Source organism: Hippopotamus amphibius, chromosome 2, assembly GCF_030028045.1.
Source record: "Hippopotamus amphibius kiboko isolate mHipAmp2 chromosome 2, mHipAmp2.hap2, whole genome shotgun sequence".
Classification (NCBI taxonomy): Eukaryota; Metazoa; Chordata; class Mammalia; order Artiodactyla; family Hippopotamidae; genus Hippopotamus; species Hippopotamus amphibius.
Window position 1 is genome coordinate 174,025,243 of NC_080187.1, and position 72,089 is coordinate 174,097,331.

The 72,089-nt window shown below is 39.4% G+C and overlaps 1 protein-coding gene and 4 gene segments (V, D, J or C); all 5 read right to left on the reverse strand.

The window, feature by feature from the left end:
* The window catches only part of LOC130844618 (T cell receptor alpha variable 22-like), a 14,765-nt gene extending 13,961 nt beyond the window's left edge, over nucleotides 1-804 (reverse strand). The window contains 2 exon segments of the V gene segment in view: nucleotides 124-531; nucleotides 741-804. Of these exon segments, the coding sequence occupies nucleotides 124-531; nucleotides 741-792 (460 nt within the window).
* Nucleotides 805-11,741: 10,937 nt separating this feature from the next.
* Nucleotides 11,742-12,626, reverse strand: LOC130844619 (T cell receptor alpha variable 26-1-like). The segment is given in 2 exon segments: nucleotides 11,742-12,148; nucleotides 12,587-12,626. Coding segments are annotated over 2 exon segments (447 nt in total).
* A 6,510-nt stretch (nucleotides 12,627-19,136) lies between these two features.
* On the reverse strand, nucleotides 19,137-25,279 carry LOC130844620 (T cell receptor delta variable 1-like). The segment is given in 3 exon segments: nucleotides 19,137-19,316; nucleotides 24,556-24,983; nucleotides 25,198-25,279. Coding segments are annotated over 3 exon segments (657 nt in total).
* A 13,945-nt stretch (nucleotides 25,280-39,224) lies between these two features.
* On the reverse strand, nucleotides 39,225-39,973 carry LOC130844621 (T cell receptor alpha variable 22-like). The segment is given in 2 exon segments: nucleotides 39,225-39,721; nucleotides 39,922-39,973. Coding segments are annotated over 2 exon segments (549 nt in total).
* A 1,275-nt stretch (nucleotides 39,974-41,248) lies between these two features.
* Nucleotides 41,249-52,028, reverse strand: LOC130844622 (uncharacterized). Its single transcript, XM_057720760.1, has 4 exons — nucleotides 51,983-52,028; nucleotides 51,495-51,850; nucleotides 49,187-49,348; nucleotides 41,249-41,359 (listed from the first exon to the last, which is right to left on the reverse strand). Exons 1-4 carry the CDS (start codon nucleotides 52,026-52,028, stop codon nucleotides 41,249-41,251), a joined length of 675 nt encoding a protein of 224 aa, XP_057576743.1.
* Between the last annotated feature and the right edge of the window lie 20,061 nt (nucleotides 52,029-72,089).

Here is a 72,089-nt window from a genome sequence, read left to right on the forward strand (position 1 = left end):
AAGCTACTCTGCTAGTCCAATTTGAAGTTTCTAGTGCAGAAGGAGACACAGATTGAGAAGGAAAGACAAAGACCAAAGTCCCAAATCTTTAGGGCCAAAAAGTGTATGTGGTTAAAACTGTACCAATGTAGGTAAGGAATACTGAGCATTGTAAACACAGTGTGGCGGCCTGAGAGCGTGACCGTGGCTGGAGGAGGGGCTGAGCCCGGCTGAGGGTTTGTGCACAGGCTGCAGCTGCCTGGGGAGCACCGTGCTGCACAGCACAGAAGTAAGTGGCTGAGTCTGTGGTCTGGGAAGAGGAAATGTACAGTGAGCTGTGGCGGTCTTTAGGGACTGTCGTGGCATTTAATCTTCCACTCTGCTTTGTCCCTGAAGCAATGGAAATCAGGTGGATGAGGCGGCCCCCAGGGATCTGACGATACCACTGCACACTCTGCATGGAGATGGAAAAATTACACCGCAGCGTGGAGCTGGCTCCCTCCTGGAGACTCAGGGCGGGGGGACTCTGCTCCACATCCGCCCCTCGCACACCTGATGAGAAACAGGGAAACAGTCACAGGTGAGGGTCACTGTAACTCACTGTAACGCCTACAAAACCCTGAAAGTGTCCCCCCCAACCCCCATAGAGGTCAAGAAGGATAGAAAGTCTGCAGGACTTGTCAGTTCCTGCCCCTCCCGCCCCCAACAATTCAGCAGCTGCTCAATCCTTCCGATTCCCCTGTGGGGCAGCCCCAACTCACAGCAAACCTGGGCAAACAGAAGCCCCAGCACACTGCCCGCTAGCCTCTTCATGATGCTGCCTCTTCTTGCTGGGACATTTTCACTGTAAGATACTTAACTAAACCCCGGGTCGGTGATGTCATGACTTGTTCTGGAAAGCTTCCTGCTCCTGCAACCAATCAGCTCCCCCAGCAAACCCTGCCCAAGCCCACACCTTGTGACAGGAAGCCCCACCCTCCTGCCTCAACCAACTCAGAATGGGCTGCAGAGGGGTGAAGTGACAGTGGGAAGAAGAAAGGTCGTTATTTTAAGACTTGAGGGACAATTCTCTGAGAACATTTCAGAGTAGGCAGACTGATTTGGAATTTGGGGGGATTTGACGGAAGAGAAAACAAAAATTAATGATGTAGCCCCATCTTTCCTCTCAGAAGGCACAGATGCAGGAGGTTCTTGCATAAGGAACTGCTGTTTCCAGAAGTGCTGAGGATCCATGTTTCTGCTTCTCTCATGCACGCGCATGTGGTTCTGCAGGTGCTCATGAGTCAGCCCAGGATCAGCAGTTTCTCCTATCGGATGGAACAGTGTGCAGCATTCAACAGTTTTACATTTAAGGTGTACATATTTACTCTAGACTCAGCCTGCATAGAGAGTGAGATTATTTACTTTAGCCACTAGATGGACATTGAAACTAGAATTGTAAATAGTTTTATTAAAACATCTATAATTTAAAAATAAATTTAAAAAAAATTTTAAATACATTTTTAAAACTGTTGACTACTATTATTTGTATTCTGCTTTTTAATTTTAGTAGGTTATTTTAAAAGGAAAATAAGTGTTTTTGAAACCATATGAAAATAATTTTAGTTTGTGCTGTTATCTCAGACTCTATAAATAATACTAATTCTCTATAAATGGATTTGGAGGTAAAAGGGATGCAAAATGAGGACCTGCATATTTTCATGGAAGTACAAGTGAATTGATCTGCAGACATTAAAGTTCAGATGGACAGTTCAACAATGTTCTAAATATTTACTAAACACACCACGAGAAATAGTGTAGAAAATTAAAGATGATTAGGAATCAATGAGCAGTTTGGGGTACATAGTGGGTATTAGAGAAATTGAATTAGAAGAGAGAAAAGAGGAGAGAGGCAGCTTGGATGGGTCACTCAGAACCACTCAGAACCTCTCAGAACCCCCGGATTCCACTTGGAACTTTGCCACGACAATGTGTTTAACCTAGAATGCCTGATATAGGAGACCGCTGGATAAAGAAAGCCTTTTTTTCCTTTATACTATATTGTCTGGACATACTGGAAGAGATAAGGAAGTGCACTATCTGTAGGAATTGTTGCATCTCAGCTTCAGGGGCCCCTTCACAGCCAATGATGTGACCCAGCCAGGCTGGGTCACTGACTGGGCTCCAGTTCTTCCTGCAACATGGATGCTGAATCCGTGAGACCAGGACAGACCTACCTATAATGAGACGGTGTCTCTATTCAGATTCCAGCCAGAACAATGCTTCTTCTATAGAGGCAGAAGCATGGAATATAATGTTACTTACTTCCTGTGAAGAGCATTCCCAGCAGGAGAAGGGTGGCTGAGAACAGGGCTGTGCAGGGAGGAAGCTGAGAGCCATATTCTGGAAGATCTTCCCTGAGGAACAGGAAGAAATGTGCCAGGGTACGCTGAGTCCTTGTAACTGGGAAAACCTGAGAGTCTAGACATCCGTATTTAGAGAAGTTGCAGCGACTATTAGTAAGATATGCTTTCTGGACAATGACTGCTCCTGGTGTTGAGTCTGTTCGGAATGTGCACCTCAGGGAGCTGTGGGGCAAAGAAGCTCATAGGAGTGAAGCAGAACTTTAATTATTAGAGGCGACATTTCCAGTTTCTGCAACAGCACCCTCTGGAGGTCAACAATAGAAACAAATCCAGCCATGAGGCTTTTGTGCCCCATTTCCCTTCTGCTTTTATCTAGGTTTGAAGTTCTTCACATTCTAATCTGATAACAGTGCTTTCAGGGGTTTCATATTAAGAGGCTCTTTTAGTATTATGAATTTCATAGCATTATGTACTCCTATGAATTAAATCACCCCTACTTTATGAATGAGAAAACCGAAGCATGGAAGAATGGATGTAATTTGTTCAGGATCACAATAAGTGACAACTGGAATTTGTCCCATTGGTGTGACTCAAGAATCTGTGTTATTAACAGCTGATAATCTTCTATGGCCATTAGAGAGATATTATCCTCTCTTATTAGAAGGGAAACCAAGTCCTGTTGAAGTTTAATAATTTGTCCAAGGACACATGAGGATTAGAACCTAATTCTTCTAGGTTCCAAGCCCAGTTTCTTACCTACTGTGTTATTTGTGATACATTATGACTCCTTGAAAATAGATGTAATTTCAGCAAGACACACACCCAGAGCAAAGTTCAGAAAAGAATAGAAACTAATTAAAATCCTCAGGGAACCCAAACACAGATGTGATGAACAGTCAAAAAAGTATCAGAGAACCCGCAAAGGGTAGTCCGGAGAGGTACATGGCAGATCAGAAATGATCAGTGTCCTGAAAGAGAAGGGAAGAGGAGTTTCAAGAAGGCAGGGAGGTCCAACAGAGGAATTGCTGAAGAAATACCTATCCAATGAGGTGGTGACTGAAAGGTGTCTATAGATTTTTTTTTTTTTTAGTACATAACTAAGTTTGGGGAGAAATGACATTTTTTTCATATAAATTTATTTATTTATTTATCAGCTGTGTAGGGTCTTTATTGCTGCACACAGGCTTTTTCTCTAGTTGCAGTGAGCAGGGGCTACTCTTCATTGTGGTGTGTGGGCCTCTCATTGTGGTGGCTTCTCTTGTTGCAGAGCATGGGCTCTAAGCACGTGGGCTTCAGTAGTTGTGGCACATGGGCCTAGGTGCTCCATGGTATGTGGTATCTTCCTGGGGCCCGGATCGAACCCATGTCCCCTGCATTGGCAGGCAGATTCTTAACCACTGTGCCACCTAGGAAGTCCCTCTATTGATTTTTAACAGCTCAAAAATCATGATTCGAGTCTTCCAGTGGAAGCTCAACTATAGTAGAGATGAGACAAGCATAAGAAAATTGTGAATACAGAAATCTCTTTCCAGGGGCTGAACTGTAAATGGGAAGAAAGAGACATGGTGTTAACTAGACAAGGATGTTGAAGTGGTAATAGTAGGGGTTTTAAAGATTGGAATATATTTACATATTTTGGAAAGGATCTACAAGCAACAGATCAAATATCTGAAGAGAGAGGCAGGATGGAATATGGACCACAGTTACTTCCAATGTTTTTAGAATGAAGGAGGAAAGAATTGGTACGGATTTCAGTATTAATTCATGGTGTGAAGGCAAAAAGTTGAAACATCCATTAATTTTTTTTTTTTTATTGGCTGCTTTGGGTCTTCGTTGCTGCACAAGGGCTTTCTCTAGTTGCGGCGAGCAGGGGTTACTCTACATTGTGGTGCACAAGCTCCTTTATTATAGCGGCTTCTCTTGCTGTGGAGCACGGGCCCTAGGTGCGTGGGCTTCGATAGTTGTGGCACATGGGCTCAATAGTTGTGGCTCACGGGCTCTAGAGCACAGGCTTGATAGCTGTGGCGCACGGGCTTAGTTGCTCCATGGCATGTGGAAATTTCCCAGAGCAGGGCTCAAACCCGTGTCCCCTGCATTGGCAGGCGGATTCTTTACCACTGCGCCACCTAGGAAGTCCGAAACATCTATTAATTTTTAATAGAATCTTTTTTGTTCTTATGAATAGAAATTAAGTTCCACCCAAGACAGTGAATAGAGGAGGTTCTGGGTTAGGATGTCTGAGGAGTGTGAGAAGTTTTGAAATAGTCACTGTAGGAATTGACAGGAGAGATGATTCCAGAGAAAAAGAATACTTTCCTGGCAACACTGTGGGTCTAGTTAGCACTGAAGGTGACAACAGATTTCAGTGATACCAGCCTGCCCATCTGAGTGATTTTCCTGAACTCTGCTTATCAAATACACATTATAAGAAGACAGATACTGATTCATGACTGGGAATTAATAGGATCACTGATATGACCCAGAATTGGGGCAAGAAACAATGATAACCTCATTAATCATGACCAAAGACTGATTAAAGAAGGGCCGTGGAGTTTAGACATTGTAAATAAGGAAATAAAAGATAGGAAGCCTCTGAGAAATCAGGTGACAATAGAGGAATCAGGGCACTAAATGGTCATATAGAATCAAAAGACAGTAACTGAGGCACTAAATGGTCATATAGAATCAAAAGAAGTAACTGAGTGTAGGAATCTGAGGATGCAATGTTTAGACACAATGTAAGATTTCAGAGGTGGAGCAGCATCTACCTGGAGAATTATCATCACATCTTTCTAGGGTGTGGCCATGGAAGTTAACGGCTGAAAGGGATTCTAATTAAAAGTCTTCAAAGTTGATGAGTTCAGGCTTCTCTCTGAATTGTCCATGGGGACATTTAAGTCATGTGGTAGTTTAGGATACAGTAGAATCTTCTGTGTTACATCTTCAATATATAAAGGAGAGTGTCTGGTGTTTATAAAGATGAGAGTGAGAAAAGGAATAAGGAAAAGTAGGGGTGAAAGGCAAAGCCTCAAAGGAGCAAAGACAAAGGTCTGGATTTCTGGGGAGTGCTGAAGAGAATGCTGTTCGCATCTCTAAATCCAAGGTGTTTTAGATGCGGGAGAGTAAGGAGCAACCACAAGAGAAAGAACTGTCTTACAAGTAGTCTGGTTTTAATAGTTAAGGCACGTGGGAGAAATTTTCACAGGGGCTAATGAGTGTGTTTCCAGTAGAATGGGAATTTAGGAGCCAAAGGAGAAAGAGTTTTGTGGAAGGATAAGAGGCAGTTAGGTCAGTGTAACGAATAAAAGAGGATCAAGCTCTTGGTTGAATCATTCCTCTCTGGAAGGGGTCAATCACGGGTAGAGCTGCATATGCTTCCAAAGGTCCTAGCACAGAGGAGGGTGGCGGCCACAATCAGATCAGCTCGTGTTCAAGTTTCTCAGCAGATGTCATAGATCAGTAAATGCTGGCTATCCAGATGGATACAGCTCCCATATATTTACATTATATTACATTACTAGAAGCCCCAGAGAAAAACATTTCTACCTGACATTCAGAGCGCACAGCTGGTGGTAAATCCCTGAGGTCCCGCTCTCTGCACTCACTGCTTATAAATAATTGCCTGGGTCTCTGCAATGAAAGCTGTAATGTGCTGGAAGACTTTGGAAATTTTACTTAGGTTGACTGCGAATCTTCTTTCTTCATTTCCTATCTATTGATAATTTAAGTATCTGACTTCTTCTTTCTTTCTGAACATCATCCCTCTCTTCTCTTGCTTCCTTATTTAATATAGAGTCTAAAGATATTCATTCCAAAGTTCTTTCATAAATGCTCCTCTCTTTCTTCCATGACACCAGCCTGCCAAATAAACTCCCTTATCTGCTGTTACAGCAACCTGGAACCATGCACTAGATTCTGGGATAATGTTAATTATCACAAAGATGTTGGCTAAGAAATCTTATTGACTGCATACCGTGCCACAGGGTTTCAGGAGCCCTTTAATGTTTAAGGCTGTGGCAGATACTGTTCATTGCTTACAAATAGATTTATTTCTTCATCCTTATTAACAGAATCCTGATGTTCCTTTTGTTAGCAATGTTCCTAGAGAAAAACACAAGCCTTCTCTAGACATTCACAGCTCAGACTCAGCTTGAACTCTGTTCTGATCAATAAGGTGTAAGCATTCTGAGCAATTTATCATCCTTCCCTGTTCACTAGACTTTTCTACTTTTCCTAATAATGCAAATGTCAACAGATTGGTACCTTGATACTATATATCAAAGGTCAAAAGTCATTCATTTGCATCCCAGATAGATGAAAAAGACCACTAACCCATTTCTCATCTATGGTCTTTTAACAGAAGGCCAGAGTTTACCCAGGGTCTGAAGTCACGCTTGTTTCACAAATATGTTCTTACTTACATATTTCAAGAACAGAAAAGGAAAAGTAGAATGAAAACACCTGAAATTTTAGTTTGAGTTCATTGTCACCTTATAATTAATTGAAGGCCTTTGTATCATTTTAGTTTTTATTAGAGGATAATATCCATATAAGAAAATGTAATATATTAATGGGTATAGCTTGATAAATCTTCACAAAGTCAACACCCTTATAACCAGCATCCAGAAGAAGAAATAGAACATCACCAACATTTACAAGCTCCCTTATGACATTGTCCCATGCATGACATTATTCTGAATTCTACCAGTGTAAATAAGTTATGTCTGCTTAGGTACCTTATAGGAATGATATAGTTATTGACCGATTGAATATCTTCTTTTGCTAAATGCCTACTTAAGACTTTTGTCTTTTCCATCAGTTTGCTTGTTTCTTGTTGATTTGAATGAGATATTTTTAAATCAAATGAGCCCTTTGATAATATCATAACATAAAATATTTGATCACTAATAATATTTGATAATCCATTATTTTTGATAATTGGTGATACTAACTTTGATCATATAATAATAATGCAAATATCTTCACTAGCTATCCTTTAATAGATTCTCTAGCTATCCTTTTAACTCTTGAAATAATTTTAACAGCAATTTTAATATAGACTAGTTTTTTTTTATTGAACTATAGTTGATTTGCAATGTTATGTCAATCTCTGCTGTACAGCAAAGCGACTCAATAAAAGAATGAATATATAAATACAGGCCAGTTTTGATGCTTGGACATATTTGTGTCCTGTTAAGAAATGTGTATCTAACATAAAGTAATGACAAAGTTCTGGATTTTTTCTACAAGCTTTATACGTTATTCTTATGTTTAATGTGCAGTCTATCTGACTGCTATTTATATATGATCTAAAAGGCCATGACACATTTTTCCACAGGAAAGATTATTGAATGTCACTGATTGAAAAGAAAATCCTTCATCCTTGGCACATAATGCGAATGTTTTCCAACTTTTATTGTAATACCTTTTCAGTATTAATTTTATCACAAAATTTTATTTTGTCACCCATCTCCATCTGCTCATATCATGCTCCTTCATTTCAGTTTTTCCTCTACTTTTAGATTTCTTTCTTTATGTTTTACAGTCATCATGTGTTTATTACATTGATGATGCAGTTTTCTAAACTTTTGTTCTAATGACTAAAATGAATTATTTTCCAGAAGTTTTCTCCCCCTTTGTGCTCAGGATATATTCTTTTTCATGTGCTGTATTGTGTATACACTTGTTATTAGTTTCTTACAACATTCTAATGTCTTATCTACTTCAGGTGGCAAGTTAATTTGAAAGTCACTTAGTATGTTGCCTATTTCCTGCAATTGTCCTGTAACAAATCACTTCTAACCTTAGATTCGGTCTCTCAGATGTGCTTAACAGGTAGAATTTGTGAAACATTGGAATCCTCAGAGTGCACTGCTAACAATCTCTTCCTGATTCAATTTATATGAGTTGTAGGAAGTAAAAGTCAAAAGACAAAATGTGCCAATGGGACTCTGAGTTAGTTAATTGACCCCTGTTATTTTTCTTCTGAGATCATCTACTAAAGCAAATCTCTACTGGTAGAACTAGTGGTAGAACTAATGACAGTCCTGTTAAAAGCTACTCATTAACTCTGTAATTGATGAAGACAAATTTAGGAGAATGTTTCAAGGCAAGACACATTGAGTGCAAGGACACCGCATAATTTTTTTTTTGATTGATAGAGGATTATTTCTGAACAGGGATGAGAAAACAAGAATATAAGGCAAGGCTTTTTAAAACCTGTTCACTACTTTAGGGCTGGCAAGCATTGTGTCTCCTGTGGGCACAGCATTGCTGAAACATCATATGGACCTTAAACACCTTCGTTGACTTTTAGTTTATGGAGAATGGGTTGATTCTAAGTACCAACTGGTGCCTAAATGATTTTTTTTGTATCCATTTTTCTACACTTGGAAGAATTGCCTGCCTCTTTGCAGGAGAATCTAGTTAAATGCAATTGTAACCTTTTCAAATATCTGCAGTCAACTACTTTATCACAAACACAATGTATTAAGAATTTTAGTGGTAAAAGGGGAAATGTGTACCATTTAGCATGACCTGTGAAGAATGTCAGAGAGAAAGAGAATTTTCTATTCGAATAAACTGAAAGAGAATTTTGTATTGGAATAAACAGGAAAAGCATAACAAAATACTTGGGACCTGTTTTACTAATAATGATAGGAAAAAGTAGTAAAGAGTGGAAGGAATGAAAAGAAAGAGGGTGAGAGGAAGGAAAAAGAACGGAGAATACAAGGAAGGAATTAACGAGTGCATGAATAAATAAGGATTTGGGAATATATGCCTATCTTCATTATGAGATCCGTGTGATGTTCTTTGACTCTTTCTTCTCTTTTCACAGAAGCTCTAATGCACCCTCTCAATGTTTTATTGCATCCCTAGCAATTGTCAGTAACAATTTCAGTCCTGAATATTTATTTATTCAGTACATATTCATTGAGCAGCACTAATTGTCAGGTACTGTGCTGATTCCTGAGAATACATCAATAACCAAAACAAAAAAATATAATTCTGGGAAGTGAAGTGAGGAAAAAGGAAATTGAGCTCAAATGCTGTGAAGAAGAGGAAATGAGTGAAAAAGTGGCTGGAGGGATCCTGAAGGAGAAATGCTGATCTTTGTAAAGTGCTAGAACACCTCCCACTCTACTTTCCAAGACTTCAATACAAATAGCTGTTCCCTCATCTCTAACTCATGGAACCAAAGCAATGTCCAAAGTATGGTAAACATAGCAATTTAAACTTATATACACATCCTATGTGGCAGGACAGATTCCTCAGTCTTTTTGAAGATCCAAGAATATGATGTGACGGATGCCACTCACATCAAGGACTGGAGCACCTCCCTCCTATTTTCTGTATCTTGTGCTCTAATTTTGTCTCTATCTTTTCAGCTTGGGAAAATATGTGGCTACAAAGGAGCTAAGGATGCTTTGGAATCTCTCTACAATCAGTAACACATACTTCTACTGCCATTTGAATGTTTAGGGGGCTAGCAAGTCTCTTTACAGAATTAGGGCCTATTGCACTTCTCAAGGCACAACACATGATTTCTACTCTAACATGCTGACATTTTGCTCTGAAATGTATTTCACCTTCTGGGCTGGGTACTATGATCCATTCCACTGACTTTCCATTTGAGTCATTGTTTGGGAGTTTTCTTCTTACTGTTGCTTTCCAGTAAAGCAAGATTGACCACCATATGCTCAGTTTTTGGAGCGTGACAACTTCAGGTTTAAAAATAAACTAAAAAGTTGGTGCTAACACTTGTGAATATTGGCAAAGTTTAAAATCTCCTTGAGGCTTAGGTTTCTAATATGTAACATAGATCTCGGAATAACTCTTCACCAAATGGTAAGGAAGATTAAAAGATATAACATATTTGGGGCTCTCCTAAAAAGACACTGATTTTCAAGCCAAAAGTAAATAAATACTTGATAGATTTGACAACATAAGAACTAAAGACAACCTCATTTAAAAGATAGTATGTTAGAAGAAAACATACAAACAAATGTGAAATCAAAATACCACCTAAGGTATGGAAATAATTCCCACAAATAAAAATAAATATAAAAATAACCTAATATAAAAATGGTCAAAAGGTAAGAATAAATATATGAACAAGGCCAAATGGCAATCTGGCAATATTTAGAGAAAAAGTTGCTTGAAAGCACTAGGGATCAGGAAAATGTATATAGAAAAAGTATACTTGCATTGTTAAAATGAAAAAATACAGGCAACTCCCAATTTGCAGAGGGTGGAAAATGGACATTTTTACTCCCCATTGGTTGAAGTAGAATTGTTTACACCATATGGAGGCAAAATGTCACTTCCTCAAAAAAATTTTAAATGCACCTTGTTTTGGACATAACAATTCCAGGTTCAGAAATCCCATTATAATAGACACTTTCACATACATACGAAAGTGAATCTACAAAGATGTTTAATACAACAAACTATTTATGACAGCACAGTCATAGAAACAAATATTCATTAATGGGAAAGTAATTAATTTAATGAAGGAATGATTCAAAGTACTAAATAGGCATCATAAGGAATGAAGTGGACTTCCCTATTTTTTTCTACTGTAGAAAGATCTCCAGGACACTTTATTAACTGAAAATCAAAAGGCAAGTTGGAAAAAATTCAAATAAATCTAATTTGCATGGCAAATCGTGTGTGTATGTATATGTGTGTATGTATAAATGTGTATGTAATTGCATAAAATGATATGCAAAGATACAGATAATGGAAATAAACAGGTTGGCATGATACACCTTAAAGTACCGGAATTGGTTTTCTCAGAGGACGGTGAGAGCTAGGGTGGAATGAAGAGATAACACTCACGGACTTTCAGTTTTGCTTTGCCTGAGTCTTTTATGATGAGTTGGATCTATGTGTTGCTTAGGGAATATCCAAAGACGATGAAAACTCTTTACAAAGGCAGGACTTCTAGACAGATAAAAATAAACTAATAATCACATAATTTTTGTTTCTTAAAAAAAAAACTTCATCACAAATATGCATGTTCTAAACTAGCAACAAAAAAACATTTCATATTTTTCTTACGGAAAGAGTACCTTGTTTCTGGTAAGTGGAACAACTATAATAAAGTGATTTTCAGATTCTGGACTTGTCACTGGGTACAACCGAAAGAAGTCTTTGGAATAAGAAGAATTATTTGCATTTTATCACTTTTTATGTTGAGACTAACACACTGACCAAGATATAATTGCCATGAGGAGGAGCCATGACAAACTATTAATACCTCTTCACTTTACTGCTGTTACAATTACGATTCTTAGTCGCCTCATAATTTGTCTCAGCAACATCAACCAATGAAGCACTTCTTCCTTGTCCTCTCTTTTTTCTTTTCTTTATCAATCTTCTCCTCTATTCCTGCCCTTCCTTTTTCCCCATTTCTTATTGCTCTCTGACTCTCCTTCTAGATGCTTCTAGATTGATCTCAGTGTCTGCTGCTCCCCAGTATCCCCTCCTTGCCAGAGATACTGCGCAGGTGCAGCCCCATCTGTCCCAATGTGCCTCTCGCAGGATGCAGTAGTACACAGCGGTGTCTCTCAGGGTAACCTGGGGCAGGACCAAGGTGCTGGACTTTCTGTCTGTAGCTATGGTCAGTGAGGCCATGCTGTTGGTCTCAGTGCTTCGTAAGCCATGAATGATATACTGTGGACTCTGATTGGGATTTTGCCGATACCAATGTATATAGTCAGTTGCACTGATAGCAGAGTGGTTACAAGGCAGCTTTACATCTTCTCCTTCAGCAGAACCCATGGAGTTGGGCTGGGTGGTCTCAGCATCAATCATAGTCCCTAATGAGTCAAGAAAATCCAATTATCTCCTGACCACAAATCAGTGTGTTTCTATGGATCAAGGCCACAACCCTCCCACAAGTCTCTGGCCCTACCCTCTACTCCAGTGTTTTTGTTTATGTCCTGAAAAATATCCCTGTTGTATTATACAGACCAAAAACACATGGCAAGAATCAGAGACTCCATAGGCTCTATTCCATGGGTCATTAGCTCAATAAACACAGAGATTTCTTACAACCAGGACACTGCTATGGACTCTGCTGGGATCATGGCTATGATTTAACTTGTGATGTAGAAGATTGTGCTCCCTAGCAAATGCATAGAGCAGCTTTCAATTCCATCCCTAGCATGCTCAATAACCCACAGGGAGAAAAAGAGCAAATAACTCTTCATGGTCCCTTGGCCTCAAAGTCATCCCTGTAGACACAGAACACTTACCCAAGGTCAGAAACACAGTTACTCCTATCACCAGCCTCATGCTTCAAGGACAAGCTAGGATCATGGGCTCAGAGCTCAGTCTGGTGTTTCATCCTAGGCTTAAAGAAGTTCCAGAGAACAGAAGCAACTATTGCTAGTAAAGACTTACAACCAGTGCAGCTACCACTGTGTTGTTGCCAGGACCTTCTCAGCCAATGACTGAGAAGTTCCTTGTCTAGGTCTTCCTCCCCTGTCTTAGTCACATCCCCAAAAGTAGGTGAGACATCCCCAGCAGTGGCTGCCCACTGCCATCTTCTGTGAAGGTTAAAGTCTGGCTCTGCAAAAGCAACACCAATGACAATGATGTTTCTATTCAACCACTGTTCCATCATTTGTTCCTAAAGAAATTGGCTGATGCTCCATGAAGCTTATGGAAAGCAGCATTTAATCCAAGAAGTCTATACTGATCTCTGTGCTGTAAGGAGATGAAAATTCCCATCCACATTCCAGAAAATGTATGTGAGATTCCAAAGTAGGCAGTGAGGCAGTGATGTGCTCTAAGGGACAGGAAACATTTAATAACACTGAGACTAAAAACTACCCGTCCTGGAGCTCAGGGCTCCTGTAAAGGTACTTGGAGTCAAGCATCTACCGTCATCTCAGGAGACAGTTCTCAGTGCATTCATTCTTGATTTGGCAGCTGATGACATGGATGGTGTTCACCTCATCCTCCTTGAACAGTGGTCCTTAATCCTCATGTCCTCTAGGCCCCTGTTTGTAGGTGCTGTGCACCAAGGATGCTGAGACAGGGAGAAAATACAGAAGGGAAAGCAACTAAGGTAGGGGAGGTGGGGTGGTTGAGGGTGGTAGAAAAACTTAGGGGAAGGGGAAAAAAAAGAGCATCAGGAATAGAAAGGGAAGCAGTAATCAGGGGAGGGAAATAGAGAAAGCAGTGTTTAAGGAGATACATGGAAAGGGCTTAGGCTATTGGGCTAAGATCTCCTGAATCCTTGACTGCACACACCCAACGAGGGATTATAAAGCACAGGTTGTCCAAAGAGGATGAAAGCATGTCATTTTTCCTTTCTCTCTAGAACATCAATGGAAAACATCTTTCCTTCCTTCTCCCAGAAAGGAACGTTGTTTTCAGATAAAGCAGCCCCCTCTTGTGTCTGAAGAACTGAATTGCAGAGCTAAACCCTGGCTAAAATTCAGCCAGCAATCTTCTGAAAACCTCCTCATGTTTGAAGGTAAATATCTTAGTTGTAATACCTCTGCACTCATCTGTGTGTTTTTGGTCCTATAATACTCCACAGAAGGTTTTAATTATTTTTGATTGCTTTATTTCAGTCATATAATTGTCTGAGGTTAGCTTTTCTTTTAATTTTCCTTTTCTCTCTAACTTTCCCATATTTAAAGGTTACTACAAAAGCCCATATAATTCAATGTTTATAAGAGAGTTTGGTACAGACTAGACACTCAAGAATTACCTATTTGCTAAGTAGATGAATTGTTAATTGTGAATTGAGTGAAAAATATTTATGCTGAGCAACTCTTTAAATTATTCTACAAACAATCTTCCAATCTTATGGAATACATGTTAGACAGAAGACTCCAATAGGATAAATAGAGGGTTATAATTGTGGACAAAATTCAACAATAGACAACAAACATTCCAAGCCTAGGATGGAGGAAAATTATACAGAAGGCATGGGAGTAAATATTATGGTAAGCATGCTTCATTCATTTAACAAATATTCATAAATATTCATTGGGAGCCTGTTCTGAAACAAATCACACACACACACAGATCAGCCAACAAGCACTACTACTGAAAATATAAGAACAGATAAAAACTGGAATTATTTAAAATAGGTAGGAATGTATTATTTTATTATATTAGCAAAAAGTGGAAGAAAATAATTATCAGTAAATTTTTTTGTTGGCTTCTTTGCTTTTATTTTAGAAGATGGTAGAAACCCCTACCAAGCTTCATTTTAAATTATATTGAAAAATAAAAAATACTCTGCATTAATTGGAGAATCTAAAAATAGGTTCTCCAGTCTCTTGGCTCCTTTCAGAGTTTTTAACTTTAGAGAATCATATCTCTAAGACTATATGAGGTGAGGTTATCTTCCTTTTCTTGATGAAAACCAAGATAATGTACTTAACTTACTTTCAGAAAATCAAGAGAATTTGATGAAAGGCTAACACTTCTGCATAATGAATACTCTCAACGATCAAGAAATGGAAGAGAAAATCCTGACTCTAATAAAGGGTATCAATAAAAATATCTAAAATCAACATTATTCTTTATAGGATCACACACAAGACAGATAGACCATCATTACTTCTATTCACTGTTCTCCTGGAGGACCTGGCATCAAACCAGGAAAAGGAAACAAGATGTATTAATTTTGAAAAGGGAAAAGCTAAACCATTTTTATTCACAGGTCATACACACGTGTATGTAGAAAATACAAAGGAGTCTATAAACAAACTATAAGAACTAGAACTCATAGGTGAATTAATACAGTCACCAAACACAAAAATCAATTTTATTTCAAGGTTCTAGCAAAAAGTGTTAGAAAATGAAATGAAAATGTCAGTTATCAAATACCTGGTGATTAATTTAATGCAAGGTATGATGCAAGTCTTCTCCAAAAAAAAATTTAACTTTAATCAGACAGGACCTACATAAAGGGAATAACATAAGACTCCATATGTTAGGATGTAAATTGTCCCAAATGAATCCATAAATTCAACACAATCCCAATCCAATCACTAGCAACCTTTTCTGGTAGACATCAAGAAGCTAATTCCGTACTTCAGGTGAACGTACAAAGGCTTAGAATAAAATTTGAAAAAGAAGAACAAAATTTGACTTGCATTTCCAATTTCCAAATGTATATGTAGCCCCAGTAATTAAGACAGAATGTTCTATTGGAAAGAGGATAAAATAAAGAAGTCAGTAAACAGAATCAAATCCAAAAATAGGCCTATATACATGCACCATCAATTGATTTTATCCAAAGGTGTCTAGGCAACTCCATGGGGGAAATGTGGTCTTTTTTATGGGATAACAGCTAGAGCAATTGGCTATTTGCATCTTTTGAAAGTACCTTGACTCCTTCTTCTTAGCATACAAAACATTAGTTCTAGATGGATACAAGATCTAAATGGGATAGGTGAAACTATAAAGTTTCTAAAAGAAAACATTGGAGGGCTTCCCTGGTGTTGCAGTGGTTAAGAATCCTCCTGCCAATGCAGGAGACATGGGTTCAATCCCTGCTCCAGGAAGGTTCCACATGCCACAGAGCTATTAAGCCAGTGGACCACAACTACTGAGCCTGCACTCTAGAGCCCACAAGCCACAACTACTGAGCCCACGCACCGCAACTACTGAAGCCCAGGCGCCCAGAACCGGTACTTCGCCACGAGAGAAGCCACCACAATGAGACGCCTGAGAACAGCAACAAAGAGTAGCCCCTGCTCACCACAACTAGAGGAAGCCCGTGCGCAACAACAAAGACCCAACACAGCCAAAAATTAAATAAATAAATAAATAAATAAATGTCTTTAAAAAAAAGAAAACATAGGAGGTGAGAGTAGAGGCAGGAAGTTAGTTAAGAGGCCCTTGCAGTCATCCAAGTGAGAGGTGCTGAGTGCTTGAATTAAGAGAGTAGCAAGGAGTACAGAAATGAGGACATGGATGTGGGTGCTATGTGAGAGGTGAACGCACAGGACCTTGATGAGCGTTGAAGGTGTGCGTGCTCATTAGCACTCTGGTGCCCATCTGCACAGGGAATGTGTTTATTCTATCAGCTCACGTGGAAATTAATGGCCAAAGTTGCCCCCAATGATCCCTGCTTCCTGATATCCTAGCCCTTGTGTAGCCCCCGTGCACACTGAATCCGGGCTGGCTCCATGACTCAGTGTAATAAACACATGAGCAGATGTTAACATCGTGGCAGTTCTGAGACTAAACATGAAGACTCCTTGGCTGCTTCCCTTTTGTGATTTTGGATGCCCCGAGGCACCAGGTTAAGATGCACAGCTTCCTTGAGAGACCATGAAGAGAGACCATGAACAGGGGCCATGGTCACTCCTGCAAATGCCTGGAGTGAGAGGTGAGCCCAGCCCTCTTGGGTTCCAGCTGAGCCCCAGCTTCCAGGCAATCCCACTATTAAGTGAGCAATTTGAGGGCTTCCAGTGCAGTTGAGCCCCCAGGCATCTCATGGAAGAGAGGCATCATGAGAACATGAAATGGTAGCTGTTTTAAGCTGCTGGGCTTTGGGGTGCTGCAAAACACTAAGGCACTGAAGTCCTATGAAGAGAGTCTTGTTGAGCACTTGTGAGAAATTGTTAAGGGTAAAATGTGCTTCTCCTCTCTCTGATTTCTGATTGTCTCTAATAGCTGGACCTGGAACCTCTGCCTACTTCAACAAACTTCACTTCACGGATGGCCCTAGTGCCCCTGCCCTGGCACAGAGGATGAGCTGGCAATGCTCAGGTGTGATGAGAGCCGTGGGCCCCGCAGCACAGGAGCAGGTGGCTGGTGGTTCACATCGGGGCCCTACAGTCAACAGGGAGACGTCAGCTTTTCTTCTTCATTGTGATTTTTATATTTCACTCATTTCTCTTGTTCCGTGTGGCTAAACTCTGGAAAAAAACGAGGGGCCATTTAAAAGGTCATGCTTGTATCTCTATGAATAATCAACATTTAACAAAGTATTTTCAATTCCAGATCCATTTTGGAACCCAAAGAAACTGGAAATATCAGTCCATATTTCCTTAGTCACATATGACTTTCACTTTTTTGGAAGGACTCTCCACTCCAAATTTACATTTTCCCAATGTTTATAACAGTAAATTTTGCAAATTATGTCCCACTGCATATAGGAATTGATTTCCTGTGTGGGGAGAGCTTTCTCCCCTCCTGTGCTAAGGCCAGCAGCGGGCGCAAGGAACTTTGAGTCATAGGTCAGTTTCGAGCAGCACTCTACACTGAAGTGCTGTATAAATATAAGCAGTATCTATGTGTTCTATGTATGAAAAACACCATGAAGCACTGTATTGGAGCAACGCACAGATGAGCCACACTTCATCCTTGCCTGTTTTCTCTGCCTTTTGTTTGTACCAATTCAGAGTTAGCTAAACCAAAGGATCACCACTGACAATATAAGAAATTTCTTCCCTTCAGCTTTATGCCAGTAATATTGGAGACTCAGTTTGGGAAGTTGACCCGCAGCTCTTCTTTTGTGTTGTTTTACTCCACCAACACTACTGTTCAATGAACTACAGGTTCTCCTCACTCAGTCCTGGGCTCTACTCTTCCAGGTCTACACACACATTCACATAGCACAGTGGATTCAAGCACTAGCAGTGTGATGGACAAATAGATTCATTACTGCCTTGTGAATGATGTTTGAAACAACATCTGTTCCCATGTATGTCTCTTAAATGGTTCCAGTCTGAAGGATTTGTATGCAATCCAATATTGTTTTCATCATACGTATTATTATTTCCTAAACATGAGATAATGACAGTGATAATATTTTTAAAAACATAAACCTACAAAAAAGAGAGATGTCGGGGTGGGGAGCACAATGGCAACATAATTTAGGAATCTGGACAGAACCTGGATAACGAGTTACTAATGCACACACTAGGAGAAAACTGAAACTCAAGCTATTAGAAGAAGAAGACCAGAATTAAGTTAATTCATGCTGACAAAACCCAGAAAGACTCCAGAATTAGAGGTCACTAGAGTACCAATAGTGCATTATTTGGAAATCTGAAAATTACAACCGTACCAGATACTCAGCTAGTCTCATCTACCTGGAAATTACAAATGAAGAAACTTAGATCCTAGAGTTCAGGTATTATTCAGCATCACAATCACAGGACAAACTGGAGGAGAGATCAAGGTTAGTAGTGAACTTTCCCTATCAATGCTTCTTTCAGATATCAAAAGTGATTTTTAAAAATGCAGATAGCCTCATGTGAGAAGAAATGAAATACAGATGTCTATGTAGTAGCAAGATTGAACTAAACCAAAACCAAAATCCCCAATTCGTTAAATGAGGCAGAATTGACTGTCCTGGTATGAGACATGCAGATTTCCATGCCAGGTGTGTGAGAAGATGGCCTATCCCATGTTGTACTCATGCACTTGAAGCAATACTATAGAAGTACTACCTCTTAGCATGTACTAAATATGAGGGGTAAATATCACCCTAGTTTAATCAGATTATTTTAGATAGGTTTGAGTAACCATTTAGTGCACTTGAAATCATGGGCAAAGAGGAGGCTAGGGATCTGACTCAGTGACATGGCCAACATGCTGGCGGGAGTCAAGGTTAGTGATGTGGACTAACATCCAGTTAGTCCAGTTAGTGGAAGGATCTCGGGTGACTGGAATGACTGTTTACCTATGTTTGCATTTCTCTCTGATTATTGAGAACACTGAAATTCATTGAATTTGCCTTTTTCACCCCACACATGGCTATCCATCAACAGTGGTACCAGAGCAGCAGCAGGCACGGGTTGGGTATGGGCTGAAGGGGCCTTAAGGGCACGGTGTGGAGGCACAGAGGTATGTGGCTGAGTTCTCGGGCTGGGATCCTTTGATGAACATGTAGCTGTAACCCTCCTTAGTATTCAGAGTGACTCTTACTCGTCCTTCCTCCTTTTCATCCCATTTAAAGTCACTACAAACAGATTCTTGGGGCTTTTTGCAAGTTCCCATCTGTACCAATGTAAAGCATAAAAAGAGCTGGAAGGGAAACTGCAGGTGAAATTGGTGCTCTCTCCTTCCTGAACCCGCAGAGAGGGAGGACTCTGTTCCACAGTCAAGAGGCTGCTCACTCCTGTTCAGAGAGACAGAGTCAGACATAGGAACTGATCTCTCTACAGAGTGTTCATTGTCTTTACACATTCCCAAAGAGAACCTAGAGGTGGCTGACTACATCCTTCTCCTTCCCCATCAGCACCCCAGACTGTTTAGAATGTCTTCAGGTTGAAGCCACAGGATCAGCAATGAGGCTGGCAAAGGATGCCTCTCCATTTATCCTGCCCAAGTATCCTCAGGAGACGAACGTTCTGCAGCCTAGATCTGTGGAACATTCTGCTTCAGAAAACAGGACTCTGCGTCAGGTTGTCCAGCCAATTAGAGACAAGGACACATACATGTCCTAGAAACACACCAACCATTTCTGTCCTAGGATCAGTTTCCTGTGGTTCAAAAGGAGGGATCAAACATGCTTCCTTGAGAGTAACTTCACAAACATTGAGGACATCCCCCATGAGCTCACAACATAAAGAGAACTGACAATCTTTCAAGAGTGAGTTGCCTCATTGTGGACTGCTTCTATTCAACTTGAGAGAGACTGGGATGGCAATTCATGGCAGGAAACACTTGGTTAGGAATCTTTTATATAAAATTTTGATAAAATTTTAAGACTTTCAAATCCCCAAATTATAAATGTGCACAAATACTATGTGCTCAATTATCTTTTGCTTTATGTACATTATTCTAATAGAAAAGTCATGCAATAGAGATATTATCATTCCCAACTTACAAACAAGAAAACCAAAGCTGAAAGGGATTGAAAAACTAACTTGAGATCAAACATATGGTAGGTGGCATAGGAACAATCGGAGCACGTACCTATCTGGCTCTATAGTCTACAGTGTTTGGAATCTGCCATGTCATCTACATTTGTGATGCTCAGTAAAAGCTTTAAATGTTAGAGAAGATATGTTCTAAAAATAATGGGAGCCTACTTTGTGGTTATTCTTCCTAATAATCCCCCAATGAGAAGAACCCAAATGTGGAACATCTGGTGAGTGGATAAACAAAATGTAATTCACTCACCAATGAATTATAATTCAGCAATAAAAATGAGTAAAATACTAATATATGCTACAACATAAGTGAATAAAAAATTACATTAAGGAAAAGAAACTGACACAAGATCACATATTGAATTATTCCATATATATGAAATCTTCAGAAAAGGAGCATATAGAGATATAAAGTAGATCAGTGGTTGCCTGGGGCCAAGCATAGAAATAGAGAATAACTGTCATTGCAGATGAAGGATCTTCTTGTGGTGATAAAAATGTTTAAAACTGGATTATGGTAATAGTTTCATAAATCAGCTAATTTACTAAAAATTATTGAACTGTGAATTCAAAATGGATGAATTTTATGAAATGTCACTTATATCTCAATAAAGTTGCTTAAAAGTAAATAAGAATTATGTTCTGTCTTACTTGTGTCACAGTCCAGGAATGATGTTAGTTTGATTCAACATCCGCATATTTGTTTAAACAGTGATTTTGTGCCCACGATATCCCTAGGAGCTCTGAAACTTAGAAAGGCAACATTCTCTGTTCCTGTGAGCTCAAAATATAGTTAGAAAAAGACGATATGTCCAGGGAAATTTTACTAGTACAAGATAGCATTAATTAAGGTTGTTCCGATTCTAAATCTACTTCTGGAAAATTGGTGAAGTAAATTTAACGGTGAACAACTGAAATAAACAAAGAAAACAGAATGGGGTAGGTGCTAAAATCAGAGAATAGTGCCTTTCACCTACTTAAACTTAAATCGTGTTCTGAAAAGTAGAATAGTATTGGAAGGCACCTCAGTGACTAACCTCTATCTTTCCTTCCCAAGAAAAGAGATGCAGCTACAGTTATTAAAGAAAATCCTTGAAAGCCTCCTTAATGTCTCCTAATTTAGAAGTGTAAATGCTAAGGCTGGGCAGGAGCTGCTAGACAAACAGCAGTCACTGCAAGTCAAGTTTTATCTTTTTTTTTGCTTCGGATCACAGCAATCAGACCCCTTGATGATAGGAGTGTGAGGGCATCTTCTCACCACTCAGAAAGCCCACTTGCTGTGGAGCTTGTTCCTGATGAGAATCCTAATCCCTTGATAAATGTACCCACCTATTGGAGGGGTTGTGTCCACAGCAAGAAGCGTATACCTCCAAGAGCAGGGTGCATTCCTTCAACTAATAAGGCAGAATTCTGAAATCTAAAGCCATCGTAATTATCTGAAATAGAGGCCAAGCCAATTGACCACTAGATAAATTAAATCAATCTTGCCTGAAGTGACTTGCAAGGCAGAAATGTTAACAATTCTAGATAAACAACACAAAATTTCGTCCAGCTTAATCTTTTATTTTAGAGTTTGAATAGTGTGGATTCTATAAATAATTCTATCTCTTGTACACTACATATATTATATACTTGTATTTTATGTATATATGTATATGTGTGTGTGTGTGTGTATACGTGCTGAACCAAACTGGGTCCACTTGCTCACGTGTGCTGTAGTGAAGCAAAATGCAGTGTTTATTGCTCAGCACCAAGCAAGCACTCCAGGAAGCTAGTGCTGAAAAGGCTGGAGCTCCCTGATGGCTTTGAGGGAAATGTTTTAAAGACAGAGTGAGGGAGGGGGTTGTGGGGTGTGTGATCAGCTTGTGGACATTTTTCTGATTGGTCAGTGGTGAGGTAATCGGGAGTCAATATCATCCACATTTTGGTTCCAACTGGTCTGGGGCCTAGCGCTTGTGGGCAGCATAGTTAACTTCTTCCACTTTGTGAGGTTTCAGAATCTGCAAAACAGCTCAAAGGTCATGGCTCAGAATATGATTTATAGACCTTGAGGGGGAACTGAAGGTCCTTGCTTTGTTTAGTAGCAAAACTATTATTATTTTGGACTTCCTAGGTGGTGCAGTGGTTAAGAATCTGCCTGATAATTCAGGGGACACGGGTTCAATCCCTGCCCCAGGAAGATCCCATATGCCATGAAGCAACTAAGCCCATGTGCCACAACTATTGAGCCCATGTGCCACAACTACTGAAGCTCATGCACCTAGAGCCCATGCTGTGCAACAAGAGAGGCCACCACAATGAGGAGCCTGTGCACCACAACAAAGAGTACCCCTGCTCACTGCAACTAGAGAAAGCCCGTCTGCAGCAACGAAGACCCAACACAGCCAATAAAATTAATTAATTAATTAATTAATTAATTAAATTTATTTATTTATTTATTTAAAAAAACTATTATTGTTATGTCTTGCTTGACTATTTTCCTCTCATTCTGCCTTTTCTCACTTCTCTAATTAAATTTATACTTTGGAACTTGCCATAGGCCTATGAAACTAAAGTTTTTTTATGCACAAGAGGTAAAGAGAGGGCATTGCGCAGGGTGGGGGGGGGGGGTCTGTTCCAGAAAGGCCCCATAGGACTGCTCAATTATTTATATATATATAATATTTATATATATGTACTTGTAAGTATCTAAATATCTGTATATCATCTATATACCTATATATCTGTATATCGATTGTGGCTCCTGTGTGACAAGCATGGAGGAGGCATGGGGGGTGCCACAGTGAAGAGGATATAAAAAGGCCTACACTGCAGTAGGAAGAGAAAAAATTAAATAAACAGATTTTTTAAAAAATAGGACAATTTTAAACAGGGATAAGCACTTTAAAGACAATACAATGATGTCCTGAGATAGACAGATATTCTTGGGATGAGGAAAGGTATCTACTCTAAATACGGTATGGAGGGAAAGCTCCACTCACACTTACTCTGCAACACCAGGCAAGGTATTGAACCTCTCTCATGTTCAATTTCCTTCTCTGTAAGTAGCTGGTATCTTTCTGCTGGGCACAGGACTCAGCACTGGCATTCATCATCTCATTCACTTCTCATAAGAACCTTTGATGGTAGATTCTATCAATATCCTCATTGTAGATATGAGGAAACTGAAGCATAAAAATTATTATGCCATTTTCCCAGAATCACTCAGCTAATGAGTGGTAGAACTAGAAGTACACCCCTAAGTCTTTGGTCTCAAGCACTTTGCTACACTGCCTCCCTAAAGGAGGTTGGACTCAACCTTGAGGGGTTCCAATAAGAATTAAGTGAGAACACACATGCAAATCACCTAAAACAACACCTTCCCCATCATAGGCTCTCAACCAGCTGCAGGCAATGTATACAATCTTGGGGGCTGGGAGACACTGTCTGAAATTACAGAGGAGTCTCTCCACAAGATAAAGCTCAATATTTTTCTGAGGTGTATTTAGCACTTTACATAGCAGATTACACGTATTATCGTCAGTATCCATGGCCCATCATGTTCTTGCTGTTAATAGAAAATCAGTTTATTAAGGTGTTCTATTGAGAGATTGGGTGGCATAGATAGGGAAACAGTATACCAAGCAGGGTTTGCTACAATTTTTTGTTCATTTCCCCATTATTGACTTTTGCTCCCACTTCTCAGGATATTTCTATACTACAAGAGAGGACAGAGCAGTAGACACAATTTTACTTACCAGAGAAATGATTTTCCTGATGGTTCCAGATAACTATGCCCAGGTTTGTGATATGAGTATGTTTTAGTGAAACTACCACTTTAAGTTATTATGGAGCAAGGGATTTCCTAGGTGGCACAGTGGTTAAGAATCTGCCTGCCAATGCAGAGGATATGGGTTTGATCCCTGCTCTAGGAAGATCCCACATGCCACGGAGCAACTAAGCCTGTGCGCCACAACTACTGAGCCTGCGCTCTACAGCCCGTGAGCCACAACTACTGAAGCCCGCGTGCCTAGAGCCCATGCTCTGCAACAAGAGAAGCCACTGCGAGCCCGCGAACCACAATGAAGAGTAGCCCCCATTCGCCACAACTACAGAAAGCCCGTGAGCAGCAACGAAGACCCAATGCAGCTAGTAAATACATACATACATACATACATAATAAAAAATATTATGGAGCAAGTTTTCTACTTTAGACAAATTTACACATGTTCTGTATGATAGATTTAACGTTAGAAATTCAAGAGGGGAATGTATTACTAGAAAGTTCCTCTAAACACCTGCTTCCAAATGACAAAGAAGGAGCTTTAATTTAGAATTAAATGTTCTGATCCAGACCACAGATTAAGCAACCACAGGACTACCATTTCTTGTCTGGGGTCTGCAGGTGTGAATTTCAGCTTGGGTCCTGAAGCGGGTGTTGGGCGGCTCCCATTTATTGAGCTCTGGGGTTTTTGTTTAGCTTTTCCTATTACTTCAAGCACTGTGAGGTCCACGAGACCACAGAAATACTTTCCAGAGTCTTCCAGCTGTAAGGCTGAAATGGTGAGGCTGATGGATTTATCTGCTTTCTGAAAGTTTATAGAATAGCGGCCATCCCTTGCATTGTGGCTATTTGAATACTGACGAATAAGGAAAATCATCTCTCCACTGGGAAGCTGCTTATACCAATAAATGTAGTAGTAGACTGTGCTCCAACTTGTCTCATACCTACAGTTCAGGGTGACTGCCCGCCCCACTTGACTGGTTATGTCTGGCTGGACTTGAGTAACTTTCTGGGCCATACTGGTTCCTGTGGAAAAAAATCAGAAAACAGAGCTGAAATAGTGAACAAAATAATATAGGAATTAGACTAATTTAGAACCCAAATACAGACCAAATTGAAATCAGAACATGCTTGCTTTCCTCCAACGCTTTTTCCTCCCCAAGTCCACGTGAAGTACCATATGCCTGTGTGCAGACCTTTCACCCTGAGCATTCTTACCCATGTTTGGAAGCATCCCTACCAGAGAAGATGAAGGCCAGGGGCACCCAGAGCAGGCTGGAGAGCGGCATGAGGCACGGATTCCCCTGCACAAAAGTGTTTAGTTCTGCCTCAAGCTGAGAGCTCAGTGTCTTTGAGGGCCCTGCAGCACATATACATAGTACCTGGGTTCCTGTATGACCCCCCAAACAGGAAGTGTGGTTGTCATGTACATAGATCACGTGGTCTATGCACAGATGGGAAAAAAGTCCAGCTCACCACAAACCTTTGCTTTGTCTACTTGTCTTTCCCTGGTCATTAAGTTAGGTAGGTCCTGCAAAAGCACAAGGAAAAAGCAGCTACTACTAAACGTTTGAGCTGAGGGGAACGGAAGACTAAACAGGTTGACATACATGAATAATTATTCGGTAAAAGTTTTTGCCATCCCATTTAAAATAGGATTTAGTACAGCCTACAAAACATTCTTGTAATCTACTTATTCGTCATTCATTAGGCTATACTTACTTTTCTCCATTCAGAATCTAGTGACTCTTTTAAAAAATTCACAGATCTTAGGCCTTCTGGGTGAAAAGTAATCTTATCCAAAATAATTAATGTATGTCTTTTTTTTAAACCAGGTTCTAGGGCTCTACTTAGGTTTTTCATAAAATAATGTTACTTCAACATAAAATGATAAAAAAAAAAAAAACCCAGTCCATCTGAATTTCAGAGTGTATTGAGTTATGTTTGAATAAAACCACAAGAGGAATAAAATATTATTCTTTTGAAATCTGAAAATGAATCTTATTTATTAAACTTTGAGGAGGATCAGGATAATCAGAACTACTGCCTCCAAAAGTAGAATTATACTTTACTAGATCATGTGTCTTAGAATTTTCCTGATATCACATTTTCTATCCCATTGGTCCGAAGTGATCTGTCTCACTTGCTAGTGGCTGATAATTCTTTTCTTTGTAAAATAAAGTCCAGATAATCATGCTGGATCTTTCTGTGATGCAATGCTATAATGCACTCCTACCAAACTTGGTATCTATAGGCTACAAACACTTAGGGTAAGTCAACACCACAGAGGTAGATGACTGAAATTTTGTACACTGTTACATGCTTATGTGGACTGTAGCTGTCAATCTTCCATTTGGTTTCATTGTTTTGATGCATGAATTAATATAAAGGAATCAAAGGCAAAAAAACAAGTAGAAACGAAAGTACAGACAAGGTCTAAAACAGTGCCAATTCCTAGAATTTAAGATCAAAATAACTCATTAATGAGTGATGCAGGGAGGAGAGTGTATATTTAGCTGAGACATCTACCCCTCTTTCCCATTTCACCTCTGAGAGCTGACAGGCAGCCTATGCCCTGGTTTGCAATTATTTGAAACTAAACAGAAGAGACCCATGAATGTCCGCAGCAGCCTGGGGAACAGCATGATATTTTAAAAGATATCTATATATAATAATTACATATACATACCAGGAAATTGCTATTGTAACGTTTTATTAAAATCCACACTGTCATCTGATACAGCAGTTTTTATATGCACTCTTTGTTTTGGATGCATAGGCTCTATGAATTTTTATCACATGGATAGGTTCTTCTTGCCAACACTAAAATCATGATACAGAATTGTTGCATCTCTATAAAGAAACTCTCTTTGTACACTCTCCCTACCTTGCAACTCTTTACAGCCTCAAAACTACTGATCTCCTTTTCATCTCTATACTTTGTCCTTCTGAGAATGTTGTATAAGTAGAATCACACTATGTACAATCATAATAATCCAATAAGTGTAATCACACAGCATGTATGTAGCCTTCTGAGACTGACTGTTTTTCACTCAGCATAACATCCTTGAGATTCATGTAGGCTATTGTGTGTGTCAACAGTCTGTTCCTTTTAATCACTACAGACCGTCCCTAAGTTTGATGGACCAACTTCGGATTTTTGACTTTAGAGTGGTGAGAAAGCGATACGCATTCAGCAGAAACCCTACTTCGAATACGGAAGTGTGGTCCTCTCCCGTCTAGCAGCACGCTGCGTGACGTTCCCGGGTGATGCCGGGCAGCAGCAGCGCGCTGAGCTCCTGGCCCGCCTCGAGCTCATGAGGGTGAAGCACCTGCACACTCACCACCGTTCTGTACCCACACAGCCCTGCTGATTTTCACGTTCAGTACGGAACTCAATAAATGACACGAGATTGTCTACAGTTTCGTATAAAATAGACTTTGTGTTCGATGATTTTTCCCAACTGTAAGCTAAAGTAAGTGTTGAGCACTTTTAAGGTAGGCTAGGTTAGGTATATTAAATACATTTTCCACTTACAATATTTTCAACTAAAAATGGTTTATTGAGACATAACCCTATTGCAAGTTGAGGAAAAGTCTATAAATAATATGGCATTATACACATGAATGACAGTGTATTTATTTATTTATTCACCGAATGAAGAACACTTGGCTGATTTCCAGTTTTGGGTCATCACAAATATAGCTGCCATGAATATTCATGTACAGATTTTTGTGTGAACATAAGTTTTTCATTTCTCAAGCATAAACACCCAGGAGTATAATGGCTGGTTGTAAGGTAAGTGAACACTTAAGGTTATGTGGAACTGCTGAATGTTTTTCCAGAATGACTGTACCATTCACCTACCAGCAAAGTATGAATATTCCAATTTCTCTGCATCCTTGTGAGAACTTGGTATTGTCAGTATTTTTAATTTTAGCCATTATGATAGATGTGGAGTGCTATCTCATTGTGGCTTTGATTTGCATTTCCCGGATGGTTTATGATGTTGAACATCATAAAAATAAGCTTACATGCTTATTTATGTGCATATTTCCCTACCACATAGCTCTTCGGTGAAGTGTCTCTGGGAACCTTTTGTCCAGTTATCAACTGGATGGTGTGTTTCTTCCTGCTGAGTTTAGAGAGCTTGCTGTATTCTGAATATCAGTCTTTTGATGAAAATCTAATTTGCAAATATTTCCTGCCATTCTGTGGTTTATCTTTTTCATTCTCTTAGTCGTGTCTGTCATAGAGCAAACATTTTTAATTTTTATTTTTTTATGGATTGGGCTTTTGGTCTCATGCCAAAAATCTTTTTGTTTAATCCTAGGGCATGAAGATAGTCTTTTAAGTTTTTTTCTAAAAGATTTGTAATTTTATATTGTACACATGAAAGTATGGTTCATTCTGAGACTACTCAAATTTTTGTATAAGATGTGAGCTTTAGGCCAAGGTTCAATTATTTCCTGAGAATATCCAATTGTCCCAACATCATTTGCTCATAAGACTATGTAGCCTTCATTGAATTGTCTTTGCACTTTGTCAAAAAATAAGTTTTCCCCACTTGCGTGGGTCTAGTTCTATACACTTAGTGGCATAAACATGGTAATGATATTCTGTTATTACCCTTTTAACATTATAGAACCTGTAGAATGGTTTTCTGTTTTAGTCCTCATATTTATAATTTTTTTTCTTTTTTCCCTTGATAATTCTACCTAAGGATATTTATTTTATTAGCCGCTTTAACAAAATTAACTTTGTATTTCATGATTATCTCTATAGTTTTCTTTCTATTTCACCAATTCAATCATTTATTATTTACTTCTTTCAGTTTATATTGGGTTTAATTGCTCTTCTTTCCTATCATCTTTTATTGAAAGCTTAGAAAATAGTTTTTCAACCTTTTCTCTTTAGCAATAGAAATATTTAAAAAGATAAATTTCCTTCTATGTATTATTTTAGCTGCATCTCATACATATATATATAGTGGGCTCTTACCATATTATCTTTTAAGATATTTTCTAATAGACATTGTAATTGTTTCTTTAACCTGGGGTTATTTTTAATTTAGTGCATAAATTCCAAATATTTAGGATTTTCTAGAGACATCTCTTTGCAGCTGATTTTCTAAACGAATTCCATTTTGGTCAAAGAATAAATTCCTTAAAATGACTATTTTTTTAAACATATTAACACTTTTTCATGGACAAACAGATTTTGTGTGTGTGTCTGTGTGTGTGTCTGTGTATGTGTCTGTGTGTGTGTATGTGTGTGTGAGTGAATATTTCACCCACACAGCAGCATTTGGCAGGAGCCTCAGCTGCAGGTTTGTGTACAGGCTGCAGGTGCCTGGAGAGCACTGTGCACTTGCTGCACAGAAATAGGTGGCTGAGTCTCCAGGCTGAGAAGCCGTGATGTGCAGTGAGAGATGTTTGGCACTTTTACTGAAGGAAACTATAAATCTTCCATCTCCCGTTTTATTCACAACTGAACGTATGGCTGTCAAGAATGCAGGGCCTTTACCAGGATGTTGTCGGTACCATGGAAAGTAGACAAATGCACTGTTCTCATAAGTACAGTTCAGAATTGAAATCTCTCCTTCCTGAACTGTCAGAGATGGAGGGCTCTGTTTCACCTGCTGCTGCTCACTTTCTCCCTTCTGTTGGCCACTCACCCCTGCTTAAAGAGATAAAATGTCATTAGGTCCACAAATTTATATTTCCTTCTTAAAATGTCTACCTGGATGAACTTGTTTTTCCCCAATTTCCTCATTCCCCCAAATTAATGAGATATCCTAGGGATTCTCCACCACAACTCACAGCCTAGTTGAAGCCACACAATCAAAAATGATGCTCCGAGTATCATGTCCATCGTTCCTGGCACCAGTGCTCAGTGACAACCCAAGTTCATTGTCTGGTCTTCTCAGCCAGCTAGAACTCTGACTTCAAGTTCACACCTGCTTTAATTCTTCCAGCAGGCCCCACCCTCTCACAAGTGCTTTCACTTAAACCCATCTCTCTCAAAGGAAGTGTTTCCCATTTTGCACTAAGAACGGCTGAACATTAATTTCATTGAGAATTATAAATGGTTGCTCACACATACATACACAACAGGTTACCGTTTCTCTCCCTCTATCCACCATTCCTTTTCCTCACACCTCCTAGATGCTTAAAAATTATATATCAGGACAGCTTGAAGTCTTACCAGGGATTACATTACTTTACAATGGGAAAGAGAGGGACTCCCATGAAGTCACAAGACTAGCATGCAGAGGGACATTTCTTTTTTTATTACAAATGCTAATTAAACTCTATTGAGGATGCACAAGGGGCACAATGTACCATTACAAGCTAAGGTCAGGGATCAGAACAGAGAGAATGTCTAGTCCATTTGCACTCTTGGAACTTCAATTTCAATGCAGTCTTTCAGAGCTGTCCACATTTTACATGACCCTAAGAAAGAGGATAATTAAATCAATTTCAATGTATATTTCTTCTAAAATATAAATCAGGCAAATGAAATATTTCCAAGAATATGCATGGGGAAAATAAATTGAGAAGCACTAGAATAATTGTTCTGTAGGATCCTTGATCTCCAAACGGATAAGAGAGGCTAGAAGACATCTGCAGAATTCAGGAATATGGGGCCATGACCACTCAGGAATGCAGCATTTTTGATAGTCCTCATCTTGATTTTGAACAAACATTCAACATTTTCTTCCACCTTATCCTAACAGGTAAAATACAAAAATGCGAAGGATTAATTTAGCTTTTGATGTCAACACAGCTGGATACAGAGACAAAAATTGAGGATAAATTCCAAAGCAGCCTTAAAAATAGGGGTGATCTGCATTATACATAGAAGCTAAAAGAAATAAGGAGATCATTTTTTAAAGCACGGAGAAATGTTTGTGTTCTCTGTATTTGATGTCATCTCAGATCCCATCAAAGGAAAACATCCTCACAGTGCAACAGGAGACAAGGATAAGCCTTCCCCCTCCTCAATCAAATCCCATCTACTCCAGCACTCTAAGGGGATTTTTTTCTTGTTGTTCCATGAACTTTTGATGTGTTTCCTTTTTCATTTATGCATTCATTAATGCAAGTCTTCAATATATATTTATTAGTGGTACGAAGTGCCTACTACATGCTCAATACTTGGGTCTCATTCATGAAAGAGACAGTAAAAATCTTTGGTCAACCCAGTCCCAATACTCCAGTACAGTCAGATAAAAGCTACTAAAGAGAAATGTGCATGTATGTGATGCACCAAAGAAAATGATAATGAACTCTGCTTCTGAACCCAATTAGAGAATAGCTCTGATGGAGGGCATGCTTAAACTGGGACTTACACCACCACCAGACCGCCCAGCGAAGAATGGGGTAAGGGAATTCTAGGCACAGATTAACTCAGTATGGTTGGAGTTGAGTTGTATCTGAGTGAAAACATTATAAATTTATATTATAGAAGCTAATTTGGCCCTGTTCTTGAAGGACAGCCTATATTATTTAAGGAAATATTCGTTTCCAAAGCCATATTTTTCACACTATTAGGCCAGAATATACCCAGATACTACTTAGGTAAACACATAGATACACATTATACATACATGCATACATACAAGACTGATAGATGTAAATTGAAGCAAAGATGGAGATAATAATTTAACAGATACTTAAAGGATCCTTTCTGGCTACCTGAAGACTTTGTGTATGTGACACAAAAGTTAATCTTCCCTGAAGGAGCATTGCCCCTCTGTGGCCATATAGAGAAGTACTCTGAATGATTTTACACAACTTCTTAAAAGTTTATGTTCACAACCCCTGCATCCATCAGAGCACTGAAGTGAGGGACTGAGTCTTCTTCTTGGGGCAGTGATTTCTTCAGACAGAAGAAGATCTTGTCCAACTTGGGGTCTCCTATGAAACCTTTGCTGCTTTTTACTGAGGTGTGCCTCACGTGGATCTGGAAGCCTTGTTTGGGATGCTGGGCATAACAGAAGAAAAAACAGGGCTCCTGAAATATTCATGGTAGGGCCTCATCTGCCTTAGGGTCCCTTCAAAGACAGAAATTGGTCTCAGGCTGAATCAGTGCATGGGGCTGTCTTTCCTCCCATAAGATCAACATCAGCTGAAGGAGAGCCCTTCACACTGAAGAGAACATGTCTTTAATAGATTCTAAATCACGTAATTGTTCTACATCATTGTCAACACTTGATACAGTTGTCTTTTTATTTTCAGCCACCATAATGGGTGGACAGAGATCTCATTATGGTGTTAACTTGCATTTCCCTGATCCCTAATGATGTAGAACAGTGGTTTGCAAACTTTTCCCATAAATGGTAGAAACGTAGGCCATTTTTGTCTTTGTAGGCCACCCAGTCTCTGTTGTAACTCCTCAATTCTGCCATTGTGACATGAACGAAGCCACTGACAATACATAAATAAACAAGCATTTCCATGATCCTATAGAAGACTTTATTTACAAAATTAGGTGGCTGGATGGATTTGGTTTGTGGGCCATATTTTGTTGATTGCTGATTCAAACTAAGTCCTTTTGTGTGTTCATTGGTTACCCATATGTCTTTCAAAAAGAGTCTGACCTAATATTTTGCCGAAAGCTGGAAAACTTGTTGTCTTTTATTGATTTTTTTTTGTAAATGGCATGTTTCTGGCTCAACAAACACTCTCATTACCAGATGGACAAGTCAGCCTAAAATAATCCATAACTGCTTTCAAAAGCTGATCCTGAACCAGTGACTTAGAAGAGTACAGAGTACTAAACTTCACTATTCAGAAGTATTCTGAAAGCACTTGTATTGGGTATACAGATTTTCACTCTTTGTAGTCTAGGACTACTCAGTGTTAACAAAGCTTCTCTAAGATTCTCAGGCTCTTCATGCACTTCCTCATTCAAGCATAGCTTCTCTTCATCCCTGCTTTATTCCAACCACAAGTCACTGTCAATCAGAACAGTCAGGAATTCTTTCCATACCTTCTCCTCTACTGGGCACTGCCCATCACATATTTGAAACCCTGACATCAAGTCCTAAGTTATCATAGGGGATCATGGATACAAAGCTAACATTCAGGTTGCTCCAAATACTTTGATGAGAGTTGAAGAATAAAAAGTGAATTTTAAATTATAAATCTCTTCAGATTTGAGACATATGCACACTCTGTCTCTTCCTTCACACACATCAGTATCACAGATGTCCCTCAGCTTCTGATGTCATTAGGGTCACAATAGCATTTCTGCTGAAATTTCATCTGAGGGAGAAGAAAACAATTCACAGCCCCTGGGTGGTGAATACGATTCTGGAAAATTAGTGAATAAGAGAACCTATATCGGGGTCAAAGAGGTCGGAAGGAAAGGTTGGGAGGCAACACAGGGTCAGGAGAGAAACCTGGAGCTGTGAGTTTCAAAATGTCCTTTATCACTAAAGGAGCAGAGAAGTGTGAACATTCAAGTGGATAGTTTGTGGGGGAAGATGTGTAACCATGACTGGAAAAAGACAAGGGTTGGTCGAATAGGCAAAAAATATTCAAAGACAAATGTGAACACTGCAGAATATGACCTGAATAATAGCAAAAGCAGTAAAAACTGTATGATTGTTTCAAGGAATAAAAGTCACAGTGACAGTGTTAGACAATGTTGGTACCTTGCTCAAATTCTGTCAGAAACCTCATTTGTGCTCATTCCCCTACTCTTGTGGGCTTTGCTGCCGGCAGATTAGATAATAACAGACTTCTGTGGGCCTCGTAAGACCAGCTCTCTTTTCTCTAAATGGGACACTGTAGTAGGATTTATGCCCTAGATCTCCCCACAAAATCAGGCAGACAGAAAGTCAGAATGCCCCTCGTTTGGCCTTTTCTCCTTCCCTATTCAGGTGCAGGAATCTTTATCTCAAGGTCTGATCCTGGGGAACAGGACCTAAGACAATGAGTATTTAAATAGTTTGTCCATTAGTTTCATTCGTGAAAAACATTGTACTATTACTCATAATTATGTTATCTTCAGGAGACACGATAGTATTAGACATTGTAAAAATCAACACTAATGATGCTTTCTGTTAGAGAGCCAGAAACTTAGAAGAAATGAGTTTTAATCTTCAATTAGTTTTGGATAATAGCTCTAAGGACAACTAGTGTTTGATTTCAGAAAAGATATGATGTTCCTGTTTTTCATTATTAATACTCTCAGAATACATGGTTATTTTGTGATGACACCAAGAGAGGTTTGATTAATTTTATTTGTGACACATATAGGCTAAGAAGACAGCTTTTTTTTTGGTCAGTGGAAGAGAGCCAATGAATCTGAAAGAAAAACTCAACTTTTGATTATCTTCTGTTTAACCCCATGCTATTTGTGCTAATAACATCAGTAGGAGGCTGTAAGTTACCAAATGAGGTTGTGAGTAGATTCCTGGATACTCTCCCAGAAAACAATCATAACTGGTGGAAAGTGCTTTGAAAACACTAAAGCATCTGGATACAGTCCTAAGGTTATACAGAAAAATATTTTTTTAAGTATACAGAGAGATATTTATTCATGAAACCTACCAAGTCTCCGTGAGAACAGAAAGAATCTGTGGCAATGGAGCCTTGACCCGCTCCCCATCCCCAGCTCAGGGTGACCGAAGCTCTACGCTGGGTGAGTGCAGCCAAGATCACGGGGCTCCCTCTCTCCTTAGTTCCCAGGAGAGGGCTCCAGTATCTCCCAGGGAGGTGGTGACTGTCAACATTTCTCACCTCCCCCACCTCTGTGTTACAGAAACTCTATTGCAGGCAAGAAAAGCTGACATGTCTATGGCCACTTTTCACCTCACTCTGGGGCAGAAGCTCTACCTCAGGCATGGTAGACTGAGAATACTGGGCGCTACTGCTCTCATTCCAGCTCACTCACAGAGTGGTGTTTTCATACAGGCAAAGGCAAGCCCAAGAGACAAGAGGCTACTGCTCCCTCCCATCACACTGCTCATGAAGCAGGGATGTCCCTCTGAGACAAGCGGGCCACTGTCCCTCATCACAGGTCCAGAGCAGTGGAACAGGGGTTGTGTCCAGGGAGAGAAGCAGCTGTAAGAACAGAGAGCTCTCCCTTCGGAAAGACTTTATTTGGAAGAGAGCATTGGGAAACTCAAGATTAAGGGTTCTACTGAAAACAGTGGAGATTTTGATGGTAAGCAATTAAAAGGAGGCTGGTAGCTTAACGAGAGCAACAAGGTAATTCATAGACAACTACCCAAAATCTTAACAGAAAGCACAGCAAAAGAGACAGCTAGGAAGAGTCCTCACTAGTCAGTCAACCTCAAAGATAAGCTCAAAGACTGTCTCAGCAAACGGGCTTGAATTTAATTGGATGAGACCTTGGAACAATGTATGCCCTCCTGGCACTGTATAAAAAACAAACAAACAAACAAACAAACAATCAGCCAGCAATTAGAGGAGTCTATGGCCTAGATGTGATACAAACAGGGGGCAGACACTTTGGCAAAAATTGGGGAAAAAGACTGCCAAAGAGCCTGCCTAAAACTGCTAACATGCCATTATATCTGAGCACATACCCAAGACTGTATCCTTTGAAGAACAAATCATAAGTTGCACATTGCGGGAAAAATGAACTTAACTACACTGAACAAGTAAATAAGCAAACAACAGCAATGCCCAGAGGGGGTGGAAAATGGATATCCAGAGTTGCTATAAATATATGTGGTAGCCGGAATAATGGCCCCCATAGTTATCCAGGTCCTATAGCCTGAAATCTAACAATGTGACTTTACAAGAAATGAATAAATTCCTGGAAACATGCAATCTTCCAGGCTGAATCATACAGAAAAACAAAATCTAAACAGATCAATTATTGGTAATGAAATTGAATCAGCAATCAAAAAATTCCCAAGACACTAAAGTCCAAGGCCTTACAGCTTCAAAGGGAAATTTGACCAAACATTTAAAGAAAAATTAGTACTCTCAAATTATTCCAAAAAATTGAAGATGCGGGAATACGCCCAAACTTATTCTAGGAGGCTAGCATTACTCAAATACCAAAACTAGACAGAGATACTACAAAAAAAAAAAAAAGTTACAGGCCAATATTCCTGATAAACATAGATGCAAAAACCCTCAACAAAATATTAGCAAACTGAATTCAACAATATATAAAAAGAATCATACCTCATGATCAAGGGGGATTTATTCCAGGTGTGTATCAATGCTTTAGCATCCACAAATCAAGCAATGTGATAATCATTAACAGAGTGAAGAATAAAAATTACATGATTATCTTCACATACGCAGAAATGATTTGTCAAAATTCAGCATTCATCATTCATGATAAAAACTTTCAGCATACTTGGTATAAGGGGGACATACCTCAAAAGAATAAAGTCCATTTATTACAAATTCACAGCTAACATGATACTCAATGATAAAAAGATGAAATCATTTTCTCTAAGACCAGGAATAAGACAAGGGTACTCATTCACATCATTTCTATTTAACATAGTCCTGGCAGTCCTAGCCAGAACAATCAGACATTAAAAAGAAATAAAAGGCATCCAAATTGGAAAGGAAGAAGTAAACTGTCCCTGATTGCATGATATTCACAAAAAAGATCATAAACACACACAAAAAAAAACAACTAATACAACCAATAAATGAATTCAGTAAAGCTGCAGGATACAAGCTTAATATACAGAAATCTCTTGTACTTCTGTACACTAATAATGAACTATCAGGAAGAGAACTTAAGAAAACAATCCAATTTGCAATTGAATCTAAAATAATAAAATACCTAGAAACAAATTTAACTATAGAGGTTAAAAACTTATAGTCTGAAAACTATGAGACTTTTAGGAAGGAAACTGAAGACAATACAAATAAATAGAAAGATATCCCATGTTCAGAAACTGCAAGAGTTAATATTGTTAAAATATTCATACTACTCAAAGCAATGTACAGATTCAATGCAATCCTTATCAAAATACCTATGGCAATTTTCAGAGAACTAAAACAAATAATTCTAAAATTTGTATGGAACTACAAAAGACTTCAAATAGCCAATGCAATCTTAAGAAAAATGAACAAAGTTGGAGGAACAATGCTCCCTGATATCAAAATATGCTACAAAGGTATGGTAATCAAACTGTATGGTACTGACATAGAAACAGAATTACAAACCAATGGAACAGAATGGAGAGTCCAGAAATAAACCCATGCACATACAGGTACTCAGTCTGTGACAAAGGAAGCAAGAATATGCAATGGGGAAAAGACAGTTTCTTCAATAAGTGGTGTTGAGCACACTGGACACTGACAAGTAAAAGAAGGAAATGAGAACATTTTTTTTACAACACATACAAATATAAACTCAAAATGGATTAAAGACTTAAATGTAAGGCCTGAAACCTGAAAACTCCTAAAAGAAAATACAGGCAATATGTTCAATGACATTTGCCTTTGTAATATTTTTTTTTTTGATCTGTCTCCTCTGGCAAGGGCAACAAAAGCAAAAATAAATAAATGAGGCCTAACCAAACTAAAGTCTATTGCACAGCAAAGAAACCATTAACAAAATGAAAAGGCAACCTACTGAATAGGAGAAGATATTTGCAATAAGGGGTTAATATCCAATATACATAAAGAAGTCATACAACACAACATCAAAAGCACAATCTGATTTTTAAATGGGCAGAGGAACTGAACAAGTATTTTTCCAAAAAAATACAGATAGCCAACAGGCACATGAGAAGATGCTCAGCATTCTCTAATCATTAGAAAAAAGCAAATCAAGGCCACAGTGAGATATCACCTCACACCTGTCAGATTGGCTATCACCAAAACACATGAAATAACAAGTGTGGTGAAGATGTAGAGCAAAGGGAACTCTGGGGCACTGCTGGTGGGTTGGAAATTGATGCAGCTACTAAGGAAAACAATAAGGAGATTCCTCAAAAAATTAAAAATATACCATATGATCCAGAAATTCCAGTCCTGGGTATTTATCTGAAGAAAACAAAATCTCTTTTCGAAACACTGTGCACCCCCATATTCATAGCAGCATTATTCACAATAGCCAAGATATGGAACCAACCTAAGTGTTCATTCATAGGTGAATGGATAGAGAAGATATCTATCTATCATCTATCTATCATTTATCTATCTATCTATCTATCTATCTATCTATCTATCTATCATCTATCTACACACACACACACACACACCCCACACAATGGAATATTAATCAAACATAAAAATGAATGAAATCTTGCCATGTGGGACAACATGGATAGACATGGAAGTAAGTCAGACAGAGGAAGACAAATACTGTGTGTTTTTAGTTATACATAGAATCTGGAAAACAAAACAAAGGAACAAATAGAACAACAACAGAATCACAGATACCGGGAACAAACAATAGGCTGCAGATATTCCTCCAGGAAAGATGAGTTTATTTAGGAATCAGCAAAGGATCCCAATTCGGGCTCTGCAGCTATGATGAGCCATGTGCAAGTCCCCCAGGGCAAGGGAAGGAGATGCTTCTATAGAGAGGAAAAGGAAGATGGCGGTCAACAGAGAGGCCACGGCTTTTCATTGGTCGGGTCCTGGCCAGGGAAGAAGAGGAGACTTTCATTTTCCCTTTGCCCTCTTCACAGGTCGTGAGAGCTCCCCCTTGTCTCCAACTCTATTTAACTGATGTTTCTGTTTATTCATTTTTTACACCTTATAAGACAGAATCAGAAGGATATTTGACTCCAGGAGAGGAAGCAACTGTGTGGTGGAAGCCAGCTATTGGAGTGATTCAAGAAGGTGTCATGAGCCAAGGACTCCAGTTGGCCCCCAGAAGCTAAAAAAGGCAAGGAAATGGATTCTCCCTTAGAGCCTCTGGAAGGAATCAACACTGCGAAGACCTTGACTGTAGCCACTGAAACTGACTTCAGACTTCTTGCATCCAGAACAATAAGAAATAATTTTTTTGAGAGGGACCAAGTTCATTTAAACATTCAGTAAGTTTTTTTTTTTTAATTGTTGTTTGTTTTGCTGCCCTAGTAAGATGGGATGTAAGTATTTGCAAATGTCTGTTGGGACACATTGTAGTGAAGCAGAACTGAACATGTTTTGAGAAACCTAACTAAGCCGGATAATATCCTTATTGGAGTAATATTTTCTTCTTTTAGTTCCTTTCACTTTTTATCATTTTTGATTCCAACATACTGTGGTTAAATGTTTATTTTAATTCTGTCCTCTTATCAGCTACTTTGCAGGTTACAAGTTAGAAGGTTCTGGTGCAGAAGGAAGATAAAGACCAACGTCCCAAATCTGTAGGGCCAAAAACTGTCTGTGGTTAAAACTGTACCAATGTAGGTAAGGAATACTGAGCATTGTAAACAGTGTGGCGGCCCGAGAGCGAGACCGTGGCTGGAGGAGGGGCTGAGCCCCGCTGAGGGTTTGTGCACAGGCTGCAGCTGCCTGGGGAACACCGTGCTGCACAGCACAGAAGTAAGTGGCTGAGTCTGTGGTCTGCGAAGAGGAAACGTACAATGAGCTGCGGCGTTCTTTAGGGACTGTCGTGGCATTTAATCTTCCACTCTGCTTTGTCCCTGAAGCAATGGAAATCAGGTGGATGAGGCGGCCCCCAGGGTTCTGACGATACCACTGCACATTCTGTGTGGAGAAGGAAAAATTACACCGCAGCGTGGAGCTGGCTCCCTCCTGGAGACTCAGGGCGGGGGGACTCTGCTCCACATCCGCCCCTCGCACACCTGATGAGAAACAGGGAAACAGTCACAGGTGAGGGTCACTGTAACTCACTGTAACGCCTACAAAACCCTGAGATTGCCCCCCAATACCCATAGATGATGAGGATAGAAAGTCTGCAGGACTTAGCTTCTGCCCGTCACCCCTCAACAATTCAGCAGCTGCTCAGTCCTCCCTATTCCCCTGTGGGGCAGCCCCAACTCACAGCAAACCTGGGCAAACAGAAGCCCCAGCACACTGCCCGCTAGCCTCTTCATGATGCTGCCTCTTCTTGCTGGGACATTTTCACGGTAAGATACTTAACTAAACCCTGGGTCGGTGATGTCATGACTTGTTCTGGAAAGCTTCCTGCTCTTGCAACCAATCACCTCCCCCAGCAAACCCTGCCCAAGCCCACACTTTGTGACAGGAAGCCCCACCCTCCTGCCTCAACCAACTCAGAATGGGCTGGAGAGGGGTGGAGTGACAGTGGGAAGAAGAAAGGTCGTTATTTTATGACTTGAGGGACAATTTTCTGAGAACATTTCAGAGAGGGCAGACTCTGATTTGGAATCTGGGGGGATTTGAGGGAAGAGAAAACAAAAATTAATTATGTAGCCCCATCTCTGCTCTCAGAGGGCATGGATGCAGGAGGTTCTTGCATAAGGAACTGCTGTTTCCCAGAAGTGCTGAGGATCCGTGTTTCTGCTTCTCTCACGCACGCGCCTGTGGTTCTGCAGGTGCTCATGAGTCAGCCCAGGATCAGCAGTTTCTCCTACCGGATGGAACCCTGTGCAGTATTCAACAGTTTTACATTTAAGGTGTACATATTTACTCTAGACTCAGCCTGCATAGAGAGTGAGATTATTTACTTTAGCCACTAGATGGACATTGAAACTAGAATTGTAAGTAGTTTTATTTTTATTAAAACAGCTATAATTAAAAAATACATTTTAAATAAAATTTCAGTTTAAATACATTTTAAACTGTTGATTACTATTATTTGTGTTCTGCTTTTTAATTTTGAGGTACTTTTAAGGAAAAATAAGTTTTTGAAACCATATGAAAATAATTTTAGTTTGTGCTGTTATCTGAGACTCTATAAATAACACTAATTCTCTGTAAATAGATTTGGAGTTAAAAGGGATGGAAAATGAGGACCTGTACATTTTTACTGAAGTAAAAGTGAACTGGTCTGCAGACACTAAAGTTAACATGGCCAATTCAACACTGCTACAAATGTTCACTAAATGCACTGTGAGAAATAGTATAGAAAAATAAAGATGATTAGGAATCAGTCATTTTGGGGGGGCACACAGTAGATATTAGAGAAACTGAATTAGAAGAGAGAAAAGAGGAGAGAGGCAACCTGGGTGGGTCACTCAGAACCACTAGCCCCAGGACTCCACTTGGAACTTGGCCATGACAGTGTGTTTAACCTAGAATACCTGTTCCTGGGTAAGGAAAGCCTTTTTTCCCTCATACTATGTTGTCTGGACATACCAGAAGAGATAAGGAAGTCCACTACAGGTAGGAGGAGTTGCACCTCAGCTTCAGGGGGGACCTTTAGAGCCAGTGATGTGACCGTCAGGCTGGGTCACTGACTGGGCTCCAGTTCTTCCTGAGACATCAATGCTGAATCCATGAGACCAGGACAGACCTACCTATAATGAGACAGTTTCCAGTCAGATTCCAGCCAGAACAATGTTCCTTCTATAGAGGCAGGAGCGTGGAACATAATGTTACTTAATCCCTGTGAAGAGCATTCCCAGCAGGAGAAGGGTGGCCGAGAACGTGGCTATGCAGGGAGGAAGCCAGACCCATATTCTGGAAGATCTTCCCTGAGGGGCAGGAAGAAATGTGCCAGGGTACGCTGAGTCCTCGTAACTGGGAAAAGCTGAGGGTCAAGAGATTGCTTTTTAGGCAAGTTCTAGAGACTATCAGTAAGAGATGCTTGCTTCACAATAACTGCTCCTGGTGTTGAGCCTGTTCAAGTGTGCGCCTCAGGGAGCTGTGAGGTGAGAAGCTGATAGGAGTGAGGTAGACCTTGAATGACAAGCGACATTTCCAGTTTATGCAACATCACCCTCCGGAGGTCAACAGTGGAAGTAAATCCAGTCGTGAGGCTTTCTTGCCCCATCTCCTTCCTGCTGCTATCTAGGTTTGAATTTTTTAGCATTCTAAACTGATGAGACGGTTTTAGGGGTTTTCTTATAAAGAGTCTCTTTTAATATTATGAATTAAGTAGTATTATTTAATTCTATGAAGTAAATCAGCCCCACTTTATAAATGAGGAAACCGAAGCATGGAAGAATGGATGTAATTTTGTTCAGGACCATAGTAATTGACAACTGGAATTAGTGCCATTGGTTTGATTCAAGAATCTGTGTCATTGACCACTGATAATTTAGCACTATGGCCTTTAGAGTAGATATTATCCTCACTTACTAGAAGAGAAATCAATCCTTTTGCAGTTAAATAATTTGTCTAGGGACACATAAGGATTAGAACCTAATTCTACTAGACTCCAAGCCCAGTTCCTTACCCACTATGTTATCTATGATACAGTACTACTCTTTGAGAACAGATGTAATTTCACCAAGACACACACCCAGAGCAAAATTCAGAAGAGACTAGAGACTAAAGAAAATCGCCAAGGAACCCAAACCCTGAGGTGATGGGCAATAGAAAAAGTATCAGAAAAACCTCAAAGGGTAGTCCAGAGAGGCACGTGGCCGATCAGAACTGGCTGGTGTCCTGAATGAGAAGGGAAGAGGAGTTTCAAAAGGCAGGAATGTCCAACAGATCAATTGCTGAAGAAATGCCTGTCTAGTGAGATGGTGACTGAAAGGTGTCTATTGATTTTTAGCAGTGCAAAGATCATGATTTGAGTCTTTCAACAGAAGCTCCACTGTAGTAGCGATGAGACAAGGGAGAAAAAATTATGAATACAGAAATTTCTTTCCAAAGGCTGCACTGTGAAGGGGAGGAAAGAGACATAGTGTTAACCAGACAGGATGTGGAAGTGGTAATAGTAGAAGTTTTAAAAGTTGGGATATATTTACATGTTTTGGAAAGGATCTACAAGCAATGGATCAAAATTCTGAAGAGACAGGCAGGATGGAATATGGACCACAGGTAGGAGGACTAAGTTTCAGTAAGAGGAGAAACAGATATTTCCATTCATTAGAATGAAGGAAGAAGAAAGAATTGGTTTGAATTTCAGTATTATTTCCGGGTATGAAGGCAGAAAGTTGAACCATATATTAATTTTTAATGGTATCTTTTTTGTTCTTAGAGTAGAAATTAAATTCCACCCAAGAGAGTGAATAGAGGAGGTTCTGGGTTAGGAAGTCTGAGGAGTGTGAGAAGTTCTGAAATAGTCATTGTAGGATTGACAATGAGAGATGATTACAGAGAAAAAGAACACAACTACTGAGCCTGCGTGCTGCAACTACTGAAGCCCACAGGCCTAAAGCCCATGCTCCACAACAAGAGAAGCCACTACAATGAGGAGCCTGCGCACCACAACGAAGAGTAGCTCCCGCTCGCAGCAACTAGAGAAGGCCCATGTTCAGCAACAAAGACCCAATGCAACCAAAAGTAAATAAACAAATAAATAAATAAACTTCTACAAAAAAATATATATATATAATACAAAACCAAACCCTTCTCAGGTCATCAGCCTCTGAAATCCTCTGTCACGTATTATAGGACAATGTTTTCTAGTGTAGATTTGGAAAATGATTACATCTATCTTATGGTCAAGGATAACTGTAATCTTTCCTAACGTTCACATTCTTTTAATCTTTAAAATTCTCTGAAAAAAAAGATGCCTAACAATCTTTAAGTCATCAAACTGAGATAAAAGTGAGATTCTCCTCCTTGTCTGTAACTTCTTTTCTATATTAAGCATGTGTTTCTTGAAGAAGAGAATATTCTCTACAAATTGTCTATAAGAACGAAAATTCCCCTTTTCTGTTATTATTTTTTTGCTAAAATTACATGCTTCCATTTACCTTTTTTCACAGTCACCATTCCAAGGTCATTTGCCCAAGGCTGTAGTGATTCTTCTTCCTACTGTCCAAGGGGCAGAGTCCTGATTTTGCTCTCATAGGAGAATTTTTTCAATACCAATATTACAATTGTGGATAATACTTTCTGAAAGATTCCTTAAGGGTTGTGGATCCAGGAGCTTAAAAGGGGTCTTGACTGAAATAATTCAGCCCTTGGAACCAGAATTAGGAAACTGGGAAAACAGACAGGACATTTTTCTTGTCTTGGGCTAGGACTCCCAATGGTAGGAACACCTACACCAAAACTAGGTCACTTCATGTCAAACTCATCAAATTGAACACTTTACATATGTGCAATTTATTTTATGGCAATTATACTAAACAAGTTATTTTTATAAGCATGAGAAAAGACTAGAAATTTAAATAAAATATTTAAGAAATGCTATTACAGAAGTACAGATTACAGATTACAGAAGTACAGAAGTACAGACACTATACAATTTCCTTTGCCCTATTTGTATTTTGCAAAATTCTAATATTTTTGAAGATATTTTTCCCTCAAGTATACCTTTACATTTGCTCATTATAACAAAGTTAAAAAATAAAGGAGTTTAAAAGGCAAAACAAAAAGCAAAACAAAAAACAAAAAAAACTAGATCACTAGACTTGAAAGACAAAATATGCAAAGAAGTGGAGCAAATCATAGCAATGGGAAAGATAAATAGAAACAGATAGTTTGACACCATCCAATTGTACTCATGGGCAACACGCAGTGTATAGAGAACACCTATTCTACACAGGTCGTTTCCTTTGAGCCCTAGAAATTAGGCTGCAAAGGAAAGGTATTGGGATTCAAAGAGAACTATGTTAACTGTGATTTTCTTTCAGCCTGGACTACTTCCCCACTCTCCGCCCTCACCACTCTTAGCTTTATAGGACTCGTATTCTAGCTACAGCAAGGAAATATTTGAGGCCGAAATTCTAAGATAAAAACTCTAGAGATGAAAGCAGAAAAGAGATAATACAGGAGTATGTCATCACTGTGAGAAGCCTAAAAGAATCACTGAAAAGAGGGACTTTCAAACCACAAGAAAATAAGTTAGATATACACTCACTCAGGTGATGAAGATGGCTCTGTCTATGCCAACAAGCGGGAGACCATCTAATTGCAAACCTGAAAAGAGTACATTGTGAAGAAAATCTGTATCAACAGAACGGGGATTTATGGCACATGGAAACAGAAGTATTCTTATAGTGATGTGAAAAGGACAAATACAAGAAATGATTGATCCCTAATTATCTACCAGCATCCAAAGGGGAGAAGCTCTGTATCTGCTGATGTTATCAATTACCTTATTCTTCAGTTAAACTATATTTAATGTGCAATGACTATGTGCCACCTCCTGTGTAACATAGAATAGAAACATGTTTCCTGACCCTATGGAGCTCACAGTTACAGGCACAACAGGAATTTTAAAACTCTATACATAGTATAGCTACAGCTATAGATACATAAAAGCATATTAATTGCAACATTTCCTTTTCTCTTGGATTTTGAAGAAAATCTTCAACACATGAGAACACACAGAGAGAGTCCACAATACATGCCTGTGGACACTTGGAAAACATATATGAAGCCCATTCTTTTTAACTTTCCTCAGCTTATTATGCAGAGTAAAGATATATGAAAAACTAATAATTCACTAAAGAGTTAGAGCAAATAGAAGGGAAGCTGTGATGGTGTGTCTTTCTCACTCTTCCTCAAGCCAAGTTAGAGGAGATTCAAAAGGTTGGCTCAGAGAGTTTGCAGTGAGCCCCCTGGAGTTTGGAGGATTTAGAGGGTCACTCTAGGTGGCAAAGACAATTTCTCTCGCTTTACTATGTTTATGGCCAGAATGATGATTACTCTGTATATACATGACAGAAAGGTGACTTATACTTTCTAAATTGAATGAAAGGCTACAGAAAGTAGACGGTGAGACCTGGTACAGAGTCATGTAGGTATGACTAGCACGTCAGAGAGAGGGGGATAACACAAGGGCAAGAGATAGTCTAGAGCTAAACCTTGCAGACGTCCAACAGTCAAGGATTGGAAGGGAGATGAAAGTGAGTGCAGGAGTCAAGGAGGAAACAGCCCAAGAAGTAGGTACAAACCTCAGAGAGTGCTTTTTTAGAAAAGAAGTTGTTTCTCTAAGAAAGAGAGAAACTTTCTCTAAGGAAGAGAGGGTTTGAAGCAAGAGTAAATGCTTACAACTCATGTGTCAAAAGTTTCTGAGAGGTCAGCTATGATGAGATTTGGAAATTTCGGATGATTTACAGCACAGAGGTCATTAGTAGTCTGAGGGCTTAGCTTGTAGAGGAATTAAAGCCAGATATATGTATACCCGTTAATCCAGAAAGTCTAACATATATGTCCAATAGCAGTGTATAAATATGTTCCCCAAAGAACATGGATAAGAATATTCATAAATACACTATTGGTAGAACTTCCTAGGTGGCGCTGTGGGTAAGAATCCGCCTGCCAATGCAGGGGACACGGGTTCGATCCCTGCCCCAGGAAGATACCAGATGCCGTGGAGTAACTAAGCCCGTGAGCCACAACTATTGAGCCCATGTGCCGCAACTACTGAAGCCCATGCGCCTAGAGCCCGTGCTCTGCAACAAGAGAGGCCACTGCAATGAGAAGCCCATGCACCACAATGAAGAGTAGCCCCCACTCGTTGCAAGTAGAGAAAGCCTGTCTGCAGCAACGAAGACCCAACACAGCCAATTAAATAAATAAATAAATTTATTTAAAAAAATACACTATTGATAACAGCCAAAGACTGGAAAAATCCAAAGAACCATTTAAGCAGATGGTGAAATAAACTGTGCCATATTCACACAGCAATGAGAATAAACAAACTAAACTGTACACAGTATGGATGACTCTTAGAAATATGACATTAAGAAAAGAATCTGAAAAAAATAAAAATAAAAAAAAGAAATAAAAAAAATAAAAAAAAAAGAAAAGAATCTGGATAGAAAACAATCCAAACTATACAAATCTATTTGATAATGTTAAAAAATGCACAAACCAGTCTATCTATGGGATTGCAGTTTCCTCGGAAGGATAGTGGTGACCAGAAGAAGATATAAGGGGGCTTCTGGAGAGCAAAACTACAAGCAAGAAAGAGCAGGAGACCCAGCTTCAGTCTCTGGGAGCTCCTAAGTCCTTCAAATGAAGTTTCCCAAAGATCCAACATTGGTTGACTTCCATTTTCCAATCAGATATATCCCATGTCCGTAAATTCTATTTTATTTGCAATGAATAATGTAGAAATACCCTAGATGTCCTGCTAAGGTCATTCTAGATAAGAACTTAGTACAGAACAACTCCTAAAATCTCTCGCTCTTTCAAGTATAAATGCGATTATTGTGTCCACAAAGAGGTCAGCTCAGGTCACCCCAAAGGCCTCAGGGGACCTCAGAGTAGGCAGAAAACAAGCTGCAGACACACTGTTAATGCATTCCTTCCCAGATGGCATTTATTTACTTATTGGCAAAGTAATCTGATGGAGATATTAGAAAAAATAGAATTCTGCGACAATCAAGAATATTTAGAATAACAGTTATGGTAACATAGCTCATTGACTAAGGAAACAGGGTATGATTTGGGGGATGTTAGGGGTCAAGTGGAGACTAGTGACCATGATTTTACAATGACTCCAGTTTGAGCTGTTATGCAATCTTATTCCAAATGCTTTAGATTCCTCATATTTTAAAAATACAAATAGATTGAAATAATTGTTAAACAAGATAGGTCATTGATTATTTTCAGTCTGGTGTTTTAAATTTTTTGCTAAATGTTGGGAATCCTCTTTTGAGTATCTCTCACCAATACCACTTCCTGCACCAGATTCTAGGATACAGTTGTCCTGTTCCAAATCTTTGATTCATTCTCTTGTAAACTACTCACATCTATTTTCTTCATTAAAAGTTGTATCTGGAAGACTTTACTAACTGACTTCCAATACATTTTATAAATGTAATTGTTTAGCTAGTTACTTCATGAGTTGGTTACATAATTCTATTCTCTCTCTCTCTCTCTCTCTCTCACACACACACACACACACACACACACACACACACTCATGCTTTCTTTTCTGGAAAGTTGTTCTGTATTGGGGTCATTGCTATTTGTACAGTCAGGATAGAAAATCCTTACACAGGAAGAGTACCTTTCTTTTTGGAATTCCAGATGAAAACAAATCCACTAGGTTAATTCCCACCTAACATCGGCAAACAATAGTGCAGAGACATCACTGTTTTAGATGTGATATGACAGCTACTCTGTACACGTGTGGTGCAGAGCTGTCTGAAATTGAGACCATCTGGAGTCGTTAGGAGCTAAAGTGTAGAGCAAAGACTTTGTATAAGAGAATTTTGTGAAACAGGGAACATATGAGTGTTTAGTAGTTGCACAGTGAAAATGTGCTATACTCCAAGGTCACAGAAATGACCAGGGAGCCCATACTAGAAAGACTTAAAGATAAATTCCTATTCAACTTCTGGGACCTATCAAGGAAATCATCAAATAGATGTGTGTTCATTCACCATTATTTGTTACTGTGAGTAAAACACTCTAAAAAGCTAGTAAGATGGAATTCACCAAAAAATATTACACAATCATGCACTGGAATATGACCATTAGAATGTATGATGTTGATCTGTAAATAATGTTGTGCAAATAATTATTTCACAAAATACTGTTGGGGAAAATGCAGAAGAGAAAACATCCTGTAAGACATGATTCTGTAGTAGGGTTTTTCTCGACTCGTAGAATTTGTGAGTTTATTTTATTTTATTTTATTTTATTTTATTTTATTTTATTTTATTTTATTTTTAGCATTCCTTCTTTGGATATTCTAGTTTTTTCTACCTTAAAATGCATAACGTTGTAATCACATATAGAGAATGTGACCAGGTGGCGAGGTTAGTTGTGAGCAAACTGAAGAGCTTCAATTCTCTTTGGCATCAAGATTTGTGGTAATATTTATACTATGCACATAATTCCATTTTATTCCCGGCACAGCATGAGGTAAGGGGACAAAGGAGGGTCCAAGAAGTGCCATTTCAGAGATTCTGCACATCTCACACAGTGGCCACACTTAGTCAGCTATGCATAAATGCTTCTGCAGTGAACAGAAAAGTCTAACAATTCAGGTGCAGATTTGGTCAAATATTACCAAATTTTTTTAAACCAAATCTCTTACTTTACTATAATCATCATAAAAAAGTTTCAAAAAAGGTTTTTGGCAAATGATCTACCTGAAGATAAAGAATTGAAGATAAAAATGCTCTTGATGAATGACACTATTAGACATGTTCTCTGAGCCAAAGAGACAGCATTTTCCTTAGAATTTGGTTTCCACGTCTAACCCCTGCCCCTGCTGACACAGCCCTGCCTTTTCCTGTCCTTACTGAGAATCTCACTAAGGTGTTCACAGCTGGGGGACGCCTCATGTTGAGATCTGAGGTTTCTGTGGGCCTCCCACAGGCACCCGCATCACTGCGGTCTCTCAGAGCACAGAAATACACCGCTGAGTCTCCGAGCTGCAAGGCTGTGATGGCGAGGCTAATGGAACTGGCTGTTTTCTGGAAGTTCAAAAAATACCGACCCTCTGTTGTATTCAGCTCATTGTAAGAGTCCTGATGAATAAGGAAAATCATTTCCTCACTTGGTGGTTGTTTGTAGCAGAATAAATAATAAGTATAACCACTAGCTTCATACACACAGTCCAAGGTTGCATCCTCTTTCTCCAGCATAGAAATTTCTGGCTGGTCTTAAGTTACTTTCTGGGCCAGGATGGAGCCTAGGGAAAAAAAATTATAATTGTATATATATACACATGTATATATGTGTATATATATGTGTGTGTGTACACAGAGAGAGACAGAGAGAGACACAGAGAGAGAGACACACACACAGAGAGACAGAGAAAAAGAATTAGGCTGATTCTCCCGGTGGAACCCAGAGGGCTGCAAGGAGCCAACGTAGGACTAAGAGTTCTGATTCCTCTACCCATTACTCAAACTCTCCTAAACTCCTCCAGACAATAATACCCTGCTACCCCCAAACATGGGAGCTGAGCGGAGCTGAGTCTGCTGGTGGCCATCCTCCCCAGACTTACCAAGGCACACAGAGGCTATGACAACTCTCAGCAAGCCAGGGATCCCCATGTTGGAAGCTCTTCCTCTCAGTGAAATGTGCTGTGTTCTGTCTCAGATTCAGGGCTAAACACCTGGCCTGTGCCTGACAAGGCACATGCACGATTACCGAACTGTGAGTTTCTTCTGCGCCAGAACAGGAAGTGTAACTTGCTGATATCAGTTGGCCTGTGTCATGTCATGCCTTATTGACATGGTTGGTGAGTCTAAGCTGCCTGTTTAGACTTATCGTAATTCAGTTGACAGCAATCATATCAGGACCGCAGCCATTTGCCATATTCAGCCAATGCATCTAGGAGAGACATAAGTTTCGTGACCAATACAATTTATTATGATTACGGTGACTTCTGAGAACAAATAGTCACCCATGTTTTTGTGCGGCTTTTTTATTTCTGGCCTGCAGCCAAAATCTACAGTGAAATACATTCACAGAATTTTCTTCCAGACAGGAATATAAAACTATTTACTCTCAATCATCACAAATTTTTTTCCTACACTCCAGGGCATCAGTTTCAGGGGAAATTTATACTGGATAAAATTCCCTGTCTGCTTAATGCCATCACAGCAAGTTTCCTGAGATACAAATTCGTCCAGCTGTATGTGTCTAACAGCAATCAATAGTCTGTGCTAGAAAAATCTTGCATTTTAATATCGCAGCCTACAGTCAAAATGAGTACGGACTCAGCAGACCATGCAGTCTTATTTCCTTATATCAAAAATGTAGCCATTCAAAAATCACAAATGTCTTTTCATCCCACCTCTGCAGCAACTCTGGCTCAAAGGTTTTCACACGGAGAGTAGCTCTTCGATAGCATTCTGTCTCAGCCGCATGGATGTTGGTGTACGGTTTGCTTGGCATCCCTGTGCTGATTTATGACTGTGATTCAGCTGATGCACCTTTTAATCATCTATTTCTTTTCTCTTCCCTAAACAAATATATTACTTTTGTGACATCTAACATCTGTCTTACCTTTTGACTTTGTTTGAAAGTCAGTCTAGAGAAGAGATGAGTCTTTCTTTTTTTTTTTTTAATAAATTTATTTATTTATTTATTTATTTATTTATTTTATTGGCTGTGTTGGGTCTTCGTTACGGCACACAGGCTTTCTCTAGTTGCAGTGAGCGGGGGCTACTCTTCATTGTGGTACGCGGGCTTCTCATTGCGGTGGCCTCTCCTGTTGCAGAGCACAGGCTCTAGGCACGTGGGCTTCAATAGTTGCGGCACATGGGCTCAATAGTTGTGGCTCACGGGCTTAGTTGCTTCACGGCATGTGGTACCTTGCTGGGGCAGGGATCAAACCCGTGTCCCCTGCACTGGCAGGCAGATTCTTACCCACTGCGCCACCTAGGAAGTCCGAGATGAGTCTTTCTAGCTGAACAGGGGCACTTCTGCAGTTCAGAGCTTCGGTCTTCTTTAAAACTGACATTCACCCTATTCTCCCTGTAGAGCAAGTCCCACTCCCTTGGCTTTCTAGGAATTAGACCTGAGCTTGATTCATATTCCTGAAAAACTCTAAATAAATGAAACTCCACCCAAGGAGAGACTATACCTCTTCCTCCCAAGGCTGCTCACTTCAGCCCTCCTGCTCCCCTTGGGTTTGTGTTCAGCTCCCCCTGCAGCCCCTCTCACTGTGTCACTCACAGCACAGTAGTACACAGCCGAGTCTGATGTTTGCACTGAGGGTTTCCGCAGATGGAAGGAGCGGTCAGTCTTAACAAGAGTGGCCTGAAAACCTTGCTGCTCTTTCATCTTGTTTGCCTTCAAGCTTTCCAGGAGGAGTTGAGGAGCTTTGTTGAGATACTGAACATACCAGAAAAGATAGGGAGATAAAGCAGTGGTCTCGTAAGTGCAGTTCAGGGTCATAAGAGCCCCCTCTGAGAGAGTCACTGGGCCTTCTGTCTGGTTCACTGAGTCTCCGTTGGTCCCTCCTACAAGAGAATCACTTCGTTATGGTAGAAATGTACAGGAGGGGAGTTTTCAGCCAGATAAGAAAACTGAAAGTTACATATAATTCTAGGAACAAGAAAAGTCATGAACATGTAGGATAAAATGTTACTTACTGAATATTAAGAAAATCACAAGAACTGAGCGAGCAGCAGAAAGCATGTTGGTGGAAGAAGATGATCCTTGCTCCCTAGAATACACCAAATATAATACAGCTAGTCTGCAGCTGGGTGTTATAGAAACTCCTCACTCAGAACCTGAGAACCCCCTTCTGCACAGCAACAGTAATTTAATCTGTCTTGTGGCTACAAAGCAGGGAAGTCAAACCTGCACCTGAATAGAAACATGAACCACATCTGTCGGAAGCCCCTCCCTCTGGTGGTCATCCTGAAAATTGCATCACAGTCACGTCTAACCTATTCCCCCTGATAACAGTTTGATGGGTAGATAAAGGAGAATGGGACAGGACTCTAAGAAGAGAGCCCTAAACACAGCATGCTTAGGGAAATGCTATTATTACTACCATCATTTTTATATGGTACAGATATCTATAGCTTCCTAAATAATCCCAGGCATAACTTTAAGGGAATAGTCAAGAGGGTTTCTTCCTTGCGTAGGTCTCCACGGATACCATGGGTAAGAGAAGGATCCCTCTGCATAGAAGATGCTCCCTACCCTCCTCAATCAACATGCCATGGAGGAAACATTATCTAATGCCATTCTCAGATCATCTGTGGTGGCATGATCTGCTTTTTACCCCCTTCATCGTGGACTGATATATTTGTAAATTACAATAAAAATAAATTAATATGACTACTTTTTCACTGATAAAGGTACAGTTGACCTTCCAACTAGAAAACTGGAGAAATAAATGGAATAATTTTTAGACATGGACTACAGGTAGAATATTTTGTTTTCGAGAAAATACAAGAAACATTTAATAAGGACCTAGAAGAACTAAAGAGCAAAAAAACAGTAATGAGCAACACAATAACTGAAATTAAAAATACTCTAGATGGTATAAACAGCAGAATAACTGAGGCAGAAGAACGAGTAAGTGAGTTGGAAGATAGAATGGTGGAAATAACTGCCACAGAGCAGGAAAAAGAAAAAAAGAATGAAAAGAATGGAAGACAGTCTCAGAGACCTCGGAGACAACATTAAGCGCACCAACATTCGAATCACAGGCATCCTAGAAGAAGAAGAAAATAAGAAAGGGTCCGAGAAAATTTGAAGATGTTTTAGTGGAAAACTTCCCCAATATGCAAAAGGAAATAGTTAACCAGTCCAAGCAGTGCTAAGAGTCCCATACATAATAAACCCAAGGAGAAACACACCGAGACACATATTAATCAAACTAATGAAAATTAAACACAAAGAAAAAATATTAAAAGCAGCAAGAGAAAAGCAACAAATAACATATAAGGGAAAACCCATAAGGATAACAGCTGATATTTCTGCAGAAACTCTGCAGGACAGAAGGGAGGGGCAGGATATACTGCAAGTCTTGAAAGAGAAAAACCTACAGCCAAGAATACTCTACCCAGCAAAAATCTCATTCAGACTCGAGGGAGAAATCAAAAGCTTTACAGACAAGCAAAAGTTAAGAGAGGAGAGAAAAGATGGCGGCGAAGTAGAGAGACGTGGAGTGCATCCCTCTCCACAGATGCATTGGGAATGCACGGAAGGATGCAGTAATTCCCACAGAGAACCAGCTGAACACCAGCAGATGGCCTCGGACACCAGAAAGGGCTGCGGGGAGCCTGACATAGCCGGTAGGGAGGCATCTACGAGGGCTCAAAGAGGGTGAAGCGGCGGAGCTGTGGCAGACGGGAGGGAGTGAGAAACATACGGAGGGTCCGCAGCTCAGCTCAGCGTTCCCGGACCGAGACATCGATCCGCGGCTGAACGGAGGGTCCAGGAGCGGGAGCGTGGGAACCGGAGAGCTGGTTCAGGGTGAGAAACATTGTTGCCGGTAGGGTGACGGACCGAGAGGACAGGAGGGAGGGGGTCCGCGGAGAGGAGTGCTCGTCCCTGAGAGCTGCCCGGCCTTGACGGTGGCTGGAGGCTGCAGGCTCACAGGCAGGGGGGAGGAGCCGCGCAAGTAGCCTCTCCCTCTCTTTTGGCGCCTCTGCAACAGGCAGTGGAGAGATGCCCTGCAGGCCACCTAAGGAGCTCAGGGATAACAAGCACCCTCAGGCACTCGGGTGGGGCTAGATTAAAATCCCTTGCAATGCCAGCAGCAGGGAGGCTGCTGAGAGGAAAAAAAAAAAAACAACAACAGCATCAAAAAGAAAAAAACCCCGAGAGAGGCCCAAATCTAAGACTTTCTGTTTACGCCTGAGCCACCAGCGCCCTCTGCAACAGGCACCTCCAAGCCTGACTGAAACAACAGTGTGCCACTGCTCACTCACTCCCAGGAGAAGGAGCCACTGCTGTACCCTCTCCCCGCACACACACCGACGCTTACAGACGAACAATAAAGGAACCTCTGCTGGTCACAGAATAACGCAAAAAAAAAAACCCAAGGCAAGGAGAAGGACACTTACAGCTGAGACACTAAGGAAACAGAAATAGTAGTATCAATACCTATTGAACTGGTCCATTCTGGGATCAGTTCTGGATTTTTTTTTTCTTTCTCTCTCTCTCTCTTTTTATTTTTTATTTTTTTTTTTGATTTATTAAATACGATCTTAGCCCTAAGGGATCTACAAGTTTTATAACATAATTTTTTAATGATATTTTTTATTCTTTTTTTTTTTTTGCCTTTTTATATACTTCTATATCTAGCTAAGTTTTTGGTAGTACGGACAAAATATCTTTCATACTTTCCTTTCATCCCTATCTTTTATACGTTTCTATTCCTTTCTTTTTATTTGCATATTTCCAACCACATTACCCTCTTCTGTTCCCCTTTCTTCCAGCCTTTTTAAGTTTATTTTATCTTAACATACTTATAAGCAACACTATCGGTCTGCTCAGACTCCTTGTTCTGTTCTCCAGATGACGCACTGCCTTGGTATTTAATATTAGGCTTTTGTCTTTATCTTAGTTCTTAGTACAGTTGTCTAATTACATTCTGAGAATCTCCATTCTCTCTGGTGGTACTCCAGCTCTTTTCTATATTTGATCCTAGCTTACAAAATCTCCCTGGATTGATGTTTGTATGTGTAGGGTGTTACTTGTTGTTTGTTTGCTTTTGCTTTAGTCTCTGATTTGTTCTGTTTCAGTTGTCAATTTCTGCTGGGTTTCTCTTTGAATATCTGATAGCACACTGGGGTTCTGTCAGGTCTTTCTAGAGCATTATGTCCTAACGGATTCAGTAATTGTGTGTCTTATACATGCATGTGTTTCCTAGACTTCATATTCCTTTAATCCGATACTTGGACATCAGTCTGAGGCTTGGAGAGTCTTCTATAAACACCTCTATCACCAGGACAAGCAACCCCAAAAGTTTGGACAACCATCAGGAAACAAAGAAACACCATGCAGGCAGAGGAGCAGGAAAAAAACCCACAAGACCAAATAAATGAAGAGGAAATAGGAAAAATGCCTGAAAAAGAATTTAGAGTAATGATAGTAAAAATGATACAAAATCTCAATAACAAAATAGAGAAAGTACAAGAAACAGTTCATAAGAACTCAGAAAAACAAACAGCAATGGATAACAAAATAACTGAAATTAAAAATACTCCAGATGCTATAACCAGCAGAATGACTGAGGCAGAAGAACGAATAAGTGAGTTGGAAGATCAAGTGGGGGAAATAACTGCCAAAGAGCAGGAAAAAGAAAAAAGAATAAAAAGAATAGAAGACAGTCGCAGAGACCTCAGTGATAACCTTAAACATACCAACATTCGAATTATAGGCATCCCAGAAGAAGAAGAAAACAAGAAAGGGTCTGAGAAAATATTGGAAGAGGTTATAGTGGAAAACTTCCCCAACATGGGAAAGGGAATAATTCACCAAGTCCAAGAAGCACAGAGAGTCCCATACAGAATAAACCCAAGGAGAAATACACCGAGACACATATTAATCAAACTAACGACAATTCAACACAAAGAAAAAATATTAAAAGCAGCAAGAGAAAAGCAACAAACAACATATAAGGGAAAACCCATCAGGATAACAGCTGACCTTTCTACAGAAACTCTGCAGGCCAGAAGGGAATGGCAGGATATACTGAAAGTCCTGAAAGAGAGAAATCTACAGCCAAGAATACTCTACCCAGCAAGAATCTCATTCAGATTTGAGGGAGAAATCAAAAGCTTTCCAGACAAGCAAAAGTTAAGAGAATTCAGCACCACCAAACCAGCCTTACAACAAGTGCTAAAGGAACTTCTCTAAGTAGGAAACACAAGAAAAGGAAAACACCGACAAATACAAACCCAAAACAATTCAGAAAATGGTAATTGGAACACACATGTCAATAATCACCTTAAATGTAAATGGATTAAATGCTCCAACCAAAAGACACAGACTGGCTGAATGGATCCAAAAACAAGACCCTTCTATATGCTGCCTACAAGAAACCCACTTCAGACCAAGGGATACATAGAGAATGAAAGGAAAGGGATGGAAAAAGATATTCCATGCAAATGGAAGTCAAAAGAAAGCTGGAGTAGCAATACTCATATCAGACAAATTAGACTTGAAAGTAAAGACTATTACAAGAGACAAGGAAGGACACTACCTAATGATCAAGGGATCCATTCAAGAAGAACATATCACAATGGTAAATATCTATGCCCCCAATATAGGAGCACCTCAATACATAAGGCAAATGCTAACAGCTATAAAAGGGGACATCGACAGGAACACAATAATAGTGGGAGACTTGAACACCCCACTTACATCAATGGACAGATCATCCAAACAGAAAATAAATAAAGACACACAAGCTTTAAATGACACATTAGACCATCTCGACTTAATTGATATTTATAGGACATTCCATCCAAAAACGACAGACTACACTTTCTTCTCAAGTACACACGGAACATTTTCCAGGATAGATCACATCTTGGGTCACAAATCAAACCTCAGCAAATTCAAGAAAATTGAAATCATATCCAGCATCTTCTCAGACCACAACGCCATGAGACTAGATATCAATTACAGGGAAAAAACTGCAACAAATACAAACACATGGAGGCTAAATAATTCACTCTTAAACAACCAAGGAATCACTAAAGAAATCAAAGAGGAAATCAAAAAAATCTAGAAACAAATGACAACGAAAACACAACAACCCAAAACCTATGGGACGCAGCAAAAGCAGTTCTAAGAGGGAAGTTTATAGCAATACAGTCCTACCGCAAGAAAGAAGAAAATGATCGAATAAACAACCTAACCTTACACCTCAAACAACTAGAGAAAGAAGAACAAAGAAACCCCAAAGTGAGCAGAAGGAAAGAAATCATAAAGATCAGAGCAGAAATAAATGAAAAAGAAAGGAAAGAAACCATAAGAGAAATAAATAAAACTAAAAGCTGGTTCTTTGAGAAGATTAACAAAATTGATAAACCATTAGCCAGACTCATCAAGAAAAAAAGGGAGAAGATGCAAATCAACAGAATTAGAAATGAAAAAGGAGAAGTCACAACGGACACCTCAGAAATACAAAATATCATGAGAGACTACTACAAGCAACTATATGCCAATCAATTGGATAACCTGGAAGAAATGCATACATTCTTAGAAAAATACAATCTTCCAAGACTGAACCAGGAAGAAATAGAAACCATGAACAGACCAATCACAAGTATGAAAATTGAGGCAGTGATTAAAAATCTCCCAACACACAAAAGCCCAGGACCAGATGGATTCACGGGCAAATTCTATCAAACATTTCGAGAAGAGTTAACACCTATCCTTCTCAAACTCTTCCAAAATATTGCAGAAGGCGGAGCACTCCCAAACGCATTCTACGAGGCCACCATCACCCTGATACCAAAACCAGGCAAAGATGTCACAAAAAAAGAAAACTACAGACCAATATCACTGATGAATATAGATGCAAAAATCCTCAACAAAATACTAGCTAACAGACTGCAACAGCACATTAAAAAAATCATACACCACGATCAAGTGGGGTTTATCCCTGGGATGCAAGGATTCTTCAATATACGCAAATCAATCAATGTGATACATCATATCAACAACTTGAAGGATAAAAACCATATGATCATTTCAATAGATGCATAAAAAGCTTTTGACAAAGTTCAACATCGATTTATGATAAAAGCTCTCCAGAAAATGGGCATAGAAGGAAATTACCTCCACATAATAAAAGCCATATATGAAAAACCAAAAGCCAACATCGTTCTAAATGGGGAAAAACTGAAAGAATTCCCTCTAAGAACAGGAACAAGACAAGGGTGTCCACTCTCACCATTATTATTCAACATAGTTTTGGAAGTGTTAGCCACAGCAATCAGAGAAGAAAAAGAAATCAAAGGAATCCAAATAGGAAAAGAAGAAGTAGAATTGTCACTCTTTGCAGATGACATGATATTATATATAGAAAACCCTAAAGACTCTACCAGAAAACTGCTAGCACTTATTGATGAGTTTAGTAAAGTAGCAGGATACAAAATTAATGCACAGAAATCTCTTGCATTCCTACACAGTAACAACGGAAGAGCAGAAAGAGAAATTAAGGAAACTCTCCCATTCACCATTGCAACAAAAAGAAGAAAATACCTAGGAATAAACCTGCCTAAGGAGGCAAAAGATCTGTATGCAGAAAACTTTAAGACATTGATGAAAGAAATCAAAGACGACACAAACAGATGGAGAGACATACCATGTTCCTGGATTGGAAGAATCAACATCGTGAAAATGTCTGTACTACCCAAAGCAATTTACAGATTCAATGCAATCCCGATCAAATTACCAATGGCATTTTTCACAGAACTAGAACAAGAAATCTTACGATTTGTATGGAAACGCAAAAGACCCCGAATAGCCAAAGCAATCTTGAGAAGGAAAAATGGAGTTGGTGGAATCAGGCTTCCTGACTTCAAACTCTACTACAAGGCCATAGTGATCAAGACAGTATGGTACTGGCACAAAAATAGAAAGGACGATCAATGGAATAGAATAGAGAACTCAGAAGTAAGCCCAAACACATATGGGCACCTTATCTTTGACAAAGGAGGCACGAGTATACAATGGAAAAAAGACAGCCTCTTCAATAAATGGTGCTGGGAAAATTGGACAGCAACATGTAAAAGAATGAAATTCGAACACTTCCTAACACCATACACAAAAATAAACTCCAAATGGATTAAAGACCTACATGTAAGGCCAGACACTATCAAACTCCTAGAGGAAAACATAGGCAGAACACTCTATGACATACATCAAAGCAACATCCTTTTGGACCCACCTCCTAGAATTAGGGAAATAAAATCAAGAATAAACGAATGGGACCTCATGAAACTGAAAAGCTTTTGCACAGCAAAAGAAACCATAAACAAGACTAAAAGGCAACCCTCAGAATGGGAAAAAATAATTGCCTATGAAACAACGGACAAAGGATTAACCTCCAAAATATACAAGCAGCTCATGAAGCTTAATACCGAAAAAGCAAATAACCCAATCCACAAATGGGTGGAAGACCTAAATAGACATTTCTCCAAAGAAGACATACAGATGGCCAACAAACACATGAAAAGATGCTCAACATCACTAATCATCAGAGAAATGCAAGTCAAAGCCACAGTGAGGTATCACCTCACACCAATCAGAATGGCCATCATCACAAAGTCCGGAAACCACAAAAGTTGGAGAGGGTGTGGAGAAAAGGGAACTCTCCTGCACTGTTGGTGGGACTGTAAGTTGGTACAGCCACTATGGAAAACAATTTGGAGGTTCCTTCAAAAACTACAAATAGAACTTCCATATGACCCAGCAATCCCACTCCTGGGCATATACCCAAAGAAAACCATAATCCCAAAAGAAACTTGTACCATAATGTTTATTGCAGCACTCTTTACAATAGCCAGGACATGGAAGCAACCTAAATGCCCATCAACAAATGAATGGATACAGAAGATGTGGCATATATATACAATGGAATATTCCTCAGCTATAAAAAGGGATGAGATGGAGCTATATGCAATGAGGTGGATAGAACTACAATCTGTCATACAGAGTGAAGTAAGTCAGAAAGAGAAGGACAAATATTGTATGCTAACTCACATATACGGAATCTAAAAATGGTACCGATGAACTCAGTGACAAGAATAAGGATGCAGATACAGAGAATGGACTGGAGAACTCGAGGTATGGGAGGGGGCGGGGCGTGAAGGGGAAACTGAGACGAAGCGAGAGAGTAGCACAGACATATATATACTACCAACTGTAAAATAGTCAGTGGGAAGTTGTTGTATAACAAAGGGAGTGCAACTCGAGGATGGAAGATGCCTTAGAGGACTGGGGCGGGGAGGAGGGGGAGTCAAGGAAGGGAGGGAATACGGGGATATGTGTATAAAAACAGATGATTGAAATTGGTGTACCCCCAAAAAAATAAATAAATAAATAAATAAATAAATAAATAAATAAATAAATAAATAAATAAAAAGTTAAGAGAATTCAGCACCACCAAAGCAGCCTTACAACAATTGCTAAAGGAACTTTTCTAGGCAGGAAACACAAGAGAAGGAAAAGACCTACAAAAACAAACCCAAAACAAGTAAGAAAATGGTAATTGGAACACACATGTCAATAATTACCTTAAATGTAAATGGATGAAATGCTCCAACCAAAAGACACAGGCTCACTAAATGAATACAACAACAAGATCCTTATATATGGTGCCTACAAGAAACCCACTTCAGACCAAGGGATACATATAGACTGAACGTAAGGGGATGGAAAAAGATATTCCATGCAAATGGAAGTCAAAAGAAAGCTGGAGTAGCAATACTCATATCAGACAAATTAGACTTACAAGGAAAGACACTACATAATTAAAGGATTAATCCAAGAAGAAAATATAAAAATTGTAAATATCTATGCACCCAACATAGGAGCACCTCAATACATAAGGCAAATGCTAACAGCCATAAAAGGGGAAATCAACAGTAACACAATAATAGTATGAGACTTTAACACCCTACTTATACCAATGGACAGATCATCCAAACAGAATATAAATAAGGACACATAAGCTTTAAATGACACATTAGACCATCTCGACTTAATTGATATTTATAGGACATTCCATCCAAAAACTACAGAATACACTTTCTTTTCAAGTGCACATAGAACATTCTCCAGGATAGATCACATCTTGGGTCACAAATCAAGCCTTGGTAAATTCAATAAAATTGAAATCATATCAAGTATATTCTCCAACAACAACACCATGAGACTAGATATCAATTACAGGGGAAAAAATGTAAAAAATACAAACACCTGGAGGCTAAACAATATGCTATTAAACAACCAAAAAAAGTCACTAAAGAAATCAAAGAGGAAATAAAAAAATACCTAGAAACAAATAACAATGAGAACACGAGGACCCAAAACCTATGGGATGCAGCAAAAGCAGTTCTAAGAGGGAAGTTTAGGGCAATACAGTCCTACCTCAAGAAACAAGAAAAATCTCGAATAAACGACCTAACCTTACACCTAAACAATTAGAGAAAGGAGAAAAAAAACCCCAAAGTTAGCAGAAGGAAAGACGTCATGAAGATCAGATCAGATATAAACAAAAAAGAAATGAAGGAAACAAGAGCAAAGATCCATAAAACCAAAAGCTGGTTCTTTACAGTATGATAAACCATTAGGCAGACTCATCAGGAAAACAAGGGAGAAGACACAAATCAAAAGAATTAGAAACAAAAAAGGAGAAGGAACAACTGACACCACAGAAATACAAAATATCATGAGAGACTACTACAAGCAACTATATGCCAATCAATTGGATAACCTGGAAGAAATGGGTAAATTCTTAGAAAAGTAAAATCTTCTGAGACTGAACCAGGAAGAAATAGAAACCATGAACAGACCAATCACAAGTACAGAAATTGAGGCAGTGATTAAAAATCTCCCAACACACAAAAGCCCAGGACCAGATGGATTCACGGGCAAATTCTATCAAACATTTCGAGAAGAGTTAACACCTATCCTTCTCAAACTCTTCCAAAATATTGCAGAAGGCGGAGCACTCCCAAACGCATTCTACGAGGCCACCATCACCCTGATACCAAAACCAGGCAAAGATGTCACAAAAAAAGAAAACTACAGACCAATATCACTGATGAATATAGATGCAAAAATCCTCAACAAAATACTAGCTAACAGAATCCAACAGCACATTAAAAAGATCATACACCATGATCAAGTGGGGTTTATCCCTGGAATGCAAGGATTCTTCAATATACACAAATCAATCAATGTGATACATCATATTAACAAATCGAAGGATAAAAACGATATGACAACTTCAATAGATGTAGCAAAAGCTTTTGACAAAATTCAACATCCATTTATGATAAAAACTCTCCAGAAAATGCGCATAGAAGGAAATTACCTCAACATAATAAAAGCCATATACAACAAACCAACAGCCAACATCATTCTAAATGGTGAAAAACTGAAAGCATTCCCTCTAAGAACAGGAACAAGACAAGGGTGACCACTCTCACCACTATTATGCAACATAGTTTTGGAATTATTCGCCACAGCAATCAGAGAAGAAAATAAAATAAAAGGAATCCAAGTTGGAAAAGAAGAAGTAAAATTGTCACTCTTTGCAGATGACATGATATTATATATAAAAAACCCTAAAGATGCTACCGGAAAACTGCTAATACTAATCGATGAATTAGTAAAATATCAGGTTACTAAATTAATGCTCAGAAATCTCTTGCATTCTTAAACACTAACAATGAGAGAGCAGAAAGAGAAATTAAGGAAACACTCCCATTTACCACTGCAACAAAAAGAATAAAATACCCAGGAATAAATCTGCTTAAAGAGGCAAAAAACCTGTATGCAGAAAACTATAAGACACTCATGAAAGAAATCAAAGACGATACAAACAGATGGAGGGACATAACATGTTCTTGGATTGGAAGAATCAACATTTTGAAAATGACTGTACTATCCAAAGCAATTTACAGATTCAATGCAATCCCTATCAAATTACCAACGGCATTTTTCACAGAACTAGAACAAGAAATTTTACAACTTGTATGGAAACACAAAAAGACCCCGAATAGCCAAAGCAATCTTGAGAAGCAAAGATGGAGTTGGTGGAATCAGGCTCCCTGACGTCAAACTATACTACAAGGCTACAGTGATCAAGACAGTATGGTTGGCATAAAAACATAAATATAGATCAATGGAACAGAATAGAGAGCCCAGAGATAAACTCACACACATATGGGCACCTTATCTTTGACAAAGGAGGCACGAATATACAATGGAAAAAAGACAGCCTCTTCAATAAGTGGTGCTGGGAAAATTGGACAGCTACATGTAAAAGAATGAAATTAGAACACTTCCTAACACCATACACAAAAATAAACTCAAAATGGATTAAAGACCTACATGTAAGGCCAGACACTATAAAACTCCTAGAGGAAAAACATAGTCAGAACACTATGACACAAATCAAAGCAAGATCCTTTTTGACCCACCTCCTAGAATAATGGAAATAAAATCAAAAATAAACAAATGGGACCTCATGAAATTGAAAAGCTTTTGCACAGCAAAAGAAACCATAAACCAGATAAGAAGACAGCCCTCAGAATGGGAGAAAATATTTGCCAATGAAGCAACAGACAAAGGATTAATCTCCAAAATATACAAGCAGCTCATGCAGCTCAATATCAAAAAAGCAAATAACCCAATCCACAAATAGGTGGAAGACCTAAATAGACATTTCTCCAAAGAAGACTTGCAGGTGGCTAACAAACACATGAAAAGATGCTCAACATCACTAATCGTTAGAAAAATGCAAGTCAAAGTCACAATGAGGTATCACCTAACACCGGTCAGAATGGTCATCATCAAAACATATAGAAACAATAAATGCTGGAGAAGGTGTATAGAAAAGTGAACCCTCCCGCACTGTTAGTGGGAATGTAAATTGGTACAGCTACTATGGAAAACAGTATGGAGGTTCCTTAAAAACTAAAAATAGAACTTCCATATGACCCAGCAATCCCACTACTGGGCATATACCCAGAGAAAACCATAATCCAAAAAGAAACATGTAGCATAATGTTTATTGCAGCACTATTTACAATAGCCAGAACATGGAAGCAACCTAAATGCCCATCAACAGATGAATGGATAAAGAAGATGTGGCACATATATACAATGGAATATTACTCAGCCATAAAAAGGAATAAAATGGAGTTATTTAGAGTGAGGTAGACGGATCTAGAGTCTGTCATACAGAGCAAAGTAAGCCAGAAAGAGAAAAATACCATATGCTAACTCATAAATATGGAATCTAAAAAAAAAAAATGGTATTGAGGAACCCAGTGACAGGACAAGAATAAAGATGCAGATGTAGAGAACTGACTAGAGGACACAGGGCGGGGGGGTTGTGGGGGGTAAGGGGAAGCTGGGAAGAAGTGAGAGAGTAGTGTTGACATGTATACACTACCAACTGTAAAACAGATAGCTAATGGGAAGCTGCTGCATAACACTGAGAGATCAACTTGATGATGGGTGATCACTTAGAGGACTGGGATAGGGAAGGTGGGAAGGAGTCCAGAGGGGGAGGGCATATGGAGATATATGTGTAAATGCAGCTGATTCACTTTGTTGTACAGCAAAAACTGGCACAACAATGTAAAGCAATTATATTCCAATAAAGAGCTTTAAAAAATGACTTAGCAAAAGCAATTTTGATTAAGACTTTGAAAATCCCTGGGGTGTTGTGTTTATGCTCTTGACTGCAGTCATTTCTTTACTAGGGGTTTATCTGTCAGCAGTAGTAGCTGAAGTGGGCAATTATCCACATTAACTCCTCTACCAATGTTTATCACTATTGTTGTGCTAAAACAGGGTTGAGAAATTCATTTGACTAAATATAAATACACATGGTCACCAATTTGATAGCTTATATGTAAATAAAATGTATTTTAAAAAAAAACACTTAGACAACCACATTCATTTTCATTCTATTCTTGGCACCTATGACCTTTTCATTTGCAACCCTGCACCAGATGGAACTCTCTGATATTGAAAAGACATTCCCAGTGATAATGTTCTGGGTTTCTCTAGGACCAGGTAAATCACCTTCATTTTACAAGAGATGTTTCCCCCTCTCCAAGGAATACACTTTTATTGAGCATCTGTTATATCTCAAGCCCTGTGCTGGCCACTAGAGTTAGGAAAAGGAATCAAAACATGATCCATTTTCTCAAAGTGCTTTCAAACCAGTAAAGACACAGACAAGTAAATGAGCAACCACTGACCATCTCACAAGGCATCTTTGGCATCCCTGTGACTAGAACATCTGTCTCTCAACCTTCCTTAGTCCATCACAGGAGGAGCTGTGTCCACTGGAGGTCCAGCCAGGTAGTCAAAGTTAAGTGTGACCTCATGCTTGCCAATGGCCTTCTACATTTCCTGATTCTGCCAAGCTGAGGAGAGAAAGTTTGTCTAATGTCTTGAGAAAAAAACCAATAACATCAAATTGAAATAAAAAACATTTCACTTATGAGTTTGCACCTGTTCTTCCCTCCCTCCTGCTTTCCTCTCCCCTCCCACATCCTCCTATCCAGCTACATAGAACAGCATCTCTGATGTATCAGATGTAGGTAACATCCCATATCACTCTGCTCTCTTCCTGCACCCGTGGCATCTTGTTAGTACTCTTACACAGTCATGCAATGTGTGAAGCCTCTTGGTAATTTCTACAACAACTAATAGTCCTTTCTCAGATAAGGGGAGTAGCTAGAAGATCTTAGGAACTCAACAAGGACAGGGAACTAAGTGTTCCTTTGGGGAAAGTAAAATTTTGGAAAGAGCTATTCGACAGCAACTTCCTAACTAAACCTCTACAATTGACAGATGAGGACAGAGTTTCAAAGTTAACAACTTGCTTAAGGTCACACAGTGTGTTTGTGGTTTAATGTCCTTTCTGCCTACTGTCCTGTACTGGATACCACTACAGCCACTGGAACATGATCTCCATAGAGGCAGGAATCACATCTGTCTTGCTTATGTTTCCCCAGTGTTTACCATAAAAGTAAGAAATAATGAATAAACTATATGGGAGTTTCTCAAACTGTGATACATGCTGTGAAGAAAAAAATCACAGGGAAAAAACAGGCATAGCTCCATGAGGTGTTAATTCAGATTTGTTTGTGAATCAGCATCTGTGTTATAACTAATGATTTAAAATTTTACCTTTAGACTAATTCATGTTGTGATTGCTACATTTGCATGGATTTTAAATATAAAATGAGTCTATATCCAAGGCATTATGTATTCAAACAGAACATTTGACCTCTACCCCAGAGGATCTTGTCTTCTAGATCTTTTAAAGAGAAGCTAGACATTCAGTTTTTAATGTGACGTCTGATTTTTAAATATTGACAACTATTGAAGGGCATTTAAACATGTGTGTGAAGCAAAATGTAAAAATTCTTCTTCCTGAGCACTTGTTATAACCTCTGTTAAAAAAAAAACAGATCAGATATGTTTGGACAGGAAGTAGACAGTGGACAAGACCAGACAGGAGCTAGTTGTCATGGCAGCTGCCACTCTGGCCCAGGCTGCTGGAGGGGAAGAGGAGGGCAAGAGACTCAACAGTTAGGACAATTCCACTTGAAATATCTCCCTTTTAGCCAACCTCTAAATGAGAGCCACATATTTAGATGCTTTTTAAAAATCATCATCATGTCACAAAAAGAGAGGAGCCAAAAGGAGCAAGTTTGAGGAACATTCCAAATCTATTCTATTGTGCAAGAGGTCATTAGGATGGTTATGGAAAGAAATCTCAATTAAATAATTTATTCTATCTCATGAGTAATGATAGTATTTTTAACAAAAAATCAGTGAAAGGCATTTTATTACAAGTAGATTAAAGCACTCAAAGTGATAATGAATGCATGTACATACGAGTGATTCTGAAGGTTTAACAACTCATCAACAGAAGTGTCTATTTGGTCTGACGCTAATTAATTTCACCAGCTCAATAAAAGTAGTACAAGTTAAAAGATTTTCTTGTTGCCCTTTTTTGTTTTATAATTTTAATGTGTTACATATTCCATCCTAATCTATTGTAAAGAGTAGAAGGAACATATGCTTTTAATGAATGATGTATCTAGACATTCTATATGAATTGAAGGAAGGTTTCCTTGCCAAACCCCACCTGTGCTGACACAGCCCCTGCCTCTTCCTGTCTGTGCTGGAGCATCTCCCCAGGGGCCCTGTCTCATGTCCAGGATTTTGTGGGGCTCCCACAGGAACCCACATCACTGTGGTGTCTCAGAGTGCAGAAATACATCACTGAGTCCACAGGCTCAGGCCTGCGATGATGAGACTGATGGTGCTGGCTGGTTTCTGGAAGTTTAGAAAATATTGACCCTCTGTTGTATTTTTCTCATTATAAGACTCCTGATGAATAAGGAAAATCATTCTCCCTCTTGGTGATGGTTTGCACCAGACTAAATGATAACTGTAACTGCTAGCTTCATATACACAGTCCAAGGCTGCAGCCTCCTTCTCCACCACAGAAATTGCAGACTAGGCTTGAGTTACCTTCTGGGACATGCCACATCCTGCAGGAAAGAGGAAAGATGTAGCCTGAGCCTTTATTTGGAATCTTGAGGGTATAAAGGATGAAGTGGCTTAGGACCCAATGTTCTGATTCCATTGCCTCCCTTTCAAGACTCATCAGACCACAATGATCTGCCCCTTCCCACCACCTGGGAACTGAGAGAGGAGCCTGGGTCCTGTGTGTGTGGCCGTCCTTACCAAGGCAGACAGAGGCTGTGACTGCCCTCAGCACGCTGCAATCAGCATATTGGTAGCTCTTCCTCAGAGTGAAATGTCCTCTCTTCCAAACCACACACATTAATTATGGTGGATTTGGGAGAGGGAAAACCCTAAAAATATACAACTTTGGAGCCAAAGCATTCATCAAAACCAACAGAAATCCTATTACAAACACCAGCAGACTTCAGCCTCCCCTGACATTTGTCCCTTGCATCATAGTCAGCAAACTCTTTGCAGCCTTAGATGGTGGGACTTGTGTCTCACTGCTCTAGACTTAGGTCCAGGAGAACATGTAAGACCAGGTTCATCAACATTTTAAATGTTATTATTCTTCATAAGTCAATATGTTTAACACTATCAGTGAGGATAGTCCCACATTCTTTTTATCCTCACTCTCAGCTTTACAAGGTAGCCTTAACTTGAAAACCCAAGAAATTCTTGATGCCATTAAAGCAAACTCTGCTAACACTGGATTTGAGGCTTTTTTATTGTGAGGAAATTTCCCTGATACTTTTTGATTGGGCACGAATTATTAACATGCTTAGAAAAATCACAGAGAATCAATAAATTGCCCCATCATATTGACATCACACCCATATTTACTAATTGTCTAAAAAAGAATCAGGTTTAATGAGATATATACTGTAGCAGAACAGAAAATGCTGTGTCCTACACTCTCAATGCGGAGACATACTTGTCACAGTAAGTGTTTTTGTTTGTATTTAAAAAATATAGTCCTCATTTCCATGGCAAAATACCTGTCTGTCTGCTTTTAACAGACACTGCGGCTCCACTTTGGCCCCTGGAATAAACAGGTTATTCAATCAGAGAACATCTGAGCAACTTTATGATTCAAGGACGTAGGATATGGTGACTGCATATTTTTTGCTTCAATGTGTGGGGACATATGTGAATTCTGGTGATTGCCCATTGAGTAAAGCACAGATTTTACTACTGCATTAACTTCTTTTCCATCACGTGAAGACTTCAAACATTATGAACATCTAAGAATGCAATTTTACTTTGATGAAAAAGAAGACAGAATTCTTGATGGTTCTATCAAGTAGTTCTTAATAATATTAGTCATGCATCAGATAGATTGAGGTCCTAACACAAGCTCTGCTCCTAACTGGTTATATAATTTTGATTAAGTTACTTAACATCTCTAAACCTCAATTTTTCATCTGTAAGTTGAAAATTTGGTAGTATCTACCTAGAGAAGTATGGAGAGATTAAAAATTCTTAGCCCATTGCCCATAAAACTGTCAGTGCCACAAATATTTGGGAACAAAGAGAGTTCAGGGAGTGAATAAAATGATTTGGGAAAGAAGCATTAAGACATGTGTGGTATTTGAACGCACTAAAATCCTAAAGCAGGAGACTCTGTTATGTAAACTATATTCCCAAACTTATTAAAATGACGGACACATATGAGTAGATGCTCAAAAAGTTTTCTTGAATGAATGTAGCTGTAGCTTCAAATGATTATATCTCATGTTAGCATAAATCATAATTCTTAAAGAGGATTTTCTCTTGTACTTACTCATTTTACAACCATAAAGAAATGTTGGTACCAAATAAAGCAAAACAAAACAAACAAGACAAACAAAAAGCCAAACCTCTAATTCAAAATATATTCGAGTTTAGAGTAACAGAGGTCCTGTACATGAGTGCTCCTAGGAGCATAATAGCAAATAAGTGGAAACAACCAAAATGATCTCTGAGTGATAAATGGATAAGAATATAGGGGGTACCATAGAGTAGACTATTATGTGGCCATAAGGAGTATGAAGAACTATAAATGAACATGCCGTGGAAAGGTTATACTATGTGAAAGAGGACAGGCACAAAAGGCCATATGCTATATGATTCTATTTCTAGGAAATGCCCAGAACCATCAAATCCATACAAACAGAGAGCAGCGTATTGGATGCCAGCATCTGGGGAAACCAGGAGATGGGAGTGACTGCTAATGGGTACAGGGTTTCTTCGAGGGGTGGCGTTCTGGAATCAAATAGTATGACAACTGCACAATTCTGTGAACATGCTAAAAACCACTCAGTTGTACAGGTAAAAGGATGAAGTTTGTGATATGTGAACCACCCCAGTAAAGCTGTTATTTACAAAGTGATAGAGTTGAAAATACTCATATTAGTAATTGATCAAGTGCTGAGGTATAAAGAGGCCGGGGGGTTAGAGAACCTGCCAACAGCGGGTGAAATAAGATGATTATAATGTTTTGGTGTTAAGTGATCTTTTTGGATCCTAGTAGCAGCTTTACCATGAAGCAAATTCGGCTTGTATTTCAGGACCACTTATTACCCTGGGCCCCAGAAACTTGTATTTGTAATTTTATTTTCCTTTTCTTAGGTAGAGCCTCTGAAATCAAAGAAGTATCAGGCTTCACAAAACCTGCATCCGTTCCTGTCAATCCCACAGATCATGAAAGATGGATAAAGGACAGATGAGGTTCAGAAATCTCCAGAATGTTAGGACATATTTCTCTTGGTGAGCTACATGCCTTCCAGTTTTAGGCAACAGGCACACATTTGTCTGTTTTGTGTTCCTTTGGTGTGGAGAAATTAGGAATTATATTAACCATTTGGGGTCCCAGTGAACAAGAGCCCTGTGTGCCTTCCTCTCTTTAAAAACAGACACCTGAGTGTTTGCTTGGCCACTGAATCTGACACATTTCAGAAGATCAGAGACATCGATACAATGATAAAAATAATATGTTAGGTTACATAGTCATGTTCAGGTCCAGAGTCCAGAATGGACTCATAGCACAGACCCTCAAGTCCAGAATTGGGATCATTACTCAGTGTCTGCAAAGAGCTGCCGTGATGACAGGTTGATGGTAGAGCTGTGTCAGCACAGTGCACACAGGACACACCCTGCACGATGTGTTTACTGACTGGGCTGCTCTGACCCACAGAGCCCTTCACAAAAGGAGTATCCTGTCAGGAAGCTCTCCTCCTGGAACTTACTTAGGCAGCAGCATTTCTGCAGCAAACTTAAGGGATGGAAAAGTCAAGGGAAGAGAGAATAAAGGTCCCAGTCACTGGAGATGGAGTGTCTGCAGGTGAAACTCAGCAGAACACACAATCCTGATCTGAATTGTAAAAACCAGGGACTAATTCAAAATCATATATTCATCCAAGAACATTGTGTCCTGGGAATTTTCATTAACATGTTGTGAGAAATTTTAGCATATATCAGCTAAACTATCATTGAACAGAGTTAATGTCACTTCCAGGAATTCTGTGCCCTCTGGGGGAATGTGGCTGGGCTGAAAAAGGGCATTTTGGGGAAGAGTTCTTAGGTTCCTCTTTACAGTGTCCCTCCCCAGATTCCTCTCTGTAGAGCAATCCAAGAATTCCAAGGTTCTTGGCTCTGAGCATCAGAGCAGGAAGTACTTTGAGGGTGCCTCTAGCATAGAACACTGGAGAGAGAAGATAATACCCCCTCCTAGGGCTGCCCACAGCCACACCCACCTGTGCCTTCTGGGTTTGTGTTCAGCTCTCTCTGCAGCCCCTCTCACTGTGTCCCTCAGGGCACAGTAGTACACAGCCGAGTCTGATGTTTGCACTGCAGGCTTATGCAGGTGGAAGGAGCTATCCCTCGTAACAAGGGTGGCCTGAAAACCTCGATTCTCTGCCTTCGGGTTTGCCTTCGAGCCCTTCAGGAGGAATTGAGGAGCTTCTCTGAGATGCTGGACATACCAGAAAAGATAGGGATCTGAATCAATGGTCTTGTAAGTGCAGTTCAGGGTCAATGGAGTCCCCTCTGAGAGAGTCACTGGGCCTTCTGTCTGGTTCACTGAGTCTCCATTGGTCCCTCCTACAAGAGAATCACTTTGTTATGGTAGAAATGCACTGGAGGAGAGTTTTCAGCCAGAGAAGAAAACTAACAGCTCTAATTACAGGAAAATGCAAAATCATGAACATGTAGGATAAAATGTTACTTACTGAATATTAAGAAGATCGCAAGAACTGAGTGAGTAGGAGAAATCATGTTGGCAGAAGAAGATGATCCTTGCTCCCTAGAATATACCAAATCTAATGTCTAGTCTGCAGCTGGATGTTATAGAATCTCCTCACTCAGAAACTGAGAGCCCCCTTCTGCACAGCAACAGTAATCTGTCTTGTGGCTACAAAGTAGGCAAGTCAAACCAGCGCCTGAATACAGACATGGACCACATCTGTAGGAAGCCCCGCCCTCTGGTGGTCATCCTGAAAATTG

What these genes read in the sequence shown, in the direction of transcription:
- LOC130844622 (XM_057720760.1), bottom strand. Translation starts at nt 52,028, where the DNA reads ATGCTTTCTGCTGCTCGCTCAGTTCTTGTGATTTTCTTAATATTCA. An exon ending in TGTGATTTTCTTAATATTCA is followed by an intron (nt 51,851 to 51,982) that starts GTAAGTAACATT and finishes ATTCTCTTGTAG; the next exon opens with GAGGGACCAACGGAGACTCA. An exon ending in AGGGGAGCAGGAGGGCTGAA is followed by an intron (nt 49,349 to 51,494) that starts GTGAGCAGCCTT and finishes TTGAACTTCCAG; the next exon opens with AAAACAGCCAGTTCCATTAG.